General features: G+C 44.7%; 1 pseudogene; it reads left to right on the forward strand.

Annotated features, from left to right (window-relative positions):
• The first annotated feature begins 22,781 nt into the window (after positions 1-22,781).
• LOC119360550 lies at positions 22,782-50,211 on the forward strand (annotated as a pseudogene).
• Positions 50,212-72,089: the final 21,878 nt, after the last annotated feature.

Raw genomic sequence — 72,089 nt, forward strand, 5'->3', positions numbered from 1 at the left:
GCCGGTGGGTTTGAACTGTTTCACCTGGGGTTTGACCCCCCCAGGGTCACTGACGCGTGGGCCCCGTCGGCCAGGTGGTTAGATTAGCGCTAATCACTGTTAGTTAACCCCCCTGACACTGACCAGTGGGCCCCAGCGCCACTAACCCCTAATTAGGATTAAATTAACCCTGTTAAACCCCCCCTGTCACTGATGTGTGGACCCCACACGTCAGGTTTGACCCCAGCCAGCCGCAGTTGACCGCTGACGTCGTGCTGACGTCATGCCGGCGCAATATATATATTTCTGGATTTAATTAAATCAGGAAATTCCAGAATATTATTTAAACTTCAAAAATTCATAACTTTTATTCTGTAACTCCAAATCAGACAAATTATATATGAAAAATGATCAGAAAAATCCAATCTATCCATCTGTACTATTTTCATGCATGATCAAACAAGTTAAATTGATGTTTAAAGCAGAACAAGGAAAAGCACTTTAAAAGGCCATGTTTGAGTTTGAAATTTGAATCTTTGATTCAAATTGGTTCAAACCCTTCTGGTTTTAGTTGCATTAGCCCAACACACTCATATTGCCATGTTTCATGCATGCATCATATTGTTGCACATTGTTTGGTGATGGTTGTGTATCGGCGTCCTTTGCGACAGGTTCTGCCTCCGAGGAGTACCGTGATTACCCTAACGAAGAACCGTATCAGTGCATCGAACCATCAGGCAAGCAACCAACCATTTGATCATATCGATACAATCCCATGTTCTCGCTCCTGCTCTCTTTTACTGCATTAAGACAACGCGTTTCAAACTGCTGTGTGCTACGGTAGTTGAACCCATTTCCTCTGCATGACCTGTCATTGCCACAGTAACTAGATGAAACCCACTAGCATGTGTAGGAGCTGTATGAGCCATATGTATGTGTTGTTCCTACCTTGCTATGCCTGCTATGCTTAGAGTCGTGTCAGGTCTGGTTCATCTGGGTGATGGGCTAGAGTGAAATGATTATGTCGGTAATGAGAGTGGTGTGGTGAACACGATTTGGTAAAGGTATCGATGAGAGGCCATGTAGGAGTACATGGTGGGTTGTTTCATTGAAGCCGACATTAAGCACTGAGATATGTATGTGTGATTTAAGATACAGCTACTACCATGCATTGGGCCCTGAAATATGACCCCGCTCGACTTCTTATTCACCCTAGCTCTCTGTCCAGGAGTTGCAAGTAGTTTCTGGTGTTTGTAGCCTACTGGAGGCCGTGGACAGCGCTGACCGTAGGGGTGGGCTGTGATGCGGTAGGTACGTGGCATGGTGTACCGAATACCCGTTAGGTATCTCGGGAACCCTGTTCACATCGTTCGGGGCCGTATGGGAAATCTTGGCCGGACTCCCTGCGGATGGAACCTGGATAGGCGATAAACCTGGACTAGAGGCTTAAGTGTTTAGGTAGGTCGTGGTCTACACCCACGTCGGCTTTCGCTTGAAGTCTGCCGAGCACATGTCATGTGCAGACGCTAAGTGGTGGAAACATGTATGAAGAAGTACACCCCTGCAGGGTTATCATAATCTATTCGAATAGCCGCGTCCGCGGTAAAGGACTACTTGGTTGCCTATACAGTTCATAGACAAGTAAATGGAAACTACTAAAAGCCTCAAGATAAGTGTGAGTGCCGAGGATGGCTCCTCCGTAGGAAGACGGAGGCGGATTCTCGGTAGTGTATTGAAGTGGTGAGTAGTGGACTCGTGTGCGCAAAACCATTTCAAGTTGAAGTATCGTAGGATAGTCTAGCCAAGAGTCAAAGCTGGCTTGCTGCAATAACTCCACCAACCCTTCTTGATAATATGCATGTATGTAGGATCTGATGTAAGTCTTGCTGAGTACCTTTGTACTCATGTTGCTATAATTTACATTTTTACAGAAGACGCTGCAACCCCTTCTGATGGGTTCTATGTAGACGTTGACATCAACGAGTAGGATAAAGGCCCAGGTGGTGACCCTGAGCTTGTGAAGGACCATGTAGTATAGCTAGGCTTTCCAAGCCTCTTTTATTTTACTAGTTGTCTGTACTCAGACAAGTTACTTCCGCTGCTGGTTTGTATGACTGTATGACTTGAATGCTGGGTCGTGAGACCCGTTCCTTTGTGTATGTTATGTATGGCTCCCTGAGCCTTAAATAAAGTACTTGTGTCGTAGAGTCATGTTGTGATGCTTCGTTGTATTTGCACATATCGAGCATATTGTGTGTATGATTGAAATGCTTGGTATGTGTGGGATCTGACTATCTAGTTGTTTATCTTTAGTAGCCTCTCTTACCGGGAAATGTCTCCTAGTGTTACCGCTGAGCCATGGTAGCTTGCTACTGCTCTGGAACACTTAGGCTGGCCGGCATGTGTCCTTCTTCGTTCCTGTGTCTGTCCCTTCGGGGAAATGTCACGCATTGAGTACCGGAGTCCTGCTAGCCCAGTGCTACAGCCCGGACCCACTTGCTGATGACCGACACGTTCGAAGCTGGGTCATGGATGCCTGTCCCTGTAAGTCTGTGCCACTTTGGGTTTACGACTAGTCATGTCAGCCCGGGCTCTTTATCATATGGATGCTAGCGACACTATCATATACGTGAGCCAAAAGGCGCAAACGGTCCCGGGCAAAGGTAAGGCGACACCCGTGGGGATACCGTGCGTGAGGCCGCAAAGTGATATGAGGTGTTACCGGCTAGATCGATGTGACATCGAGTCGGGGTCCTGACAGCGTTGGCATCAGAGCCGGACTGCCTGTAGGTTCTCCAAGCCAAACTGGTCGATGTTGAGTCTAGAAATTCTTTAGTTATATGTAGGGGAATTGTTTGTGGGTTGGAACGTAAGGCTCTTTTTACTCCTTTATCTTATGACATTCTGATCTGAGTCAGTCTATTCTTCCACCGGGGGTTAAGGAATTAGGATCTGTTCTCTCTATCAGGATCACGTGTTACTAATCAGTAGTACCTTATAGGTTTGATGGATACAAGCCTAGTTCAATCCTATTACCACATTATGTTGCTAGGATGGACTCAGAACTTGATATGATGATGTTGAGTGTGTATGAAATCCTTTGTCAAATGTCTCAAAATCCTTCTTGAGCATTTACAGCTGTTATGCTGCCGAAATTTTGCTAGAAATTATAATGCCTTTGCATTATGATTGTGCTTTCAGATGGCCACTCGCGACCTCAATCAAGTGGTTCGCCTGACTCGATGCCTAGATGTACCCGGCCATACTGCCAAGTTGGTCAGGGTAATGACTGAGGCTGGATACCGCTGGTATCCCGAGTACACGGTCGAAGAGCAATTTTGGGACTTCAATCAAACCCAGTATCTCTGCACTGTCAGGATATTTCCATCTTATCCTGGATCCACCGAGCCCCTTCACTGCTCCTATGGACTCGGGGTTACTATTGAGATGGCTGTGCAGGACGCCGCCTACTCTATGATGACCATCATGCGAGTCAGATCTGGTCTATTTCGGGACTCTGATTTCCGGTATATGCCAGGATCACTTCCGGGAGCACAAGGGTATCTCCAGGCTATCTATGCTGACCCCACTCAGGAGGATTCACGGACTCGCACCACTGCTGAGATGCTCGAGGATAAGGACCGTGAAAATCGGGCCTTAAGGTTAGAGCTCTTCAATACCCGTGCTGACCACTGGGCCACATTGACTCGGTTCGCACCGGCGGTGCAAGCTGGATATTCGGATATGCGCGATCTCTATCCTGTGAGATCTGCTCTGCCAGACGTGATGGGTTGGCGTGATGTAGGAGGCATCACCCCACCTCGCGGTCCCCGCAGGCCACCGTCTGTTGGTCCAAGACCTCATCCTAGCCCCTATGGTCCACAAGCTCCGCGAGATCGTCTGTTTCCGGATGATCATGTTGAGCTTCCAGGCTATGGAGGTGACTTCTACGAGGACTACTACGGATCGGTCTGAGTTAGTGGTAGTATCACTAGTTCGTGTTAGCTGTGTCGTCTATCGTCCCGCGTGACTCGTGGGATATGACCTAGTTTGTACTCTTTCCGGAGGTGTAGAAAAATAATGTATAGGAGCTTGGGATGCCTCCGATGAGATGTAATCCTCTTTTCACCGTAATAGTACTTTGTTTGGTCTTGTACTAAACCCTGTATGGTGTGTATGACGATGGAATAAAGAAGCAGTTTCTGTATCTACCATGTCATACGGATGATCATCTTGCATCTCGAGTTATTCCTTACATTTTATATCCTATGTCGGAATTTTATCATTCTGACTAAATCATTATTTTGTTTATCTAGGATGGTCAACACGCGCACTAACCCTGCTCCCCAAGAGCAGGCCGAAGGCAGTGAAGTCAGGGATGCAAATCTGCCTCATCCTCCTTCCCTAGCCGAGGTTATGATGGAAGCTGAGAGAAACAAGCGGGAGACCAACCGTTTGTTGGAGCGTATTGAACAGAACACAGCACACCATCATAGGACTAACGTGGTGTCACTCAGTGATTTTATCAAATTACATCCACCCACGTTCCACCACTCCGTCGAGCCTCTCGACGCTGATGACTGGCTTCGCAGTATCTCTCACAAACTGCGTTCCGCGCTGGTAGCGGAGGCTGACAAGGTCACCTTTGCTGCATATCATCTTGAAGGCCCCGCCAGTCTATGGTGGGAGAATTATGGAGCTATGCGCCCAGCGGGCCATGTCACTACTTGGGCTGAATTCAGCGAGGCTTTCCGTGAACATCACATTCCGGAGGGTCTCATGGACCGTAAACGTGAGGAATTTTGCAGTTTCACCCAAGGCTGACTTTCTGTGGATGCTTACAGCAGGGAGTTTGGTAATCTCGCACGATATGCAATTGAGGAAGTGTCTACTGATGCCAAGAAGCAAGCAAGGTTCCGTAAGGGACTTAGTCCTGAGCTTCGCCGCGACCTCCGTCTGCATGAGTGCACAACTTTTCAGAAACTTGTCAACAAAGCCATCAGTGCTGAAACTGGTCAGACTGACTATGACGCAACACGCAAGCATGGCCGTGACATGGGTTCCTCATCCGGTGCTGGTCCTCAGAAGCGGCGCGTGTGGGTGCCCAACACCGCCCTGCCACCCAGGTTCACATTGAGGCCATCTTTCCAGGCGCCGCGCCCTGTTGAACAGTCTGCACCGGCCAAGCCCTATGGGGGTCCAACTAACAATGCTCCTCCACGTACCAGTTCCGTGACTTGTTTCAAGTGTGGGGAATCTGGCCACTATATGCGTGAGTGTCCCCAGACCAACCCCAACCAGTCTGCTAAAGCTGTTGGCCGTGGCAAGCCGACAGGGAAAGTGTTCCACGCCAAGCCGGTCACCGCTTCACGTGGCCATGTCAATTGTATCTCTGCCGAAGAAGCTCAAGAGGATCCCAACGTCGTTCTCGGTACGCTTCTTGTTAATTGCCACCCGACATCTGTTCTTTTCGATACAGGAGCCTCTCATTCTTTTATATCCGAAAATTATGCTCGTTTGCATAACGTCGCATTCGGTGATATGCCAACCTCTATGGTAATTCAAACTCCGGGATCCAAATGGCAAACTTCTAGAGTAAGCCATGGAAATGAAATCCAAGTCGACAGACTTGTTTTCCTCGCATCGTTGATAGCCCTTAAATCTTCAGATATTAATATCATTCTGGGTATGGACTGGATGTCAGCTCATCATGCCCAAATTGATTGCTTCTCTAGGACTGTTCAACTCACCCATCCTTCGGGGAAGATATTCAATGTCTTGACCCGATTAGCCAAGCAACAATTATATTCTCTTAACGCCAGCCCTTTGCCAGACCTTGAGGACGTTCCGGTAGTCCGTGACTTCCCGGATGTCTTCCCAGAGGAATTGCCAGGTGTTCCACCTGACAGGGATGTTGAGTTTGTAATAGACCTCATTCCAGGAACCGTTCCGATTGCTAGAAGACCCTATAAGATGGCACCCCTAGAACTAGCCGAGCTTAAGAAACAACTCGATGAGTCCTTGAAAAAGGGTTTCATCCGACCTAGCTCATCTCTGTGGGCTTGCCCCGTCCTATTCGTCAAGAAGAAGGATGGTACGGACCGGATGGTTGTAGATTACCGACCTGTCAATTTGGTCACAATCAAGAACAAATATCCGCTTCCCAGGATCAACGACCTGTATGATCAGCTCGCTGGATCCTCAGTCTTCTCCAAGATGGATTTGAGGTTGGGCTACCATCAAATCAAAATCAGAAACGGGGACATTCCTAAAACGGCCTTTGTTACTCGTTATGGCCAATACGAGTACACCGTCATGTCCTTCGGTTTAACCAACGCTCCAGCCACCTTTTCTCGGTTAATGAACTCAATCTTCATGGAGTATTTGGATAAATTCGTCGTAGTTTATCTCGATGATATACTCATCTACTCCAAGAACGAGGAAGAACATGCAGAACATTTAAGGCTAGTGTTGAAGAAACTTCGAGAGCATCGCCTTTATGCCAAATTTTCTAAATATGAATTCTGGTTGTCAGAAGTGACCTATCTGGGTCATGTAATATCTGGTAAAGGTATTGCTGTTAACCCTGAGCGAGTTCAAGCCGTCCTTAATTGGACTCCACCTGAATCGGTCAAGCAAGTTCGGAGTTTTCTGGGCTTAGCGAGCTATTGTCGTCGCTTTGTCGAGAACTTCTCCAAGGTTGCTAAACCTCTAACCGAACTCCTCAAGAAAGATAAGAAGTTCGAATGGACTCCACAATGTGAGCACAGCTTTCAGGAACTGAAAAAACGCCTGACCTCTGCTCCCGTACTGGTACCGCCAGACTTCTCCAAGGACTTTGTTATCTACTGCGACGCCTCGCGACAAGGACTAGGTTGCATTCTCATGCAAGATCGACACGTAATTGCCTACGCTTCACGGCAATTGCACCCACATGAGGAGAATTATCCTACTCATGATCTAGAGCTTGCAGCCGTAGTCTATGCACTCAAGACCTGGCGACATTACCTCCTCGGTAACCATTGCGAGATATTCACTGATCACCAAAGCCTGAAGTACATTTTCACTCAACCGGATCTGAATCTCAGGCAAAGACGTTGGGTTGAGTTGATCACAGACTTCGACTTAGGAATAACCTACACCCCAGGGAAAGCCAACGTCATGGCTGATGCGCTAAGTCGTAAATCTTATTGAAACAACCTGATGTTACAACAAAGTCAACCGCTTCTCCATGAGGAATTTCGGAAGCTTAACCTTCACATTGTTCCTCAAAGATTTCTTTCCACCTTGGTAGCAAAACCTACTCTTACGGATCAAATCATCGCTGCCCAAAAGCGAGATAAGGGAATATCTAAAATCAAAGAGAACATTGCTAGCGGAGGTGCTAGTTGTTTCTCCACAAATGATCATGGTGTTGTGTACTTTGAGAACCGTCTAGTGGTTCCCAAGAACCAGCATCTACGGCAGTTGATCCTTAAGGAGGCTCATGAATCTCCTCTCACCATTCATCCCGGTAGTACTAAGATGTATCAGGACCTACGCCAGAGGTTCTGGTGGACTAGGATGAAGAGAGAGATTGCTCAGTATATTGCAAATTGCGACGTCTGTCGCCGTGTAAAAGCAGAGCACCAACTGCCTGCTGGCACCCTTCAACCCTTAGCTATTCCTGAATGGAAATGGGATAAAATTGGTATGGATTTCATTACCGGTTTTCCCAGGACCAAGAGAGGGAATAATGCTATTTTCGTCGTTGTCGATCGTCTTTCCAAAGTAGCCCATTTCTTACCTGTTCGTGAGAGTATAACCGCTAGTCAGCTGGCCGACTTATACATCTCCCGAATAGTGTCCCTCCATGGTGTTCCTTTGGAAATTAACTCGGATCGAGGAAGTCTTTTCACCTCTCGATTTTGGGAAAGTTTCCAAAATGCTATGGGAACCCGTCTCTCCTTTAGCACCGCTTTCCACCCTCAGTCGAGTGGTCAAGTGGAACACGTCAACCAGATTCTAGAAGACATGCTTCGAGCCTCTGTTATCTCATTCGGGATGGACTGGGAGAAGTGCCTTCCATTTGCCGAATTCGCTTACAACAACAGCTATCAATCTAGCTTGGGTAAAGCCCCTTTTGAAGTTCTCTATGGACGACGGTGTCGAACACCCCTTAACTGGTCAGAGACCGGGGAAAGACAATTCTTTGGCCCGGATATGATTCAGGAAGCAGAAGAACAAGTTCGTATCGTTCGTGAAAAGTTGAAAACAGCCCAATCTCGTCAAAAGAGTCAATATGACCGAAAACATAAGGCTATGACTTTCGAGGTTGACGAGAAGGCTTATCTTCGGGTCACCCCTCTGAAGGGAACCCATCGTTTCGGTATTAAGGGCAAATTGGCTCCTCGTTACATTGGACCTTTTCGCATTCTCGCCAAACGAGGAGAAGTTGCCTACCAGTTGGAACTACCTCCGCACCTCTCCAGAGTCCACGATGTCTTCCACGTTTCTCAACTCAGGCGTTGCTTCTCGGATCCTATCCGTGGAGTGGACCACGAAACGCTTGATCTCCAAGATAATCTTACATATCGAGAGTACCCCATTCGTATCCTCGATCAGGCCGAGCGTACCACTCGACGTCATAATATCAAGTTTCTCAAAGTACAATGGTCGCACCATTCTGAGGATGAAGCAACTTGGGAAAGGGAGGATCGTCTTCGACTCGAGTATCCCGCCTTCTTCCCGGAGGAACCCAAATCTCGGGACGAGATTCTTTTGAGTGGGGGTGAGTTGTCACACCCTAGCTAGTCATGCATCAGAGTGTGTGCATCATGTTTAAAATTCCATTTAATTTTGAAATGGGGATTTGTGAAACCCTCAGAATCATTTTTGAAAATGACCCAAATAAAAATTTCTTCAAAAAGGGTCCAAGAAAATGCTCATGTTGCTCTCTGAAAATATTGGACAGAGATAAAAATCAAAACAATATTTTTAGGAGCTCATGGATATTTATTCTGGCCATTTGGAATTAATGCATAAATATTTGCATTGGAAATATATTAGTTATATATATTAATATATGTCCAAAAATTATGCCACCTGTTGGGGAGCTCTGGAATAATATATCTAGCTCCTGCAAAAATTGGCATAAGGTTATAAAATGATTTAATATTTTATTTAAATCAAAACAAATGTCAGAAATTAAAAAACAGAAATAAAAGAAGGAGACGCTTACCTGGGCTCCTCCCTGTCCGGCCCAGCCAGCTGGCCGGCCCAGCCAGCAGGCGGCCCAGCCCGCCTCCTCCTCTGTCGTCTTCGTCCTCGACAGAGGGAGGGGAGTGTGCCCGGCGCGCGCGCGCGCCACCGCGCCACGCCACCTGCTCGCCTGCCTGCCTGCCCCTCCCCTCCTCGTCTGGATGGCCTGGAACGACGCCACGCCCTCCCCTGCTCTCTCTCACTCTCCCCCGGTTCTTCCTCTCCTCTCCCTCGCTCTCTCTCTCCCGTGTCCGAACGCACCCCTCGCCGCCGTTCGCCATAGCAGCCGTCACCGGCCACCCCTCGCCCCTCCGCTGAGCTCAGGAGCTCCGCCGCGACCCCCTCTTCCTCCCCACCAAGCCAAGCCCCTCGGGAAGCTCCGCATCGCCTCCACGCCATCGTCTTCGTCCTCGACCGCCGCCGATGGTCGCCGTCGATTCGCCGCCGTTCGTGCTTCCCCGAGCTCGCTGACCCTCCCTGCATGATCCCCGTGAGCCCCTGATTCGTTTCCCCCTAACCCCATGTTCGATTTCGAGCTCTAGCCGCCCCTCTACCGGAGCCGAGACGCTCCGCCGCACGGGCTCGTCGCCGGCGAAGCCGCGGTGACCATTTGGTCACGGGCGTGCACCCGTTGTGCTTGCCGCGACCCGTAGAGCCCCTCCAGCGCCTCAGCTCCCTCGCTTGCGAGTAGCAGCGCCGATCCCGACCGCACCCGAACTCCGGCCGCCGCTCACGAGCTCGCCGTCGTCGGTACCGGCCACCACAGGCACGGCCACCACCACCGTTCGACGCGCGGGAGCAAGGGCTCTCCAACGAGCCCAAGCACGGCCTCGCCCGTGCCCTGTAGCGCGTTTCCGTATCGCGCCGCCGTTTCGGGCCTCGCCGGCGTCATGTCGCCGGTGGGTTTGAACTGTTTGACCTGGGGTTTGACCCCCCCAGGGTCACTGACGCGTGGGCCCCATCGGCCAGGTGGTTAGATTAGCGCTAATCACTGTTAGTTAACCCCCCTGACACTGACCAGTGGGCCCCAGCGCCACTAACCCCTAATTAGGATTAAATTAACCCTGTTAAACCCCCCCTGTCACTGACGTGTGGACCCCACACGTCAGGTTTGACCCCAGCCAGCCGCAGTTGACCGCTGACGTCGTGCTGACGTCATGCTGGCGCAATATATATATTTTTGGATTTAATTAAATCAGGAAATTCCAGAATATTATTTAAACTTCAAAAATTCATAACTTTTATTCTGTAACTCCAAATCAGACAAATTATATGTGAAAAATGATCAGAAAAATCCAATCTATCCATCTGTACTATTTTCATGCATGATCAAACAAGTTAAATTGATGTTTAAAGTAGAACAAGGAAAAGCACTTTAAAAGGCCATGTTTGAGTTTGAAATTTGAATCTTTGATTCAAATTGGTTCAAACCCTTCTGGTTTTAGTTGCATTAGCCCAACACACTCATATTGCCATGTTTCATGCATGCATCATATTGTTGCACATTGTTTGGTGATGGTTGTGTATCGGTGTCCTTTGCGACAGGTTCTGCCTCCGAGGAGTACCGTGATTACCCTAACGAAGAACTGTATCAGTGCATCGAACCATCAGGCAAGCAACCAACCATTTGATCATATCGATACAATCCCATGTTCTCGCTCCTGCTCTCTTTTACTGCATTAAGACAACGCGTTTCAAACTGCTGTGTGCTACGGTAGTTGAACCCATTTCCTCTTCATGACCTGTCATTGCCACAGTAACTAGATGAAACCCACTAGCATGTGTAGGAGTTGTATGAGCCATATGTATGTGTTGTTCCTACCTTGCTGTGCCTGCTATGCTTAGAGTCGTGTCAGGTCTGGTTCATCTGGGTGATGGGCTAGAGTGAAATGATTATGTCGGTAATGAGAGTGGTGTGGTGAACACGATTTGGTAAAGGTATCGATGAGAGGCCATGTAGGAGTACATGGTGGGTTGTTTCATTGAAGCCGACCTTAAGCACTGAGATCTGTATGTGTGATTTAAGATACAGCTACTACCATGCATTGGGCCCTGAAATATGACCCCGCTCGACTTCTTATTCACCCTAGCTCTCTGTCCAGGAGTTGCAAGTAGTTTCTGGTGTTTGTAGCCTACTGGAGGCCGTGGACAGCGCTGACCGTAGGGGTGGGCTGTGATGCGGTAGGTACGTGGCCGGGTGTACCGAATACCCGTTAGGTATCTCGGGAACTCTGTTCACATCGTTCGGGGCCGTATGGGAAACCTCGGCCGGACTCCCTGCGGATGGAACCTGAATAGGCGATAAACCTGGACTAGAGGCTTAAGTGTTTAGGTAGGTCGTGGTCTACACCCACGTCGGCTTTCGCTTGAAGTCTGCCGAGCACATGTCGTGTGCAGACGCTAAGTGGTGGAAACATGTATGAAGAAGTACACCCCTGCAGGGTTAACATGATCTATTCGAATAGCCGCGTCCGCGGTAAAGGACTACTTGGTTGCCTATACAGTTCATAGACAAGTAAATGGAAACTACTAAAAGCCTCAAGATAAGTGTGAGTGCCGAGGATGGCTCTTCCGTAGGAAGACGGAGGCGGATCCTCGGTAGTGTATTGAAGTGGTGAGTAGTGGACTCGTGTACGCAAAACCATTTCAAGTTGAAGTATCGTAGGATAGTCTAGCCAAGAGTCAAAGCTGGCTTGCTGCAATAACTCCACCAACCCTTCTTGATAATATGCATGTATGTAGGATCTGATGTAAGTCTTGCTGAGTACCTTTGTACTCATGTTGCTATAATTTACATTTTTACAGAAGACGCTGCAACCCCTTCTGATGGGTTCTATGTAGACGTTGACATCAACGAGTAGGCTAAAGGCCCAGGTGGTGACCCTGAGCTTGTGAAGGACCATGTAGTATAGCTAGGCTTTCCAAGCCTCTTTTATTTTACTAGTTGTCTGTACTCAGACAAGTTACTTCCGCTGCTGGTTTGTATGACTGTATGACTTGAATGCTGGGTCGTGAGACCCGTTCCTTTGTGTATGTTATGTATGGCTCCCTGAGCCTTAAATAAAGTACTTGTGTCGTAGAGTCATGTTGTGATGCTTCGCTGTATTTGCACATATCGAGCATATTGTGTGTATGATTGAAATGCTTGGTATGTGTGGGATCTGACTATCTAGTTGTTTATCTTTAGTAGCCTCTCTTACCGGGAAATGTCTCCTAGTGTTACCGCTGAGCCATGGTAGCTTGCTACTGCTCTGGAACACTTAGGCTGGCCGGCATGTGTCCTTCTTCGTTCCTGTGTCTGTCCCTTCGGGGAAATGTCACGCATTGAGTACCGGAGTCCTGTTAGCCTGCTACAGCCCGGTTTACCGGAGTCCTGCTAGCCCAGTGCTACAGCCCGGACCCACTTGCTGATGACCGACACGTTCGAAGCTGGGTCATGGATGCCTGTCCCTGTAAGTCTGTGCCACATTGGGTTTACGACTAGTCATGTCAGCCCGGGCTCCTTATCATATGGATGCTAGCGACACTATCATATACGTGAGCCAAAAGGCGCAAACGGTCCCGGGCAAAGGTAAGGCGACACCCGTGGGGATACCGTGTGTGAGGCCGCAAAGTGATATGAGGTGTTACCGGCTAGATCGATGTGACATCGAGTCGGGGTCTTGACAAAACAGTACATCATTACTGGGCCAGATTCCGCTTGGTTATGAACAGGATAGAGGACTGCCGTGAAGAAAGCGCGATTTCAATTTTCTGCAACAATTGCACAGACAAGGGAATCATGAACGTCATAAGTCGTCGCGAAGTTACATGCGTCACCGACCTAGCGACCATTGTACAAAAATACTGTGCAATGGAGAGTGCCTGGAAAACCGAAACCAGGTTTTGGGACAATCCGGCCCTGAATACAACCCTAGTCCGAAATAAAAGGGTGCGTCATACTCAAGCACCTGGGTTAAAAACCAAAAAGCAAAAACCCCCTAAAGGGCACGGAACCGTACTGGAGGGATGGCTCAACGGACCCTGTAAAATCCATAGTACGGAGGGCGCCACTCCAACACATAGCCTTCGAGCATGTTGGATACTACGGCAGGTGGCCAAAAGTGGAGAAGGCTTTCTAGCCCCGGGCAACCAGCCCAACAGTACCAGTACGGTATTAACAGTCTTCGAGACATCAAATAACATGCGGAAACGAACAATCTGCAGCCTCGCCGAAGTCTACCAAGTAGCAACAACAAATCCATGGAGCGACACGGCTATCACCTTCAATGCCAGCGACGAACCTAAATTCCGAATAGCTCGAGCACCAGCCGTATTGGTCCTCAGTCCGATAGTGGACAGCTTTCGTCTTACCCAGGTACTCATGGATGGCGGCAGCGGATTAAACCTCATCTACGAGGAAACGCTTCAAAAAATGGAAATTGACTGGAGCCGCATTGAGCGAAGCAGCACAACCTTCAGGGGAATAATGCCTAGTCGAGAAGTATGCTGCACAGGGAAAATCACACTAGATGTAGTGTTCGGCTCACCGGACAATTACAGGTCCGAAGAGGTCACGTTCTAAGTGGCCCCATTCGCCAGCGGATATCACGCCTTGTTAGGGCGAGAGGCATTCACAATCTTCCAAGCTATACCCCATTACGGGTACATGAAGCTCAAAATGCCCGGGCCCAATGGAATAATCACTGTTGTCAGTGATCCAGATATAGCACTCCGCGCTGAAAATAAGACAGCCGCACTGGCCCTAGAGGCACTATCCGAAGCCCTAGCGGCAGAGGAACTCACTGCGCTCCGCCCACGGTGGATAGGGATGATGTGATACTCGATAAGAGGTCTAAGTCGACCTCTTTTAAACCATCAGACGAAATAGTCAAATTCCAGGTCCATCCAACGGACCCCACAAAGACGGCCTCCATTGGGGCGCAATTGAATCCTGATGTAGAAGCCGCACTACGAAAATTCCTTCGGGAAAATTGGGACATTTTCGCCTGGCACCCTTCAGATATGCCAGGAATCCCACGCAGGCTGGCAGAACACAGCCTAAACATCCTAAAAGGATTCAAGCCAGTCAAACAGGATCTTCGGCGATTTTTCGAACCCAAAAGACAGGCAATGGGAGAGGAGCTAGCCAAACTCTTAGAAGCCGGATTCATCAGAGATATAAAACATCCGGACTGGCTAGCCAACCTGGTAATGGTACCAAAAAAGGACAAATCCTGGCGCCTTTGTGTCGATTTCGAAGACCTTAACAAGGCATGTCCAAAGGACCCTTCCCCTCTCCCTCGCATCGACCAAATCATCGATGCTACCGCAGGGCACGATTCATTGTGCTTCCTCGATGCATACTCCGGATACCATCAAATCAAGATGGCGGAAAAAGACCAGTCCGCAACGGCATTCATTACTCCATACGGACAATTCTGCTTCAACACAATGCCCTTCGGACTCAAAAACGCCGGCGCAACATATCAGCGCATGATTCAGACATGTCTGGCCACCTAGATAGGCAAAACAGTAGAGGCATACGTAGACGATGTGGTCGTCAAGACCAAACACGTCGAAACTCTAGTAGACGACTTGAGGGTGACATTCGACAACCTCCGAGCATATGACATTAAGCTCAACCCTGAAAAATGTGTTTTTGGCGTACCAGCCGGAAAGCTCTTGGGCTTCATTGTATCCGGTAGAGGAATTGAAGCAAACCCAGCCAAGATCCGAGCTCTGTCACAATTGGATATCCCAAAAGACCTCAAACAAATACAAAAACTAACTGGATGCGTGGCGGCTCTAAGCCGCTTCATCTCCCGTTTGGGAGAAACGGCACTGCCCCTCTATCGCCTCCTCCGGCGCACCGAACACTTCGAATGGACGGATGCTGCCACGGCCGGACTCGAAGAAATTAAGGCCATATTGGCAACAAATCCGGTCCTGGCCGCACCCAACCTGGGCGAACCAATGTTATTATATATCGCAGCAACACATCAAGTTGTCAGCGTGGTACTCGTCGTCGAACGAGAAACAGAAGGGCACAAATTCCCTCTTCAAAAACCAGTGTACTACGTATCCACTGTCTTAACTCCATGCAAGTCCCGGTACCCACATTATCAAAAGATATCATATGCGGTGTTCATGGCATCCCGGAAGCTGCGACACTACTTTCAAGAGTGTTCCATAACAGTGGCCTCTGAAGTACCTCTCAACGATATTATAAACAATCGCGATGCGATGGGCCATTGAGCTCTTACCATTTGACAAAACCTAAAAACCACGGCGAGCTGTAAAGTCGCAAGTTCTGGCTGACTTCGTCACCGAATGGACCGAAGCCGAACTCCCTAAAGAGTACGGCACGTACTCCAATTGGATCATGCATATCGACAGCTCCAAAATGTTGGCTGGCTTGGGGGCTGGCATCGTCTTGACGTCCCCAACCGGAGACACAGTCCAATACGTACTTCAAATAATGTACACAGACTCCAACAACGCAGCCGAATACGAGGCCCTTCTACCTGGCCTCCGGATGGCAATCTCCTTGGGTATTCAATGCCTAGAGGTGCGCGGGGATTGAAACCTAGCAATATCCCAAGTAAACGGAGACTTTGATGCCAAAGATCCAAAAATGGCAGCCTACCGTAATGCCGTCCTAAAAATGTCAGCTCGGTTCGAAGGACTCGATTCCGCCATGTAGCCCGGGACAATAACCAGGCAGCAGACGTGTTGGCGCGCATCGGCGCAAAACGCGACGCCGTCCCTCCAAACATCTTCCTGGAACGGCTCTTTAAGCCATCCGTATCATGGGAAGAGGAGTCCGGGAATAACAACCCGGAACCAACTGCATCACCCAACACAGAACATTCTGACACAATCGGTGGCTCAGCCAATGAAGTAACAGATTCAGCCAACGAAATAATGGCGGTAATCGCCCCGTGGACGGAACCATTCCTAGCCTACTTAATCAGGCAGGAACTTCCCGAAGACCAAAATGAGGCCCGTTGCATAGTTCGGCGATCTAAAGCCTACAAGGTCCATGAGGGAGAACTTTATAAGAAAAGCACAACCGGAGTCCTTCAAAGGTGTATCTCCGAAGAGGAAGGGCGAAATCTCCTGGCTGAAATTCACGCCGGACACGGCGGGCACCACGCTACAGCCCGGGCCCTTGTAGGCATGGCCTTCCATACATGATTTTATTGGCCAACAGCCCGGGCGGATGCTCAGGACTTAGTCCAATGATGCGTCGGTTGTCAGCTCTTTGCTAATCAGAGCCACATGCCACCCACCGCCCTCAAAACTATACCCATCACTTGGCCATTCGCGGTCGGGGGGCTTGACATGGTTGGACCCCTTAAAGGGGGAACCCACAAGCACAAATACATAATGGTCATGGTGGACAAATTCACCAAATGGATAGAGGCCAAGCCGGTTAAAATGGCAGAATCCGGACCTGTGATAGACTTCATATCCGGGGTAGTACACCGTTTTGGCATCCCCCACAGCATCATCACTGATAACGTCACGAATTTCACGACCGACGAGGTTAAACTCTGGTGCAAAAACATGGGCATGAAGCTCGACTACGCTTCAGTCTACCACCCTCAAACTAACGGTCAAGTGGAACGAGCAAATGGTCTAATCATGAGCAGCATTAAACCCAGATTAGTGCGGTCCCTCACGGAATCTAACACGCACTGGGTAGAGGAGCTCGACTCCGTACTCTGGTGGCTGCGGACCACGCCGAAACGCACTACCGGATTCACACCATTTTTTATGGTACACGGCGCTGAGGCAGTTTTGCCCTGCGATATAATTCATGACTCACCTCGCGTGCGCATGTACGTAGAAAGAGAAGCCGAGTTGGATTGGCAGGACAGTTTGGACGCTTTAGAGGAGGAGCGCGACATGGCAAAATCCCGTTCCGCATTCTATCAACAGCAGGCTCGAAGATATCAAAGTAGGGAAGTACGGGCCAAAACTTACAATGTTGGCGAGCTAGTTCTACGTCTGCGGGACAAGAAAAAGGACAAACTTAAGCCCAAATGGGAAGGTCCCTTCATCATCGACCAAGTCCTTACCGGCGGTGCATACCGTCTATGCAACGCATCTGACAACCGACTTGATCCAAACCCATGGAATGCAGCCCATCTCCGAAGATTTTACGCCTAGCGCCGGACTCAGGGTTCATCTCCTTCCTCCGTCCACCTTTCATATTTTTTCGCTGTCTTTGTTTTCCCTCCTTTTTCCTCCCCCTCTCAGTACAAGCCCCTTGAGGGATGATTTGCGCTTTGTTCGCACTCACTCGATGTGCTACTCACACTCGTTATACCTGGGGGCTTCTTTAACAGAAGCTTATTTATATGGGCTTCATGCCCAACACATGTGTCATACTTCCGCATGTACCTCTTGATCACCATTATATGCATCGATATGACTTAAGTTTTGGCCAAGCCGGGTTGCCTGGCTCCTGTGCTTACCCCTACGTTCCCGATTGTTTGGCTAGGAGGTAAAGGGAGCACCTCTGCGATTGTTACTGCCGGGTCAGCCGGATGTGTACCTCAGACTGGGTGAAGCCGAAGGCTAGCGTTCTTAAGGGAATATTCGATCGGTGACCTGAAAGACGATTTATTACTTACTTATTTATCTGCCCCCAGATGCTTTTTCTACTATTTTCGCAGTCCGGACATGCACTTTGGGGCATGCCTCCCAGGGAAAGGAACCCTTAACGGAACTATTCTCCCTGGAAGATGTTTCTTACTAACCATGTAATATAACATAGCTAGTTGGGCACTTGTCTGATAAAGCACTTATGACCCCTACGCCTTGTCTCCACGCATGCCCCGGTTCTTTTATAACCGTAAGGGTATTCGGACACACTCCGGACTGTTGGGTCCCGAGGTTGAAGCAAAAAGGTCCGCAAAGACAAACGATCTACAATCCGGCTAGAAGGCATTTTACATGTCATTTTAAAATTACATCGTCAAACTGACTGATTGTACTCCTCTTCAATCCCATCTAATAGGCTGTCTAACTTACAGTCCTGATGGGAATATTTCGCGGCCAACTCTACTTGGCCGTACATCAGGCTCATAGGGATCTCCTTCCCATTGGCTCCCATAGGTCCGACCTCGGCCATGTGGTTTGGATCAGCTTTCGGGTACCGCGTCTTCACCATGGCCTAGGCCTCCCTGGCGCCTTGACGGCAGGCCGATATCTTCCACAGACGGAGACGCTGGCGAAATCCCTGAAGCTTCTCAGCAAGCCCTCCAAGACCCTCGGGTAGGGAGACGGAAGGCCATAAGGCTTGAACGACGCCGCTCATAGCCTACCGAACACGTTCGTGCAGTTGCAGCAGCTCGGGCAGAGGGTCTCCCGTGGAACTAGGCATCTCCTCCGCCGGACGACCCGTGAGCACACCTACAGACAGACTTCTGTCAATCAACTTCCTCACCGAACTCTTAGTTTCAAAAGAGCTTGCTCAAGCACTTACTATAAATGCCGCGACGAAGCCGCCGATTCTCCTTTACGGAGTTAGACAGCTGGACCCGAACATCTTTTAGTTCTTCGCCTAGCTGGGTGTTGGCATCTTGGAGTTTGTTCCTGTCCTGCTGCACCCTCATAAGCACCTTCCCGCCAGCCTTCAGCCGGCGCCGCAGATGTTGCTTGTCCGGATCTAGTCCGGCACCCTCTGCAATATTATTGTCAGACTATACACACACGCCGCACTTCATAAACTACTTCTCTTTTCGAAATATGAATTACCAGAGGAGGGCTCCGTGGCTCCCCCGGCAGCGGCTAGTGCGGCCTCAAGTTGGGCCTTGCATTCTTGAAGCTCCTGGTACAGGTGGGTATTCTTCTTTGTCAGATCCTGCATAACAAATGATCATTAAATCAGTTAGTTTAACTATTTTAAGTCTCGGGGGCTACTGGCATATATAGCTATTAAAATTCCTCACCCGTATGTCTTTTACATACTGCTCCGTGGCTCTGGTTAAACCATCTTGAGCAGCAAGGAGGTGCGCGTCTCCCGCATTAAAGGCATTCAACGCCTCTGGGGAGAAACACGCGTCACGAAGAACTGTCCGACGACGCCTGTGATTCATGGCGCTCTCCACCTCAGACCTGGTGGCGGACAACCTATCGCCATCCTCCGTTGGAGGAGCATCAGGCTCGCGCCTTGCGCTTGCCTCCCCCTCCGGACCAGGCGTTGGAGCCTGGCTGGCGGAGGCTTGGTTGGCACCCTCTCCGGACTCAGTCCGGTGAATGCTCTTTCTCCTGGAAGAATCATGAGCATTAATATACCTCCCAGGAGTCTTTCCCTTAAAAGACAATAGTGCACCATACCTTTGCGGCGACGTTTCGATTCACGCCGCACTCCTCTTCCGCCTGCTAGGCCGCACTGACCTCGGTTGGTCAGTCGCCGCGGGCACGGCTTCCCGCCGTAAAGGCACCTTCTGCGAAGCACCATGGGTACACGATGGTCAGAAATAAGCATTAAAAAAGTAACGGTGTCAGGACTTCGGTCGTACTCACCTGGGAAGCCGGAGATAAACCGGGGTAGTCAGCCGTAATGGCGACTAAAGCATTGTCTATGCTGAGCTGGTGGAACACCCCGTCAATCAGTTCCACCTCTATGTCCGGATCCTCTTCGGCGGCCGGATCAAGGGATCTTCCCGGATCCTCGGGTTGTGGAGTCGGGCTTTCTATGCCCTCCACATCCCGGCGCAGTTCCTGCGTCGAAATCATGAAGTAAGACACTTATGTTCGAAAGCACGGATCAGATATATAAACGTCCGCTTACCGAGCTCCGAGTGTTATTCAATGGACTCGTGCGGAGGAAGTCCTCCTTCTCCCCCTTGCACAAGCCGGACAGGATCTTCACCAGATCGGCGGCCGATCTCGGCCCTGTGCGGCCATGACGGGTGGCGTCATTTTCTCCGTTGAAATCCCACATGGGGTGGCCCCTATATTGGAGCGGCTGCACCCCTCGCATAATGCATGTGGCCATGACTCCAATCATGGTTAATACGGAATGGGCTAGTAACCATATCCGGCCCATCAGATAATAAACACTCCTATCATCTTCAAGTTGAGGGCTCCGTGGGCGCCAACTCAGGCGTTTCTTCAAAGGAGCGTTGCTAAACTCTGGGAGGCCGATCCAAACTGGATCCGGCAGCGGGGCGTCTTCCATATAGAACCACTCCGAAGGCCAGTCTTCGGACACCTTCTTCGGGGTTCCGGATAGATATCCGGTCTCGGTGATGCGCCATATTTCGGCTCCGCCCACTTGATACATCGACCCCTCATGAGAACAGGGTACGAGGCAAAACAGCCTCTTCCACAGCGCAAAATGGGGCTCGATGCCCAAAAACAGCTCGCAAAGAGCGACGAAGCCCGCGATGTGCAAGATGGAGGCAGGAGTGAGGTGGTGAAGGTGGAGTCCATAGAACTCCAGGAGCCCCCGGAGAAACGGATGTATGGGAAATCTGAGTCCCCTTATTAAGTAGGGGACAAAGCATACCCGCTCTCCTTTGGAGGGATTGGGGACGCTCTCCGCCTGCTTCCCACCCTTGTAGGTGGCCAGTCCGGCTCGAACCGGAACCATAAAGGCTGGGGGAAGGTATCCCTCTGCTTGGAGCTTCACTAACTCGCTATGCGGGACTGAGCATCTCCTCCAATCTCCTGGCTGAGGACTGGGAGCGCGAGAAGAGGAGCCGCGTTGACTATCCATGTTGGAATGGATTTTTTGTCAGATGCGCCTCGATGAGTACTTGCGGAAGGAGGATGGTGTGATTTGGATCTGGATCCTCGCCTCTCTTATAGGCAGCTTATTTGCGTAGCTAGGGGGTAAAACGTAAGAATACCCTGGCTTTTCGCATTCGTACAACACGTGGAAGAAGGCCATTATTGGACGTGGAAGCCGAGGAGCGCAACATTTATGAAGCAACCGGACACTATCTGGCAAACACATGGAACATGAAGGAGAACCCGCCTTGCAAATGCCAAAGACAACATACGCTTGTACTCGTCGTCATTGAAGCCTGGTTCGGGGGCTACTGAGGGAGTCCTGGACTAGGGGGTGTCTGGATAGCCAAACTATCATCATCGGCCGGACTCCAAGACTATGAAGATACAAGATTGAAGACTTCGTCCCGTGTCCGGATGGGACTTTCCTTGGCGTGGAAGGCAAGCTTGGCGATACCGATATGTAGATCTCCTACCATTGTAACCGACTCTGTGTAACCCTAGCCCTCTCCGGTGTCTATATAAACCGGATGGCTTTAGTCCGTAGGACAAACAACAATCATACCATAGGCTAGCTTCTAGGGTTTAGCCTCCTTAATCTCGTGGTAGATCTACTCTTGTAACACACATCATCAATATTAATCAAGCAGGACATAGGGTTTTACCTCCATCAAGAGGGCCCGAACCTGGGTAAAACATCATGTCCCTTGTCTCTTGTTACCATCCGCCTAGACGCACAGTTCGGGACCCCCTACCCGAGATCCGCCGGTTTTGACACCGACAATGACACAAAACTAGCTCCAGTTCATCGATGTAATGTAGGCATGTATTCCAAATATAGTCATACGTGCTTATAGAAAAGAACTTGCATGACATCTTTTGTCCTACCCTTCCGTGGCAGCGGGGTCCTATTGGAAGCTAAGGGATATTAAGGCCTCCTTTTAATAGAGAACCGTAGCAAAGCATTAACACTTAGTGAATACATGAACTCCTCAAACTACGATCATCATCGGGAGTGGTCCCAATTATTGTCACTTCGGGGTTACTGGATCATAACATATAGTAGGTGACTATAGAATTGCAAGATAGGATCAAGAACTCACATATATTCATGAAAACATAATAGGTTCAGATCTGAAATCATGGCACTCGGGCCCTAGTGACAAGCATTAAGCATAGCAAAGTCATAGCAACATCAATCTTAGAACATAATGGTTACTAGGATCAAACCCTAACAAAACTAACTCGATTACATGGTAAATATCATCCAACCCATCACCGTCCAGCAAGCCTATGATGGAATTACTCACGCACGGTGGTGAGCATCATTAAATTGGTGATGGAGGATGGTTGATGATGACGACAGTGATGGATTCCCCTCTCCTGAGCCCTAAACGAACTCTAGATCAGCCCTCCCGAGAGAGATTAGGGCTCGGCGGTGGCTCCGTATCGTAAAACGCGATGAATCCTTCTCTCTGATTTTTTTCTCCCAAACGTGAATATATAGAGTTGGAGTTGAGGTCGGTGGAGCATCAGGTGGCCTACAAGGCAGGGGGCACGCCCAGGGGGGTAGGGCGCCCCCTGCCCTCGTGGACAGGGTGTGGGCCCCCTAGCCTTGATTTTTTCGCCAGTATTTTTTATTAATTCCAAAAATATTCTCCGTGGAGTTTCAGGTCATTCCGAGAATTTTATTTGTACACAAAAATAACACCATGGCAATTCTGTTGAAAACAGTGTCAGTCCGGGTTAGTTCCATTCAAATCATGCAAGTTAAACAAGGGCAAAAGTGTTTGGATAAGTAGATACGATGGAGACATATCAACCGGTCGATGAAGCTTTTGCTCCCCAACCTGCTCCGGCTTGTTCTCTTCGCCAAAGATATAATGCAGGTAGGTGTCGATGGCGAAGCTTTGGTCGTTGCCTGGCATGCTTGGAATAACTAATGGTAGATGGGTGAAGACTAGATCTTCACAGAGTGTCGTGGCGGTGCGTTGCCGCCTGGGTTATATGCATCAAGCCGTTAGCTGGTGGCGGGAAACCGATGAGGGAATAGGCGTGGATTTTACAATTCACCCATGTGGAGCACGGGAAGCATTCGCTGGAGCGCGGGAATATTAAGTGGAGCACACACACAACCCGAATACGGTATCCGGTGCCACGTGTTATTTATCACACAAGTGTTAACATAAGGAAATGCATGTGTAACTTACTAATCATCGCACATGAGTACTCGCAGATGCATCGTGTGTGATACTCCTAGCCACCGTAAGCAACTAGTTTGCATTTTTCAAAGTTTTTTGTACACACAGAATCACAAACGAACTAACTGTATTAACCGTCTGTGTTGTAAATTCTCATCGCAAACAGTTCATCCGAGTCAGCTATTTGCCACGTATCACACACATCTTGTTAAGTTGAACCATTTCTGTTGCGTTCGCTAATCGAAAACAGTTCGTTTGAGTGAACCGTATGCCCTGTATCACACACACCTTGATCTGGCTAACCGTTTATGTTGCACTCCCTAGTAGCAAATGGTTCATCGGAGCTAACTGCATGCCGTCTATCACACACACATTGATATGGCTGCCCGTTTCTGTTGTTCTGCCTCATCGCAAACAGTTTGAGCCGGTTAACCGTATGCCCTGCATCATACACGCAACTAAAATCTGAACCATGTTTGATGCATCCTCCATCGCAAATGTTTTGCACCTTTTTGACGGGTTTTTTACACCATAGTTTGCATTTATGTCATCGCACACAGTTTCGTCGAAGGGTCCCTGATTGTAGTGTCGCGTTAGTAGCATCCTGCAGTAGTGATCGTTTATGTGAATTATGCAATGCCATCTTGTTTAGCCAGACATCATATATGTAAATTTTGCAATGCCATCCTGCTTAGCCAGTCATCTTATATGTGAATTATATCAGGCCATCCTTTTTTTCGTTATGAATTACATTTGTCAACAATGTTAGTACATTCCACTACTCTTCGTGTGCATCAGCCATTTGACACGGTGATGGAAAATTTTGGAGTGAAAACAATGTCTTCAGAGCAGACTATGCTCTCTGACGAAGCGCATATCTCGCTGGTTATGGATAGCTCCTCGGAGGAGGATTCAGAGATAGATGACCTGTCCTATCCCCCCCCCCCGAGGTGTATGCTCTAACCTAACAGGGTTATGTTGCTCATCTCATGCGTATGGTGTCTTGCATTGCTATATCATTTGATTAGTTTAGACATGCTTTGTGTGAATGCCACCTGTTTATTGTCTAATTACTATATATGGTGAATTATGCATTGCCATCTTGTTACAAGACATTATATATGTGAATTATGAAATGCTATCTTGTTGCAAAGGCATTATATATGTCAATTATGCAATGCTGTTTAGCCAATCATCATGTATGTGAATTATATCATGCTATCATTTTTTTGTATTACGTGTTCCACTTGTCGACAACCTTTGTATATTCAACTACTCTTCCTGTGCATCAGCCATTTGAAGTGGTGATGGAAGTATCTGGAGTGAAAACAAGGTATTCAGAGCAGAATATGCTACCTGCTGAAGCAGACATCTTGCTGGATACAGAGAGCTCCTCAGAGGAGGATTCAGAGACTGATGAGCAGTCCTATTTCCCCCCTAAGGTGTATGCTCAAACTTGGCGGGGTTATATTACCCATGTCATGCATGTTGTCTTGCATTGCTTAGTTTTTACATCATATATGGATCGCCATCTGCTTACTTGCTTACTATATAAATCATATATTTGAATTATAGCATGCCATCATGTTTACATGCACAGCATCTATCTGAATTATGGCATGACAACCCATTTAATAAAGACATCATATAGTTATATCATCTCATCCTGTTTAGTGTTTACAGTCATCATATTTTGAATTATGTCATTCTATCCGTGAATTATATCATGCTATCATGTTTCCATAGCCGGCATGTATGTGAATTATGGCATGCCAACCTATTTAATAAACACATTATATAGTTATATCATGTCATCCTGTTTACATATTCATCATATTTTGAACTATGTCTTTCCATCTTTTTTAGTTAGCCATCATAATGTGAAATTGTGTAATGCTATCCTGTTTAGTTAGCCATCATATATGTGAAATTGTGTCATGCTTTCCTGTTTGGTTAGACAGCATAAATGTGAATTACTTCATGCCCTCTTTTATTCCCCACTATCCATTGACCTGTCTATCATACAATATCTGTACATTCAATTACTTTTCTTTTTTATCAGCCATTTGAATTGGAGAGGGTGATGGCAGTATCTAAGGGAGTAACAACACGGTCTTCAGAAAAGATAGTGCTACCAGTTGATTGATGTCTACTACGCAACCTTCTTCTTGTAGACATTGTTGGGCCTCCAAGTGCAGAGGTTTGTAGGATAGTAGCAAATTTTCCTTAAGTGGACGACCTAAGGTTTTTCAATCCGTGGGAGGCGTAGGATGAAGATGGTCTCTCTCAAACAACCCTGCAACCAAATAACAAAGAGTCTCTTGTGTCCCCAACACACCCAATACAATGGTAAATTGTATAGGTGCACTAGTTCGGCGAAGATATGGTGATACAAGTGCAATATGGATGGTAGATATAAGTATTTGTAATCTGAAAATATAAAAAAAGCAAGGTAACTAATGATAAAAGTGAGCGTAAATGGTATTGAATGCTAGGAAACAAGGCCTAGGGTTCATACTTTCACTAGTGCAAGTTCTCTCGACAATAGTAACATAATTGGATCATATAACTGTCCCTCAACATGTAACAAAGAGTCACTCCAAAGTCACTAATAGCGGAGAACAAATGAAGAGATTATTGCAAGGTACGAAACCACCTCAAAGTTATCCGTTCTGATCGATCTATTCAAGAGTCCATAGTAGAATAACACGAAGCTATTATTTCCGTTCGATCTATCGTAGAGTTCGTACTAGAATAACACCTTAAGACACAAATCAACCAAAACCCTAATGTTACCTAGATACTCCAATGTCACCTCAAGTATCCGTGGGCATGATTATACGATATGCATCACACAATCTCGGATTCATCTATTCAACCAACACAAAGAAATTGAAAGAGTGCCCCAAAGTTTCTACCGGAGAGTCAAGATGAAAACGTGTGCCAACCCCTATGCATAAGTGAAGGAAATATGCCCTAGAGTCAATAACAAAGTTATTATTTATTTCCTTATTTCATGATAAATGTTTATTATTCATGCTAGAATTGTATTAACTGGAAACTTGATACATGTGTGAATACATAGACAAAACAATGTGTCACTAGTATGCCTCTACTTGACTAGCTCGTTGAATCAAAGATGGTTAAGTTTCCTAGCCATAGACATGAGTTGTCATTTTATTAACGGGATCACATCATTAGGAGAATGATGTGATTGACTTGATCCATTCCGTTAGCTTAGCACTTGATCGTTTAGTATATTGCTATTGCTTTCTTCATGACTTATACATGTACCTATGACTATGAGATTATGCAACTCCTGTTTACCGGAGGAACACTTTGTGTACTACCAAACATCACAACGTAACTGGGTTATTGTAAACGTGCTCTACAGGTGTCTCCGAAGGTACTTGTTGGGTCGGTGTATTTCGAGATTAGTATTTGTCACTCCTATTGTCGGAGAGGTATCTTTGGGCCCTCTCCGTAATGCACATCACTATAAGCCTTGCAAGCAATGTAGCTAATAAGTTAGTTACGGGATGATGCACTATGTAACGAGTAAGGAGGCTTGCCGGTAACGAGATTGAATAAGGTATTGAGATACCGACGATCGAATCTCGGGCAAGTAACATACCGATGACAAAGGGAACAACGTATGTTTTTATTGGTTTGACAGATAAAGATCTTCATAGAATATGTGGGAGCCAATATGAGCATCTAGGTTCCGCTATTGGTTATTAACCGGAGACGTGTCTCGGTCATGTCTACATAGTTCTCGAAGCCGTAGGGTCCGCATGCTTAAAGTTCGATGACGGTTATATTATGAGTTTATGTGTTTTGATGTACCGAAGGTAGTTCGGAGTCCCGGATGTGATCACGGACATGACGAGGAGTCTCGAAATTGTCGAGACATAATGATCGATATATTGGACGACTGTATTTGGACACCGGAATGGTTCCAAGTGAGATTGGGATAATACCGGAGCACCGGGAGGTTATCAGAACCCCCCTGGAGGTATATGGGCCTTAATGGGCTTTAGTGGAATGGAGGGGAAAGGAGAAAGGGAGGGCCCCCCCAAGCCCAATCCAAATTGGGAGGGGGGCCGACACCCCCTTTCCTTCCTCCCTCCTTCCTCTTCCTTCCCTCTCCCTCTCCAAATAGGAAAAGGAGGAGTCCTACTCCCGGTGGGAGTAGGACTGCCCCCCTTGAGCGCGCCTCCTCCTCCTGGCTGGCCATCTCGTCCCCTCCTTTATATACGGAGGAGGGGAGCACGCCATAAACACAACAATTGATCCCTTGGATCTCTTAGCCGTGTGCGGTGCCCCCCTCCACCATAATCCACCTCGATAATATCGTAGCGGTGCTTAGGCGAAGCCCTGCGTCGGTAGAACATCATCATCGTCAGCACGCCGTCATGCTGACGAAACTCTCCCTCAAAGCTCAGCTGGATCAGAGTTCTTGGGACATCATCGAGCTGAACGTGTGCTAAACTCGGAGGTGTCATACGTTCGGTATTTGATCGGTCGGATCCTGAAGACGTACGACTACATCAACCGCGTTGTGCTAACGCTTCCACTTTTGGTCTGCGAGGGTACTTGGACACTCTCTCCCCTCTCGTTTCTATGCATCACCATGATCTTGCGTGTGCGTAGGAATTTTTTTGAAATTACTACGTTCCCCAACAGTGGCATCCGAGCCAAGTTTTATGCGTAGATCTTATATGCACGAGTAGAACACAAGTGAGTTGTGGGTGATACAAGTCATACTGCTTACCAGCATGTCACACTTTGGCTCAGCGGTATTGTTGGATGAAGAGGCCCGGACCGACATTACGTGTACGCTTACGCGAGACTGGTTTCACCGCCGTGCTTTGCACACAGGTGACTACCGGGTGTTAGTTTCTCCAACTTTAGTTGAACCGAGTGTGGTTATGCCCGGTCCTTGAGAAGGTTAAAACAACACTAACTTGACGAACTATCGTTGTGGTTTTGATGTGTAGGTAAGAAATGTTCTTGCTCAGCCCGTAGCAGCCACGTAAAACTTGCAACAACAAAGTAGAGGACGTCTAACTTGTTTTTGCTCGGCATGTTGTGATGTGATATAGTCAAGGCATGATGCTATATTTTATTGTATGAGATGATCATGTTTTGTAACCGAGTTATCGGCAACTAGCACGAGCCATATGGTTGTCGCTTTATTGTATGCAATGCAATCGCCCTGTAATTGCTTTACTTTATCACTAAGCGGTAGTGATAGTCGTAGAAGCAATAGTTGGCGAGACGACAACGATGCTACGATAGAGAGCAAGGTGTCGCGCCGGTGACGATGGTGATCATGATGGTGCTTCGGAGATGGAGATCACAAGCACAAGATGATGATGGCCATATCATATCACTTATATTGATTGCATGTGATGTTTATCTTTTATGCATCTTATCTTGCTATGATTGACAGTAGCATTATAAGATGATCTCTCACTAAATTTCAAGATAAAAGTGTTCTCCCTGAGTATGCACCGTTGCCAAAGTTCGTCATGCCCACACACCACATGATGATCGGGTGTGATAAGCTCTACGTCCATCTACAATGGGTACAAGCCAGTTTTCCACACGTAGAATACTCAGGTTAAACTTGACGAGCCTAGCATATGTATATATGGCCTTGGAACACTGAGACTGAAAGGTCGAGTGTGAATCATATAGTAGATATGATCAACATAGTGATGTTCACCACTAAAAACTACTTCATTTCACGTGATGATCGGTTATGGTTTAGTTGATTTGGATCACATGATCACTTAGATGAGTAGAGGGATGCCTATCTAAGTGGGAGTTCTTAAGTAATATGATTAATTGATCTTTCATTTATCATGGACTTAGTCCTGATAGTATTTTGCAAATTATGTTGTAGATTAATAGCTCGCATTGTTGCTTCCCTATGTTTATTTTGATATGTTCCTAGAGAAAAACTATGTTGAAAGATGTTAGTAGCAATGATGCCGATAGGATCCATGATATGAGGATTATCCTCATTGCTGCAAAGTAGAATTATGTCCTTGATGCACCACTAGGTGACGGACCTATTGCAGGAGCATATACAAACGTTATGAATGTTTGACAAAGCTCGGTATGATGACTACTTGATAGTTAGTGCACCATGCTTAACGACTTAGAATCGGGACTTCAAAGACGTTTTGAACGTCATGGACCATATGAGATGTTCCAGCAATTGAAGTCCATATTTAAAGCAAATACCGGAGTTGAGAGATATGAAGTCTCCAACAAGTTCTATAGCTAAAAGATGGAGGAGAATTGCTCAACTAGTTAGCATGTGCTCAGATTGTCTGGGTACTACAATCGCTTGAATCAAGTGGGAGTTAATCTTCCAGATAAGATAGTGACTGACAGAGTTCTCTAGTCACCATCACCAAGTTACTGGAACTAAGTGATGAACTATAGTATGCAAGGGATGACGATAACGATTCGCGAGCTCTTCGTGATGCTGAAATCAATGAAGGTAGAAATCAAGAAAAAGCATCAAGCGTTGATGATTGACAAGACCACTAGCTTCAAGAAAAAGGGCAAAGGGAAAGAAAGGGAACTTCAAGTAGAATGTCAAGCAAGTTGTCACTCCGCGAAGAAGCCCAAAGTTGGACCAAAGCCTGAAACTGAGTGCTTCTACTGCAAAGGAAATGGTCACTGGAAGTGGAAATGCCCTGAATATTTGGTAGATAAGAAAGATGGCAAAGTGAACAAGGGTATATTTGATAGAGAGGTTATTGATGTGTACCTTACTAGTGTTTGTAGTAACCCCTGGGTATTTGATACTTGTTCAGTTGCTAAGATTCGTAACTCGAAACAGGAGTTACAGAATAAACAGAGACTAGTTGAGGGTAAAGTAACGATGTTTGTTAGAAGTGGTTCCAAGATTGATATGATCATCATCGCACACTCCCTATATTTTTGAGATTAGTGTTGAACCTAAATAAATGTTATTTGGTGTTTGCGTTGAGCATATATATGATTAGATCATGTTTATTGCGATACGATTATTCATCTAAGACGGAGAATAAATTGTTATTCTGTTTACATGAATAAAACCTTCTATGGTCATACACCCAATGTTGATGGTTTACTGAATCTTGATCATGGTGATACACATATTCATAATATTGATGCCAAAAGATGCAAAGTTGATAATGATAGTGCAACATATTTGTGGCACTGCCGTTTGGGTCATATCGGTGTAAAGCGCATGAAGAAACTCCATAAAGATGGACTTTTGGAATCACTTGATGCTTGTGAACTGTGCCTTTCGGGCAAGATGATTAAAACTCCGTTCTCCAGAACAACGGAACGAGCTACTAACTTGTTGGAAATAATACATACCTATGTATGCGGTTCAATGAGTGTTGATTCTTGTGGCGGGTATCGTTATTTCCTGACCTTCACAGATGATTTGAGCAGATATGAGTATATCTACTTAGTGAAGCACAAGTCTGAAACATTTGAAAAGTTCAAAGAATTTCAGAGTGAAGTGGAGAATCATCGTAACAAGAAAATAAAGTTTCTACAATCTGGTCGTGGAGGAGAATATTTGAGTTACGAGTTTAGCCTTCACATAAAACAATGTGGAATAGTTTCACAGCTCACGTCACATGGAATACCAAAGCGTAATGGTGTGTGCGAACGTCGTAACCGCACTTTATTGGATATGGTGCGATCTATGATGTACCTTACCGATTTACCACTATCATTTTGGGGTTATGCATTAGAGATAGTTGCATTCACTGTAAATAGGGCACCATCAAAATCCATTGAGACGACGCCTTATGGACTGTGGTTTGGCAAGAAACTGAAGTTGTCATTTCTTAAAGTTTGGGCCTGCGATGCTTATGTGAAAAAGTTTCAACCTGATAAGCTCGAACACAAATCAGAGAAGTGCGTCTTCATAGAATACCCAAAGGAAACTGTTGGGTACACCTTCTATCACAGATCCGAAGGCAAAACATTTGTTGCTAAGAATGGATCCTTTCTAGAGAAGGAGTTTCTCTCGAAAGAAGTGAGTGGGAGTAAATTAGAACTTGATGAGGTAACTGTACCTGCTCCCTTATTGGAAAGTAGTTCATCACAGAAACCAGTTCCAGTGATTCCTACACCAATTAGTGAGGAAGCTAATGATGATGATCATGAAACATCAGATTAAGTTACTACAGAACCTCGTAGAGGTCTTCCAAAGTAGACTCCGCACCAGAGTGGTACGGTAATCTTGTTCTGGAACTCACGTTACTAGACCATGATGAACCTACGAATTATGAGGAACCGATGATGAGCCCAGATTCCGCGAAATGGCTTGAGGCCATGAAATCTGAGATGGGATCCATGTATGAGAACAAAGTGTGGACTTTGGTGGAGTTGCCCAATGATCGGCAAGCCATATTGTATAAATGAATCTTCAAGAGGAAGACAGACGTTGATAGTAGTGTTACTATCTACAAAGCTCAACTTGTCAGAAAGGCTTTTTCGACAAGTTCAAGGTGTTGAATACGATGAGATTTTCGCACTTGTATCGATGCTTAAGTCTGTCCGAATCATGTTAGCAATTGCCACATTTTACGAATTTGGGCAAATGGATGTCAAAAACTACGTTCCTTAATGGATTTATTAAAGTAGAAGTTGTATATGATGCAACCAGAAGGTTTTGTCAATCCTAAAGGTGCTAGCAAAGTGTGCAAGCTCCAGTGATCCATCTATGGACTGGTGCAAGCATCTCGGAGTTGGAATGTATGCTTTGATGAGTTGATAAAAGCATATGGTTTTTATACAGACTTTTGGAGAAGCCTGTATTTACAAGAAGTGAGTGGGAGCTCTAGCAGTTCTAATACTATATGTAGATGACATATTTTTAATTGGAAATGATATAGAATTTCCGGATAGCATAAAAGGAGTGTTTGAAAGGAGTTTTTTCAAAGAAAGACCTCAGTGAAGCTGCTTACACATTGAGCTTCAAGATCTATAGAGATAGATCAAGACGCTTGATAAGATTTTTCAATGAGTACATACCTTGACAAGTTTTTTGAAGTAGTTCAAAATGGAATAGTCAAAGAAGGAGTTCTTGCCTATGTTGCAAGGTGTGAAGTTGAGTAAGACTCAAAGCTCGACCACGACAGAAGATAGAGAGAGAATAAAGTCATTCCCTATGCCTCAGTCATAGGTTCTATGAAGTATGCTATGTTGTGTACCATACCTATTGTATACCCTGCCCTGAGTTTGGCAAGGTTGTACAATAGTGATCTAGGAGTAGATGAATGGACATTGGTCAAAATTATCCTTAGTGGAATAAAGATATGTTTCTCGATTATGGAGGTGACAAAAGGTTCGTCATAAAGGGTTATGCCAATGCAAGTTTTGACACTGATCTGGATGACTCTAAGTCTCAATCTGGATACATATTGAAAGTGGGAGCTATTCGCTAGAGTAGCTCCGTGCAGAGCATTGTAGACATAGAAATTTGCAAAAATACTTATGGATCTGAATGTGACAGACCCGTTGACTAAAATTATCTCACTAGCAAAACATGATCACACCTTAGTACTCTTTGGGTGTTAATCACATAGCGATATGAACTAGATTACTGACTCTAGTAAACCATTTGGGTGTTGGTCACATGTCGATGTGAACTATCGGTGTTAACCACATAAATATGTGAACTATTGATGTTAAATCACATGGCGATGTGAACTAGATTATTGACTCAAGTGCAAGTGGGAGATTGAAGGAAATATGCCCTAGAGGCAATAATAAAGTTATTATTTATTTCCTTATTTCATGATAAATGTTTATTATTCATGTTAGAATTGTATTAACTGGAAACTTGATACATGTGTGAATACATAGACAAAACAATGTGTCACTAGTATGCCTCTACTTGACTAGCTCGTTGAATAAAAGATGGTTAAGTTTCCTAGCCATAGACATGAGTTGTCATTTGATTAACAGGATCACATCATTAGGAGAGTGATGTGATTGACTTGACGCATTCCGTTAGCTTAGCAGTTGATCGTTTAGTATGTTGCTATTGCTTTCTTCATGACTTATACATGTTCCTATGACTATGAGATTATGCAACTCCTATTTACCGGAGGAACACTTTGTGTGCTACCAAACATCACAACGTAACTGGGTGATTATAAATGTGCTCTACAGCTGTCTCCGAAAGTACTTGTTGGGTTGGCATATTTTGATATTAGGATTTGTCACTCCGATTGTCGGAGAGGAATCTCTGGGCCCTCTCGGTAATGCACATCACTATAAGCCTTGCAAGCAATGTAGCTAATGAGCTAGTTACGTGATGATGCATTACGTAACGAGTAAAGAAACTCGCCGGTAACGAGATTGAAATAGGTATTGAGATACTGACGATCGATTCTCGGGCAAGTAACATACTGATGACAAAGGGAACAACGTATGTTGTTATGCGGTTTGACCGATAAATATTTTCGTAGAATATGTGGGAGCCAATATGAGCATCTAGATTCCCCTATTGGTTATTGACCAGAGACGTGTCTCGGTCATGTCTACAAAGTTCTCGAACCCGTAGGGTCCGCACGCTTAAAGTTCGATGATGGTTATATTATGAGTTTATGTGTTTTGATGTACAGAAGGTAGTTCGGAGTCCCGGATGTGATCATGGACATGACGAGGAATCTCGAAATGGTTGAGACATAAAGATTGATATATTGGACGACTATATTTGGACACACGAATGGTTTCGGGTGAGATTGGGATAATATCGAAGCACCGAGATGTTATCGGAACCCCCCGGGAGGTATATGGGCCTTGATGGGCTTTAGTAGAAAGGAGGGGAAAGGAGCAAGGGAGGGGGCGCCCCCCCAAGCCTAATCTGAATTGGGAGGGGGCCCGCCCCCCGCTTTCCTTCCTCCCTCCTTCCTCTTCCTTCCCTCTCCCTCTCCAAATAGGAAAAGGAAGAGTCCTACTCCCAGTGGGAGTAGGACTCCCCCCTTGGGCGCGCCTCCTCCTCCTGGCAGGCCCTCTCCGCCCCTCCTTTATATACGGAGGAGGGGGGCACCCCATAGACACAACAATTGATCCCTTGGATCTCTTAGCCATGTGCGGTGCCCCCTCCACCATAATCCACCTCGATAATATCGTAGCGGTGCTTAGGCGAAGCCCTGCGTCGGTAGAACATCATCATCATCACCACACCATCGTGCTAACGAAACTCTCCCTCAAAGCTCGGTTGGATTGGAGTTCGAGGGATGTTATCGAGATGAGCGTGCGCTGAACTCGGAGGTGCCGTATGTTTGGTACTTGATCGGTCGGATCGTGAAGACGTATGACTAAATCAACCGCGTTGTGCTAACGCTTCCGCTTTCGGTCTACGAGGGTACGTGGACACACTCTCCCCTGCCGTTGCTATGCATTACCATGATCTTGCGTGTGCGTAGGATTTTTTTGAAATTACTACGTTTCCCAACGATAAGTTCATTGAACCTGCAAGTTGATCACCAAAACATACATCAAGTAGATCACATGAACATCCCATTGTCACCATACATAAGCACGACAAGACATACATCAAGTATTCTCAAATCCTTAAAGACTCAATTCGATAAGATAACTTCAAAGGGAAAACTCAATCCACTACAAGAGAGTAGAGGGGGAGAAACATCATAAGATCCAACTATAATAGCAAAGCTCGCGATACATCAAGATCGTATCACCTCAAGAACACGAGAGAGAGAGAGAGAGATATCAAACAAATAGCTACTGGTACATACCCTCAGCCCCGAGGGTGAACTACTCCCTCCTCGTCATGAAGAGCGCTGGGATGATGAAGATGGCCACCGGTGATGGATCCCCCCTCCGGCAGGGTGCCGGAACGGGATCCCGAGAGGTTTTTGGTGGCTATAGAGGCTTGCGGCGGCAGAACTCCCGATCTATTGTGCTCCTCGATGTTTTTAGGGTATATGGACATATATAGGTGAAAGAAGTCGGTCAGGGGAGCCATGAGGGGCCCACGAGGGTGGGGGCACGCCCAGAGGGTAGGGCACGCCTCCCTGCCTCGTGGCTTCCTCGTTGCTTCCCATACGTGCACTCCAAGTCCCTTGGATTGCTTCCTTTCCAAAAATAACTCTCCCGAAGGTTTCATTCTGTTTGGACTCCGTTTGATATTCCTTTTCTTTGAAACACTGAAATAGGCTATGGGCTGGGCCTCCGGTTAGTAGGTTAGTCCCCAAAAATGATATAAAAGTGTATAGTAAAGCCCATAAACATCCAAAACAGGTAATATAATAGCATGGAACAATAAAAAAATATAGATATGTTGGAGACGTATCAAGCATCTCCAAGCTTAATTCCTGCTCGTCCTCGAGTAGGTAAATGATAAAAACAGAATTTTTGATGTGGAATGCTACCTAGCATATTTCTCAATGTAATTTTCTTTATTGTGGTATGAATGTTTAGATCCAAATGATTCAGGATAAAAGTTCATATTGACATGAAAACAATAATACTTCAAGCATACTAACAAAGCAATCATGTCTTCCCAAAATAATATGGCTAAAGAAAGCTATCCCTACAAAATCATATAGTATGGCTATGCTCTATCTTCATCACACAAAGTATTTAATCATGCACAACCCCGATGACAAGCCAAGCAATTGTTTCATACTTTAGTATTCTCAAACCTTTTCAACTTTCACGCAATACATGAGTGTGAGCCATGGACATAGCAATATATGTGGAATAGAATGGTGGTTGTGGAGAAGGCAAAAAGGGAGAAGATAGTCTCACTTCAACTAGGCATATCAACGGGGAATGGAGATGCCCATTAATAGATATCAATGTGAGTGAATAGGGATTGCCATGCAACGGATGCACTAGAGCTATAAGTGTATGAAAGCTCAACAAAAGAAACTAAGTGGATGTGCATCCAACTTGCTTGCTCACGAAGACCTAGGGCATTTTAAGGAAGCCCATCATTGGAATATACAAGCGAAGTTTTATAATCTCAAATTCCCACTAGTATATGAAAGTGACAACCTAGGAGACTCTCTATCACGACGATCATGGTGCTACTTTGAACCACGAGTGTGATAAAAGGATAGTAACATTGTCCCTTCTCTCATTTTCTCTCTCTTTTTTGGGCCGTCCTTTTTTATGGCCTTTCTCTTTCTTTTATGGACTTTCTCTTTTTTATGGCATTTCTCTTTTTTTTCATAAAGTCTGAAGTCTCATCCCGACTTGTAGGGGAATCATAGTCTCCATCATCCTTTCCTCACTTGGGACAGTGCTCTAATAATGAAGATCATCACACTTATATTTACTTACAACTCAAGAATTAGAACTCAATACATAGAACAAAATATGACTCTACGTGGATGCCTCCGGGGGTGTACCGGGATATGCAGTGAATCAAGAGTGACAGGTATGAAAGAATCATCAAGGTGGCTTTGCCACAAATATGATGTCAACTACATGATCATGCAAAAGCAATATGACAATGATCGATGGAGCGTGTCATAATAAACGGAATGATGGAAAGTTGCATGGCAATATATCTCGGAATGGCTATGGAAATTCCATAATAGGTCGGTATGGTGGCTGTTTTGAGGAAGGTATATGGTGGGTGTATGGTACTGGTGAAAGTTGCGCGGCACAAGAGAGGCTAAGCAATGGTGGAAGGGTGAGAGTGCGTATAATCCATGGACTCAACATTATTCATAAAGAACTCATATACTTATTGCAAAAATCTATTAGTCACCGAAACGAAGTACTATGCACATGCTCCTAGGGGGATAGATTGGTAGGAAAAGACCATCGCTCGTCCCCGACCGCCACTCATAAGGAAGACAATCAATAAATAAATCATGCTCCAACTTCATCACATAACAGTTCACCATACGTGCATGCTACGAGAATCAAAAACTTCAACACAAGTATTCCTCAGATTCACAATTACTCTACTAGCATGACTCTAATATTACCACCTTTATATCTCAAAATAATTATCAAGTATCAAATTTATCATAGTATTCAATGCACTTTCTATGATAGTTTTTATTATACCCAACTTGGATGCCCATCATATTAGGACCAATTTTTATAACCATAGAAAATACCATGCTGTTCTAAAAGACTTTCAAAATAATATAAGTGAAGAATGAGATATCAATAAGTTCTACAAAATAAAACCACCACTGTGCTCCAAAAAGATATAAGTGAAGCACTAGAGCAAATGACAGACTACTCCGAAAGATATAACTGAAGATCCATGAGTTGTCGAATAATTATGCAACTATGTGAAGATTCTCTAACATTTATGAATTTGAGATCTTGGGATATTATTCAAACATCAAGCAAAACAAAACAAAACAAAATGAAGCTCCATGCAAAACACATATCATCTGGTGAATAAAAATATAGCTCCAAGTAAAGTTACCGATGAACAAAGACGAAAGAGGGGATGCCTTCCGGGGCATCCCCAAGCTTTGGCTTTTGGTTGTCCTTGAATTTACCTTGGGGCGCTTTGGGCATCCCCAATCTTAGGCTCTTGCCACTCCTTATTCCATAGTCCATCAAATCTTTACCCAAAACTTGAAAACTTCACAACACAAAACTCGACAGAAAACTTGTAAGCTCCGTTAGTATAAGAAAATAAAACCACCACTTATGTACTGTTGTGAACTCATTCTAAATTCATATTTGTGTAATATCTACTGTGTTCCAACTTCTCTATGGTTCATACCCTCCGATACTACTCATAGATTCATCAAAATAAGCAAACAACACATAAAAAACAGGATCTGTCAAAAACATAACACTTTGTAGTAATCTGTATCATTCGAATACTTCTGTAACTCAAACAATTCTACCAAATTAGGAAAATCTGAGAAATTTGTGTACCAATCCATACCAAAAATAATCAGATCAAAATCATGTTTCTATGAATTATCAAAACTAACTTATTGGGTGCAAAAGTTTCTGATTTTCAGCAGGATCAACACAACTATCACCGTAAGCTATCCAAAAGGTCTTACTTAGCACCTTATTGAAACAAAACCTATAAAAAATGATTACTACAGTAGAATAATCATGTGAACACACAAAAACAATAAGGGTAAATATTGGGTTGTCTCCCAACAAGCGCTTTTATTTAATGCATTTTTAGCTAGCCATGATGATGACAATGATGCTCACATAAAAGATAAGAATTGAAACATAACAGGAGCATCATGAAGCATATTACTAGCACATTTAAGCCTAACCCACTTCCTATGCATAGGGATTTTGTGAGAAAACAACTTATGGGAACAATAATCGAGTAGCATAGGAAAGCAAAACAAGCATGACTTTAAAACTTTAAGCACATAGAGAGGAAACTTGATATTATTGCAATTCCTACAAGCATATATTCCTCCCTCATAATAATTTTCAGTAGCATCATGAATAAATTCAACAATATAACCAGCACCTAAAGCATTCTTTTCATGATCTACAAGCATAGAGTTTTTATTACTCTCAACATAAGCAAAATTCTTCTCATTCAGAATAGTCGAAGTATCATAAGAGACTCGAATACTATAAATTGTTTCCACATTAAAAGAGTAATGTTCAAAAAAAGGGTAATCGTAATCCTGACATGTTTTATAAATATAATCATCACTACTTTTTAGAGCATAAGTTTCATCACAATAATCATCATAAGTAGCAACTTTCTTCTCATCAAAATCAATTGAAACCTCTTCCAAGATAGTGGAATCATTACTAAATAAAGTCATGACCTTTCCAAATCCACTTTCATTATCACAATAAAATTCAACATCCTCCAAAATAGTGAGATCATTACTTCCTAAAGTTGACACTCTTCCAAACCCACTTTCATCAATATAATCATCATAGGTAGGAGGCATGCTATCATCATAACAACTTTGCATATCAAAACTTGGGAGGCTAAAAATATCATCTTCATTAAACATACCATCCCCAAGCTTGGGACAAACATTAATTGCAGCAAATATATTCTCAAACATGTCATTCTCATCAAACATAGCATCCCCAAGCTTGGGCCTTTTCGTATCATAAGCATAATCACTCTCACCATTAATAGTATGGATCGCACCAATAGTATAGCAATTATCATCATCACAATGAATAATATGAGCAACCATCATTTGGGAGGGATACCTTTCTACCTTTGCTTCTCCGTCTTTTCTTTTTCTTCTTCACATCTTGTGTGAGTTGAACCCTCCTTTTTGAGCTCCTTATTAATGAGATTGGTTGAATAGAAGGCTCCTCCTCGTTACCTGATTCATCAGAAGAAATAATAGGAGTATATTGGGAAGTCTATCCTTTTCATTAGTATTCTCTTCATCTTCTATTTGCTTTCTTTTCTTTATGTAATTGGCAATATAAGGATTTTCAATGCAATTCACTGCACAATACATATAAACTTCTTCTAGATCAAAATCAAGAAATCTATCAAGATTAAATTTTGGAATACCCTTAGTTATACGTTTCATTTCTTCATACCCCAAAAGAAGACTAAGCTCTTTATGATGCTCAAGGGTAATCAAGTTATCACAATTTTTTGGACACGATTTGATCATGAAACAATTTGCATTGGAGATTTAAATGACCATGTTCATTGCAAAGTTCACAAGGATGGCGATAAATATTGAATCTTTCAGCATAATCATCTAGTCTTTCTTGCAACCATTTAGTTTCGAAATACTTATGCCTCTTGCAAAATCTATCTTCCCTATTTGGTGTGTAATTGCAAACCCAATGCACTCCACAAAAATTGACATGCTTATAGGAGACATTTTCATCATAACTAGTGCAATCATCATTAGTACTATGGATATTCAAAGAGTTCAAACTAACAACATTGCAATCATGCTCATCATTCAAAGATTTAGTACTAAACATTTATAGATTTCTTCTTCTAGCATGTGAGCACAGTTTTCCTTTTCATCATACTTACGGAATATATTAAAAAGATGAAGCATATTAGACAAACTCAATTCCATTTTTTGTAGTTTTCTTTTATAAGCTAAAGTAGTGATAAAACAAGAAACAAAAAGATTCGATTGCAAGATCTAAAGATATACCTTCAAGCACTCACCTACCCGGCAACAGCGCCAGAAAAGAGCTTGATGTCTACTACGCAACCTTCTTCTTGTAGACGTTGTTGGGCCTCCAAGTGCAGAGGTTTGTAGGACAGTAGCAGATTTCCCTTAAGTGGATGACCTAAGGTTTATCAATCCGTGGGAGGCGTAGGATGAAGATGATCTCTCTCAAACAACCCTGCAACCAAATAACAAAGAGTCTCTTGTGTCTCCAACAGACCCAATACAATGGTAAATTGTATAGGTGCACTAGTTCGGCGAAGAGATGGTGATACAAGTGCAATATGGATGGTAGATATAAGTATTTGTAATCTGAAAATATAAAAACAGCAAGGTAACTAATGATAAAAGTGAGCGTAAACGGTATTTAATGCTAGGAAACAAGGCCTAGGGTTCCTACTTTCACTAGTGCAAGTTCTCTCGACAATAATGACATAGATAGATCATATAACAATCCCTCAACATGCAATAAAGAGTCACTCCAAAGTCACTAATAGCGGAGAACAAATGAAGAGATTATTGTAGGGTACGATACCACCTCAAAGTTATCTTTTCTGATCGATCTATTCAAGAGTCCGTAGTAAAATAACACAAAGCTATTCTTTCCTTTCGATCTATCATAGAGTTCGTACTAGAATAACACCTTAAGACACAAATCAACCAAAACCCTGATATCACCTAGATACTCCAATGTCACCTCAAGTATACGTGAGCATGATTATACGATATACATCACAATCTCAGATTTATCTATTCAACCACCACAAAGAACTTCAAAGAGTGCCCCAAAGTTTCTACCGGAGAGTCAAGATGAAAACGTGTGCCAACCCCTATGCATAAGTTCATTGAACGCGCAAGTTGATCACCAAAACATACATCAAGTAGATCACGTGAATATCCCATTGTCACCGCAGATAAGCACGGCAAGACATACATCAAGTGTTCTCAAATCCTTAAAGACTCAATCCGATAAGATAACTTCAAAGGGAAAACTCAATCCATTACAAGAGAGTAGTGGGGGAGAAACATCATAAGATCCAACTATAATAGCAAAGGTTGCAATACATCAAGATCGTATCACCTCAAGAACCCGAGAGAGAGAGAGATCAAACACATAGCTACTGGTACATACCCTCAGCCCCGAGGGTGAACTACTACCTCCTCGTCATGGAGAGCTCCGAGATGATGAAGTTGGCCACCGGTGATGGATTCCCCCTTCGGCAGGGTGCTGGAAAGGGCTCCCGACAGGATTTTGGTGGCTAAAGAGGCTTGCGGCGGCGGAACTCCCAATCTATTGTGCTCTTCGATGTTTTTAGGGTATATGGAATATATAGGCGAAAGAAGTCGGTCAGGGGAGCGACGAGGTGCCCACGAGGTTGGGGGCGCGCCCATCAGGGTAGGGCACGCCTCTCTGCCTTGTGGCTTCCTCGTTGCTTCCCTTACGTGGACTCCAAGTCCCCTGGATTGCTTCCGTTCCAAAAATAACTCTCCCAAAGGTTTCATTCTGTTTGGACTCCGTTTGATATTCCTTTTCTTCGAAACACTGAAATAGGCAAGAAAACAACAATATGGGCTGGGCCTCCTGTTAGTAGGTTATTCCCAAAAATGATATAAAAGTGTATAGTAAAGCCCATAAACATCCAAAATAGGTAATATAATAGCATGGAACAATAAAAAATTATAGATACGTTGGAGATGTATCATTGATGCAGATAGAACCATGATTGTACTTGCCCAAGAACCAGCCCCACCACACATAACACAGACTCTCACAGATTTTACCCCTACCCAGTTGGACAGAGAACCACCTACACCCCTTCTAACCCCAACCCCAACAGATAGTAATCCAGTTCCAGTTGACACAGCACCGTCTCCACCACAGAGCACACAAACACGAGCAGTTAGTAAGGGAACTGCATTGCCCAAAGCACGAGGACCACCCCTCCAAGTCCCAACTCAACGCTTAAAGTAGAAGAAGAATTGTTCTCAGGTCAGGTTCTGTAGCTATGGTTCATACTCCTTTGCTCTTGCATCACTGTATTTACTCATACCAACTATTTTCAAATTTGAAGGATGGACATTAAACTCCAATGGCGCAACAGGTATGTTTTAAACATGTTTCTTTAACTGGTTTGCTGTTGTAACTTTCCCTATGTTGATTTCAGTTTCAATTGAATAAACAGTTATGTTCTCATCTCATGCACATTACAAGTGTTGTTATTGCTCTATAGTTTCCCACACTTCTATTCCGTCTATTCTCCTTTGTCTTGAACAAATATTATTTGAACTGTGTCTCTATCTCGATTTGGCAACAAAAACTAGAATGATATAGACCATAAAGTGACCATGGTACATAGATATATGTTTGTTTCATGCTGTTATTCTGTCCACTTTACTACTGAACTTATTTACCAAAATGAGTTTCATATACAACATGGTAAACCTGTGATGTGTCTCCTTGTTTATCTTTTGGAATGCGGACAAAATATTGGAGAAGAGTACCCCGTTATGCAATGGTAAAGGAAGTATTACAGATAAGGTTCAAGATGGTGAGACATCCCTGTTGGTCTCCAAGAGAGATGATAAAAACTATCTTGACAATAGTGAGAGAACCCAAAGTCCTATCTTGATGTAGTGTTCGAGTTACTTGCCACTACTGCTGGCACAAGTTGTCCGAACTCGCTACCTGAATCAGTTCGTCTTCTTGAGTCTCAACTTCAAGTTGAAAGACATCAATCACATGTGCTGCGAAAGGAAGATGAAGGACTGAGGAAGTCCCTGCAGAATTCATATGCATACTTTCTGGTGCAACAGCAAGCGCTGGAGGATTTAAGCGCCAAACAAGAGAAAGTTAATAAGTTTGCTAGGCATCTTGCCAGCATTATGGGTACCCAGGATATTGTTTCTTGAGATCTTCTGAAGTAGTTTCAATTTTGGACTTGTTTTGCTGCGACGTTTATTTGCACTGGTCTCCAACTTTGGCAACCAGTGTATATGATATGCTGCTTTGTTCCCTATATTTGCACTGTTTGCGAACTTTCATGTCTAGTGGATGTAATATGTGTAATAGCCATGATAGCCTAGCGTAAGTTGCTTGCTTATTTATTTCCTTGTTGTGTTGTTTATTTGTTTGCTTGTAGTCAGTGCAGTTCTTTTTCCGTGGTTTGCTAGTGGCCACAATAACCTATTTTTTAAAACTAGGCCACAGTAACCATGGGCTACATATTTACTGTAGTGACACTGGGCCTCCTACGGGCCGTAGAAACAATGGGCCTTCTACGGACCATAGACACAATGGGCCTTCTACGGGTCGTATCATCAATGGGCCTTCTATGGGCCGTATCATCAATGGGCCTTCTACGGGCCGTATGATCGATTGGCCAAGCATGGGCCAATAACAGACCGCATTATGGCCGTCAATGGCTAGAGTTGGAACCATCCATTCATGGGCCGACCATAACGGGCCGTCGTTAATTTACCGTATTTGATGACGCTATGAAAATGGCCCAACGTGTTAACGGGCCACAAACAGGCTGACTATAACCATGGGCTGAATTTGGCCCACAAGCAGAAAATGACAGTAACGGGCCATAATTAACCGAATGCTAGAAATGAGCCCAAGAATAAATGGGCTCTGAGAAGGTCGAAAGATAACATGGGTTGGAAACGGCCCAATCGAATAACGAGCCATTAATGGTTATAAAGTGATACCATGTTAATTATGGGCCAATTTCACCACAGGCCGTTAATGGGCCAAGAGTTACAAAGGGCCTCATATGGGCTGAAAGACGTCATGGGCCACACATGGGCCGGAAGTTAAAACGGGCTGGAATCATACTGGACGACCCAAATGATGCTAGTGGGCGTAATTCGGATAGGTCGTAATGGGTTGTAAATGGCCTATATGCGAACAAGCTGTTAACATGCTTTCCGTGGGCCAGTCCCCCACCTTTTGACCAAGTCAAACGGGCCGGCCTTTTCATAGGAATGGGCCTCTATTGGTCCGTGCCACGTGTCGACGTATCATAGGCGCCTTCAGTCCAATGAGCGTATGAAATCTGTCCCAACGGTGAGCCGACACGTGTTTCCTCCAGCCAATGATGATTTTACATGTGGAAAATCCCCATTGGTCGAGGCTGTTAACGGGTTATCGGATCCAAAACTGGACCCGATAGCTCAATGGCGAGCCATTACGGTGGATGCCACGTGTCAGTCACCCTGAAGAAAGCACTTTTATGATGCGCGATTTATGGTCATGGGAGTGGACACTACCATGATGATAATTTTGGTAATGTCATGGAACACTTCTACGACATCACAGGTATGATTAACTTGATTCTGTCATAAAATTGTCATGGATGTACATGCATGACAGAAAACGTGACCTACTGTGACAAACATGTATCATCAAGGAAGTGTATTTTTTTGTAGTGATCATCTGTGTTACTAAATGCTTCCGCTTTCGGTCTACGAGGGTAGGTAGACACATTCTCCCATCTCGTTGCTTTGCATCTCCTAGATAGATCTTGCGTGATCGTAGGGATTTTTTTGAATTACTATGTTCCCCAACAGTGGCATCCGAGCCAGGTCTATGCGTAGATGATATATGCACGAGTAGAACACAATGAGTTGTGGGCGATAATAGTCATACTGCTTACCAGCAACGTCTTACTTTGATTTGGCGGTATTGTTGGATGAAGCGGCCCAAACCGACATTACATGACCGCATTCATGAGACTGGTTCTACCGACGTGCTTTGCACACAGGTGGCTGGTGGGTGTCTATTTCTCCAACTTTAGATGAATCGAGTTTGACTATGCTCGGTCCTTGTTGAAGGTTAAAACATCATACTTGACAAAAAATGGTTGTGGTTTTGATGCGTAGGTAAGAACGGTTCTTTCTAGAAGCCCATAGCAGCCACGGAAAACCTGCAACAACAAAGTAGACAACGTCTAACTTGTTTTTACAGGACATGTTGTGATGTGATATGGTCAAGACATGATGAGATATAAATTATTGTATGAGATGATCATGTTTTGTAACTGTTATCGGTAACTAGTAGGAGCCTTATGGTTGTCACTCTATTGTATGAAATGAAATCGCCATGTAATTGCTTTACTTTATCACTAAGCGGTAGCGATAGTCATAGAAGCAATAGTTGGCGATATGACAACGATGCTACGATGGAGATCAAGGTGTCAAGCCGGTGACGATGGAGATCATGATGGTGCTTTGGAGATGGAGATCAAAGGCACAAGTTGATGATGGCCATATCATGTCACATATTTTGATTGCATGTGACGTTTATCTTTTATGCATCTTATTTTGCTTAGTACGGCGGTAGCATTATAAAATGATCCTTCACTAAATTTGAAGGTATAAGTGTTCTCCCTGAGTATGCACCGTTGCTACAGTTCGTCGTGCTGAGACACCACGTGATGATCGGATGCGATAAGCTCTACGTTCACATATAATAGATGCAAGCCAGTTTTGCACACGCAGAATACTCGGGTTAAACTTGACGAGCCTGGCATATGCAGATATGGCATCAGAAAACTAATACCAAAAGGTCAAACGTGAATCATATAGTAGATATGATCAACATAGAGATGTTCACGATTGAAAACTACTCCATCTCACGTGATGATCGGACATGGTTTAGTTGATATGGATCACGTGATCATTTAGATGACTAGAGGGATGTCTATCTAAGTGGGTGTTCTTAAGTAATATGATTAATTGAACTTTAATTTGTCATGAACTAAGTCCTGATAGTATTTGCATATTTATGTTGTAGGTCAATAGCTCGTGTTGTAGCTCCACTATTTTTGATATGTTCGTAGAGAAAATTAAGTTGAACGATGTTAGTAGAAATGATGCAGACTGGGTCCTTGATCTGAGGATTATCCTCATTGCTGCACAGAAGAATTATTCCTTGATGTACCGCTAGGTGACAGACCTATTGTAGGAGCAGATGCAGACGTTATGAACGTTTGACAAAGCTCGATATGATGACTACTTGATCGTTTAGTGCACCATGCTTTATGACTTAGAACCAGGACTTCAAACACGTTTTGGACGCCACAGAGCATATGAGATGTTCCAAGAGATGAAATTGATATTTCAGTCTCATGCCCATGTTGAGAGGTATGAGACCTCTGACAGTAATTTTCCTACAAGATGGAGGAGAATAGCTCAACCAGTGATCATGTGCTTAGATTGTCTGGGTACTACAATTGCTTGAATAAAGTGGGAGTTAATCTTCCAGATAAGATAGTAATTGACAAAGTTCTCTAGTCATTATCACCAAGTTACTAGAACTTCTTGATGAACTATAATATGCAAGGGATGACAAAAGTAATTCCCAAGCTCTTCGCGATGCTGAAATCAGCGAAGGTAGATATCAAGAAAGAGCATCAAGTGTTGATGGTTAACAAGACCACTAGTTTCAAGAAAAGGGAAAGGTGATAGAAAGGGAACTTCAGTAAGAATGACAAGCAAGTTGTCACTCCCGTGAAGAAACCCAAAGCTAGACTTAAGCCTAAACCTGAGTGCTTCTACTGCAAGGGATTAATCACTGGAAGCGGAACGACCCTAAATAATTGGCCGATAAGAAGGATGGCAAAGTGAACAAAAGTATATTTGATATACATGTTATTGATGTGTACTTTACTAGTGTTCATAGTAACCCCAGGGTACCAGTTCAGTTGCTATGATTAGTAACTTGAAACAAGAGTTGCAAAATGAACAGAGACTAGTTAAGGGCGAGGAGATGATGTGTGTTGGAAGTGATTCCAAGGTTGATAAGATCACCATCGCACACTCCCTATACAATCGGGATTGGTGTTGGACCTAAATAAATGTTATTCGGTGTTTGCGTTGAGCATGAATATGATTTGATCATGTCTATTGCGATATGGTTATTCATTTAAGTCAGAGAATAATTGTTCTTCTGTCTACATGAATAAAACCTTCTATGGTCATACATCCACTGTAAATGGTTTATTGAATCTCGATCGTAATGATACACATATTCATAAAATCTTTCCCTAATAATAAAGCACGGATTGAGTCTGTCGGGTTCACTATCGCGTCATTTTTATAGGAAAGTCCCTACTGTTTTCTGGTAATTAACCTGCGGTACTAATTAAGTGGTCAACAGTGAAAAAATGTTTCATTCGTGGGCTCCCGAGCAGCGACCACCGAGCTCCAGATCGGGAGGATCGGGAGCCCCTCGCCACACCACCGCCTTCACGCTCGGCCTCGCCACCGGCCGCCGCCCCGCCGGATACCATCGCCGGACCTCCACGCCTCGCGTCCCTCTCCCTACTCTCCCACTTCTCCGTTTCCTTCCCCTTTGTTTCTCCCTCTCATGCAAGGACTGTCTGTCCCCTTCTTCTACAGGAGCAGCCATGGTGAACGACTAACGCCACCTCGCCCGTATCCGGCCAGAGTCAACCTCCTGCAGCCAGATCAGCGCCATCTCGACCTCGCCGGCCTTCCTCCCCATCTTCATCGAGATCCATCACCGGGCTCGAAGACAATCCCATTATCTAGCAGCAACCGCTACCACTGCCAGCAGCAGTAGCAGGCGCGACCGGGCATCGGCGGAGCCGGGGGAGCATGCGCTCCCTGACTTCTGCCTCTACCCCATCTGCGCGCACGTTCACCATCGCAGGCGCCGGTGGTCCGTGCCCTGGAGGTGCTGGACACATGCAGGCCCACGCTGAAGGCAGACGTCTACTCCCTGGGAGTGCTCCTGCTTGATCTCCTCACCGGCAAGTCCCCGACGCACGCATCCAAGCAGGATGGCGTCGATGGCACGCTCGACCTGCCATCGTTGGTGCAGTCGGTGGTGCGCGAGAAGTGCATGGCTGAGGTGTTTGACATGGAGCTCGTGCAGCTGGGCACCATCACTGATGAGGAGATGGCCGCGCTGCTGCAGGCACCCACAGAGCTATGGGCATAAAGGCAGCAACTCGAAACTCCATGGTTTGCACACAGCAGCACAACACCGCGGTCTGCATGCGGCATGACTAGCTCCACTCAGGATTCAAATTATGTAGCTGTATAGGATACTCCCTTTTGTTCAGGTTTCCATGATATTTTTCAGTTGAATTCAGTTGCAGATTCATTCAACTCATCTCCATTGCCACACACAGAAAGGCTTTTATTTTTCTTTAGTTTAGTTCAGATTTTCATTATTCCAATTTTGATTGTGGTTAAGTTTTGGTCAGGTTTTCACTGTTTTTCAGTTGAATTCAGTTGCAGGTTCATCCAACTCATCTCCATTGCCATGCATAGAAAGGCTTAGATTTGATTTTGGGTTAGTTTAGTTCAGATTTTCATTATTTTCCAGCTGGGTTTAGTTTAACATTCATCTAACTTATCTATGAACACAATGATCAAGTGTCTCTCTGGTTAATCAGGTAACCGGGGCAGTACTGTTTGAGATCGTTGGTGAGGGACTACTAAGGCGAGCTCGGCCAGCGGAAAGATGCCGGTAGGGTGAGATCAAGAACATGAATTGAATGGTATGTAGTACTATTGGGCTTGGCATTATTTTTCCAGCAAATTGTGTTTTTCTCTGAGATGAATTAAGTGCACCAAATATATGTATCTAAATTATTGTAATCTTTATTGTTATCCATTACGTCTAAAAATTGATGTTCAAAACTGTCTTCCGAGAATAGTTTTCGTTGGTACAAGTTTCATGCACAAAATACACAACAATTATACTCCCTGTGTATTATAATAGATGTCGTTCTAGCAGTTCAACTCATTACAGTACAGAGGGAGTTTTTGCTAAATGAAAGGCATAAGCATGATCAGTTAAGCTGATTCAGTTTTATGCCTAGAAATCAAATCACCTTTCGCTCATTATTAGTGGTAATGGTTGTCACTGTGTTTTTGCATTATCAAATATGTGCCTAGGCCTCTATGTTAACCAGTTCCAAAAACATGCCCGGAAAAATCTTGCTTGGACTTTTGAAGTTGTTCCGAGTGGAATGCTGGTCATAGATGCGATGCGCCAAGCTCCCGCAACCGCAGCAGAGGAGCCGGAACTTGCAGCAACATCTACGACACCCTCCTAATGAGCTGCAGGTAGGCCATGTCATAGACAATGACCCGACGACAACCACCAGGTATGCCCTCTGCTCCTTGCCCTTCACGCTTGGAATCAACAAGTCCACATAATCTTCAGTGCTTCACAATTATGGTCTGCTTCATGTTCTCTGATCAGGTTGTAATATGATAATTATTTATATGTATAAATATTGAGTTTTTTAGGGAATGTTGATGATTTCTGTCAGAGATTATGTTTCTACTTAATCATCAAACAAGGTGTTCGTTGGAAGCAAGGATAACCTATCAAGTAAGGTGTTCGTGCAGTAGGTTACATCTTACACATTTTTATCTGGTGAACTATTATCTACTCGAGGATAACTTATGGCTAACATGCATTTAATTATACTGTTGTTCGAAGGTGTAGTCAAATGGCAATACAAGTTATGGCTACAATGTTGCCAACGGCTACTACTATGGTGTCTTTATGGCTTTTGGAATATTGAACGTCAGGTTAGTGAAACAACTGTGAAAGGTTTTCTAAGATAATCCTATGTCTCTAGAACTAAAAACTAATTAATAATGTTGAATGGCATTACTAACTCTATATTTTGTTTGTGCTGCACAAATCTAGCACTTTCTGAGGTGTTGCGCAGAGCATGTTATTGAACATGGAGGGTTTGAGCTAAGAAATACTTGCAGGCTGCCAATTTATTAATGGTTAGGCATTTTTGGATTTGTCATGTTTACATGTTTACTAGGGTAACCATAGCGGCTTCATTGCATCATACCCGAAACTGAGATCTTTGGGACGGTCCGAGGTGCTACTAGACCAGTAGATACAATTAATGATTATCTGTCCAAGCGACTCTCAAATCATTCTGGGATAGCTCCTCGACTTGGACAACAACAATTGTTGATCAAGTCTACTCAGCCATCGCCATGCGATTGTTAGTAAATCAAGCATTATTTCCAAGAATATTCTTCCAAGTAGGTGAGAACCCGACCTTGCATATGGCCGATTCAATTTGTTTACTGAAGAAATTAGTTTAAAATTTTTCATAGTTTTACACATGTTCACACTATTTTTGTTTCAAAAAAATAGGTTTGCATTTTTTTCAAATTATAAAAATTCCCCCCAAAAGTTCCATTTTTACTAAAAAAAATTCATTTAGAAATGTACAAAAATATCAAAACATTCTTTAAACAAAAAACACATGTTAAAAATGTGTTTTTTGGAAGAAATGTTCTAATTTTCATAAACGTTTATTATTTTTAAAGAAGTGTTCCAATTTTTACGTAAACCTTAACTTCCATAAAAAATGAGGAAATTTTCATGTTTCCAAAAAAGCCAAAAAGATGACTAACAAACTATTCTATGCAAAACTGCTCTTCCATCTTATGAAGGATGCTAAGTTGGCTTCTTCATGCCCAAAATTAATTCTACAAAAAGTAATAATCAGCTTTACCTTATTATCGATGTTTAATAAAATTGGATATATAAAATGGTGCCCAAAATTAACAGATAGTCAGTTCAATTTGCAACTAAAGTTAAAACATACATATCATCTTCTATGTACTGTATATGTTTGTATTAAGCAGCAACAAAATCATCATCAGTAGCACACAATTAGTGTCATGAAGGGCAACCGAAAGCCGCGCTTTCCATCGGCAAGCATGGACCACATAGACACACAGCTGCAGGCGGAGCATACACAAACACATACATACAGAGCAGGTGGAGCAAACACAAACACATACATAGAGCACGCCGTAACCCTAGTGTTATCCAGCAGCAGAGATCTTTCTCAACAATAACACAGGAAGGAAAGTAACAATACTCAACAAACCTTAGTTTTCTATAGCAGCTGTATTGGTCAATAAATGTATATTAGTAACAAATAGACAAAAAATTAAGTTTTCTTAATACAATGAAAATATGGCATTGCTGCTTGTCCATGGATGCACTTTCATGGCAGAAAAATAGTTGCATCTTTGAAATGGCAAAGTAATATGTAAAGACCGGCAAGAGAATGGAAAATAAGGCAGTATTGGCCATTCATGTTTGCAAATATGTACAAATGACTTCAGATTTCCATTTACCATGTAACAGTCCATCAATGTGATAATATAAATACAGCCAGCCAAGTGGTGGACAGGTGGTGGCAACCATAATCAAGGCAGTATGCCTGTAGATATAATAGAAGAAAAATACTTCAATATATTATTTGGGAAGCAGCAAAATCCTTGATGCCTGAGAACAGTATAGGCAACGCTGCACTTGATAGCTACATTGGAGAGGAAGAGAACTTGGTTGGCTGGCTGCTGCCGCCGCAAGGCACAGAGAGGAGATGACGATAGGAACAGATGGTTGGCGGCAGCGGCAAGAAGAGTCTCCCTCAGTTGCATATACTGGCGCAAAAAAGGAAGTGGAATTCTGGCAGATTAGTGATGTATTGCGGGTTAAATACACAAATTCATCCAAGACTTTTATGAAAAAATGCCGCGACAGTGAACGCGACAGACTCAATCTGTGCTTTATTATTAAGGAAAGATAAAATGGTGCACAATGAAATATGAAGCAGGTGGTGCCTCTTTTTTTGCACGGTGCAATGCACGGGCATTTGTACTAGTTGATGCCAAAAGATGCAAAGTTGATAATGATAGTGCAACATATTTGTGGCACTACAGTTTATGTCATATCGGTGTAAAGCGCATGAAGAAACTCCATGCAGATGGACTTTTGGAATCACTTGGCAAGATGACTAAAACTCCATTCTTTGGAAAAATGGAGCGAGTTACAGACTTATTGGAAATAATACATACCGATGTATGCAGTCCAATGAGTGTTGAGGCTCATGGCTGTTATCATTATTTTCTGACCTTCATAGATGATTTGAGCAGATATGGGTATATCTACTTAATGAAACATAAGTCTGAAATATTTGAAAAGTTCAAAGAATTTCAGAGTGAAGTTGAAAATCATTGTAACAAGAAAATAAAGTTTCTACGATTTGATTGTGGAGGTGAATATTTGAGTTATGAGTTTGGCCTTCATTTAAAACAATGTGGAATAGTTTCACATCTCATGCCACCTGGAACACCACAACGTAATGGTGTGTCCGAACGTCATAATCGCACTTTATTAGATATGGTGCGATCTATGATGTCTCTTACCGATATACCACTATCATTTTGGGGTTATGCATTAGAGATAGTTGCATTCACTTAAAATAGGGCACCATCTAAATCCGTTGAGACGACACCGTTTAAACCATGATTTAGCAGGAAACCTAAGTTGTCGTTTCTTTAAAGTTTGGGGCTGCGATGCTTATGTAAAAAAGCTTCAGCCTGATAAGCTCAGACCAAAATCAGAGAAATACGTCTTCATAGGATACCCAAAGGAAACTGTTGGGTACACCTTCTATCACAAATCTGGAGGCAAGATATTCGTTGCTAAAAATGGATCCTTTCTAGAGAAGGAGTTTCTCTCAAAAGAAGTGAATGGGAGGAAAGTAGAACTTGATGAGGTAATTGTACCTTCTCCAGTGATTCCTGTACCAATTAGTGAGGAAGCTAATGATGATGATCATGAAACTTCAGAGCAAGTTACTTTCGAACCACGTAGGTCAACCAGAGTACGTTCCGCACCAGAGTAGTACGGTAATCCTATTTTGGACGTCATGTTACTAGACCATGATGAACCTATGAACTATGAGGAAGCGATGATGAGCCCAGATTCCGCGAAATGGCTCGAGGCCATGAAATCTGAGATGGGATCCATGTATGAGGACAAAGTGTGGACTTTGGTTGACTTGCCCGATGATCGGCAAGCCATAGAGAATAAATGGATCTTCAAGAAGAAGACTGATGCTGACGGTAATGTTACTGTCTACAAAGCTCAACTTGTTGCAAAAGGTTTTCGAAAAGTTCAAGGAGTTGACTATGATGAGACCTTCTCACCCATAGCGATGCTTAAGTCTGTCTGAATCATGTTAGCAATTGCCGTATTTTATGATTATGAAATCTGGCAAATGGATGTCAAAACAGCATTCCTTAATGGATATCTTAAAGAAGTGTTGTATATGATGCAACTAGAAGGTTTTGTCGATCCTAAAGGTGCTAACAAAATGCGCGAGCTCCGGCGATCCATCTATGGACTGGTGCATGCATGTCGGAGTTGGAATATATGCTTTGATGAGTTAATCAAAGCATATAATTTTTTACAGACTTGCGGTGAAGCCTGTACTTACAAGAAAGTGAGTGGAAGAACTACAACCTTTCTGATAAGTTGTGACGCCCCTGATTAAATCGTACACTAATCATACACGCAAACGTGTACGATCATGATCACAGACTCACGGTAAGATATCACAACACAACTCTAAAAATAAAGTAAGTCATACACGCATCATAATACAAGCCAGGGGCCTCGAGGGCTCGAATACAAGTGCTCGATCATAGACGAGTCAGTGGAAGCAACAATATGTGAGTATAGACATAAGTTAAACAAGTTGCCATAAGAGGGCTAGCACAAAGTGGGATACAGATCGAAAGAGGCGCAGGCCTCTTGCCTGGGATCCTCCTAAACTACCCCTCGTTGTTGTCACCAGCCTGCACATAGTAGTAGGCACCTCTGGTGTAGTAGGAGTCATCGTTGACGGTGGCGTCTGGCTCCTGGACTCCAGCATCTGGTTGCGACAACCGAGAAGAAAGGAAAGGGGGAAAAAGGGGGAGCAAAGCAACCGTGAGTACTCATCCAAAGTACTCGCAAGCAAGGATCTACACTACATATGCATGGGTATTTGTGTAAAGGGGGAATATCGGTGGACTGAACTGTAGAATGCCAGAATAAGAGGGGGATAGCTAGTCCTGTCAAAGACTACGCTTATGGCAGACTCCATCTTGCAGCATGTAGAAGAGAGTAGATGGTAAGTTCACCAAGTATCATCGCATAGCATAAACCTACCCGGCGATCCTCTCCTCGTCGCCATGTTAGAGAGTGATCACCGGGTTGTATCTGGCACTTGAAAGGGTGTGTTTTATTAAGTATGTAGTTCTATTTGTCATAAGGTCAAGTTACAACTCTGGGTCGTCCTTTTACCGAGGGACATGGCTATTTGAATAGATAAACTTCCCTGCAGGGGTGCACCACATAACCCAACACGCTCGATCCCTCTGGCCGGACACACTTTCCTGGGTCATGCCTGACCTCGGAAGATCAACACGTCGCAGCCCCAACTTGGAACAACACAGAGGTCAGCACACCGGTCTAAATCCTATGCGTGCAGGGGTCTGGGCCCAATGCCCGTTGCTCACCTACACGTTGCAAATGCGGCCGAAAGAAGACCTAGCCTCCATAATACAAGAGCAGGCATTCCATTCCAATCCGGCACCCGCCGCTGAGTCACTGATGTCAAGAAGGCTTCGGCTAATACCACGACGTCGAGTGCCCATAACTGTTCCCGCGTAGTTGGTTAGTGCGTATAGGCCAGTGGCCAGACTCAGATCAAATACCAAGATCTCGTTAAGTGTGTTATTTTAAAGTAACCGCGAATGCCGACCAGGGCCAGGCCCACCTCTCACCTAGGTGGTCTCAACTTGCCCTGTCGCTCTGCCACAAAGTAAAAGTTGGGGGCCGTCGGGAACCCAGGCCCTCCTCTACCGGGATGGAGCCACCTGTCCCTCCAGCCCCCACATCGGAATCACTTGCGGGTACTCTATGAGCCGACCCGACTTTAGTCACCACATGTATCATATAATGTGTATGTAAGTATATACCCACGATCACCTCCCGAGTGATCACGACCCTGTAGTATAGCATGGTAGACGGACAAGAATGTAGGGCCACTGATGGAATACTAGCATCCTATACTAAGCAATAGGAAGCAGGTAAAGGTATCGACAATTGTGGCAACAATGACAGGCTATGCAGTAGAATAGGATTAACCGAAAGCAGTAACATGCTACACTACTCTAATGCAAGCAGTAGAGAGAAAGAATAGGCGATATCTAGTGATCAAGTGGTGGGCTTGCCTGGAAGTTCAGCCGAGAAGGAGGGGTCATCAACACCGTAGTCGTACTGGGTAGCAGCGGCGTCGATCTCGGTGTCTAACAGAGAAGAGGGGGAATAAACAATAAATATAATGCAAACATAAGCATAATGATGCATGACATGACAATGAGCAGTGCTAGGAGTGCCCTAATGCGGTAGGAGGTGATACCGGCGAAGGAGGGAAAACATTCGGGAAAGTATCCCCGGTGTTCCCCATTTTCGGATAGATGAACCAGAGGGGAAAAGTTGTGTGTTTGCTATGCTAGGGATGTGTGGCACATGAACGGGCTACGTATTCGGATTCGTCTCGTCGTTCTGAGCAACTATCATGTACAAAGTATTTTTATCCGACCTAAGGTTTATTTTATATTAATTTAGAAAGCATTTAATCATTTTTCAGTATTAGCATATTTCATTTAAATCAAAATTAGGTTTACTGCATCAACATGATGTCAGCAGTCAACACAGGTTTTGACTGGGTCGCTGACGTGTGGGGGCCAGCATGTCATTGACTGGAATAACCTAAACATGTTTAATTAGTTTGGTTAAATCATTACGTCAATTAAGCACATTTAATTAAGTTAACTCATTTAGTTAATTAATTAATTAATTAATATTTTTATTCATTTTTAATTCCTTTTTTAAATGTTCAGGTGGGCTGGGCCCCACATGTCATAGGCCCATCGGGGCCTATCGGGCGCTGGGCAATCGGGCTAAGCCCAAACGGGCTTGGGTGCTACGGGGCGCCGGCGGCCATGGCAGGGCGGCCACAGGGAGCAGGGGGCCAGGGCGGTGCGCAGGCGTGGAACAGCGGCAGGGCCGCCCCATGGAGGAGGCTCGCACAGCAGTGGGTGATGCGAGCGAGCGGAACGGGGCGAGGCCGGGCGGCTGCCAAGCGTGGCAGAGGGGGCACGCATGGGCGCCATCGTGCGGTCGACGGGGCGATCTGCGGGCGAGCGCGTGGGACGACAGTGTAGTGGCAGCGAGCGAGCGGAGCCGTGGGTGAGGCGCGGCGGATGGCCGTGGGGAAGTGGCCACGCAGGAGCCGCGGGGAGGCAGGCGCCAGGGAGGCGCAGCGGCAGCAGCAGCAGAGTAGCAAGAGCAGGGGCGAGCGGGTGCGGTGCACGCGCGGGTGCTGGCGGAGGTCGCGGTGCGCAGGCGGCAAGCGTGTAGCGGGTGGTCGGGTGCGCGTGGGCACGCGCCAGGTCAGGGCCAGGCAAGCAGGGGCGACGGGGCGGGGCTACGGTCATGCGCGCGCGAGTGGACGACGCCGCTGATAGAGAACAAGGGAGAGAGGAAGGGAGGCCGGAGCTCACGACGTGGCCGTAGGGTCTTAGGCAGCCGGGCGCGAGGAGGAAGACAGGGACGACGATGACGTAGGGGAGGCAGTCCAGTGAGCTGGCCTCCGGCGAGGTCCTGGTGCGGCGGCGACGGCGCAGTCCTGTGGCGTCGGGGGCGGACGACGCGGTTCGTTCCCCCAATCCAGATTTGGATCGGGGAGGGGGACGTGGGGACCGAGTGGGGAGGGGAATGGGTGCTATAGTAGCTAGGGTTTCAGGGTGGGTTATAGGGGAGTGGGGGCCGGACTGGGCCGGTTGGTTCTGCGGCCAGCTGGGCCATTTGGCCCAATATGGACTAGGGAAGCCCTTTTGTTTTCTTTTATTTTGCTATTTTGTTTCCTTTACTTTTTATTTATTTTTCCTTTCCTATTTTATTTTATTCTTTAATGGTTACAGTTTTATAAAATACATAAATGGTTTCTAAATTAGTATTACTATATTTATTACTGCCACATTAATTTGGGTAATTAAATAAAATAGTTTAATATTTTATAAATAATAAAAGGCATTTACTAGATTGGTTATGGTGCTGTTTCATTCACATTTGAGTATTTTAACATTTTATAAAAGGGTGGTTTCTCCACCATAATTACCTATGCATTATTTGGTACAACCCGAACATTTTAGATTTATTGTTTGAAAACTTTTATTATTTAACTTGAATTTGAATTTTGAATTTGAACCAGTTTCGAACTAAAGCGAGATTAGCAACTGTAATCGAGGTGACGTGGCATCATTAGTAGAGGGTTACTGTAGCTTAATTATCCGGCGTCACAATTCTCCTCCACTACAAGAAATCTTGTCCCAAGATTTAAGAGGGGAGCAAGGGGGAAGAATAGGTTACGAAATTCTAACGGTTCTTCTTGTTCTTGGTTGCTCTTCTCGAAGAGGTCGATCCATTACGTTGATGTCTTGATATCTCTTCTTTAGGTCATCTTGATGAAGTCGGCATCCTTCCTTCAGAAACTCCATCGTACTTACGAAAGAATAAAGGGGGAGTATTCCAGGAGAATGGACCTCGACAAGGTTGACTATCTGGTCGATAACATCGGTGAAGGTGGCGGAAAGAAATTCTCATATCAAAACTTAAGAAATTATCGAGAGTAAAGTAATGAGGTATCAGGCAAAGTTTTGAGCGGGCAGGTAACATTTCGATGCCTGAAACAGGGCGTGAAAGGGGCTCAAAGCTACAGGAATAAGTATTGTGTCTAATAACAGAATTGATGATCTCTCGGAAGTTGGCTCGTGAATTACATACGAGGCCACGCGCGAGGAATAACTAGGGAAATAGGGGGTGTACAGGAGAGTCAGGTTTCGATCCTGTGGAACGGCGGGTTATGGGCCCACCATGTGGGTTAAAAGTAGGAGGAGCGGTGACATCTTGCATGGTCATGACAGCAAGGCGGGTCAGAGGGTAGCCTGTCGGTTATGCCGGCAATAGTGTCGGTACCAAGGGCGAGGGACGAAGAGAACCATTTTCCTGCTTGTTGAACGAGGCGGACCATTAGGCAAGGTTCTTGTCCATCAGTGGCTACCAGAATGTCATCAACATTAGTAACAAGGTCTTACTAACAGAGTTGTAGACCGAGGTATTTACATAAGCAGTGAATTATTACTTCTTAGATCATATAGATTACAAGAAAGCTTAAAAAACAATGGAAAGGAAAAATATGATTATCAGATTAAACAAAACAATGGAAAGGAAAATGGTGTTTAAACACATATTTCAGGGGTATTGTGGGGACCCTGACTCATAATTCGAGATCATCGAGTGCACGTGTATAGTGATCCCAGAGATCAATGCTCACTGAACAAACAGAAGCTGAATAACAAGAGTCTTACATCCATACATACCGTATTACACAAATTATGACCATTATGGTCAAGAATTACATTGATAAAGCCTTAAGCGCTGAACATCAAATGGAACATAAGCAGCGGAAATCTTTGTTGATAAGTAGAACCCATTCCATCTACCTTAACCCTACAGGCATTATGACTGGAAAACGTCCTAGTTCGCATGTTCGTCACCAAGAAACTCTTCCTCGAAGTCCTTCTCTTCCATGCCTGGCCAATTAAATAACCAGTGGAAAGCCAATGCGTACTTTGAATGTACTGGCAAGTAACCCATGATTTGGTTCAAAGTAACAATGCAATTGTACAACAAGTAAGCAACCTAGCTTCAAGCTAGTTGAGATGTCCTATCAACTTGTGAGATATGCATCAACGAACATGGGTAATCTTGAGAATATGTTACATGTATCAACATAAATAGAGTTTGGATCAATGCCATTTCATTCAACATGTCAAGTCACCACCTTGACACAAATAGTTCTCTTCCACACACACATGCAGAGGTTGCGCACTTTAACCACAAGATCCGGGAGGCTTTCGTGTCATCCGCGATCCCGCAGTACCTAAAGTACTCGGGGGAAGCACCCGATCATTACCTTTCCCTAGAAGACACTAACATAGGGTCCACTCGTTGATACATGGCCCTCGTGTATAAGCAAAAGATCGTGGGACTCTACCCTTTTCACATTATCAGGCATACACGACGGGACCAATGGTGTGTCCGGTGCCCTATGAAAACAGTCATGGCCGCCTATCCAAGCACGACCCCGTCCCGAGAGTGACCTCAAGTCACCCCCGTCACTAGTAATGTGGGCACCATGCTAGTATCAGTCTAAGTAATCGATAATGCCCCGTCCCATAAAGGGGTAGAGTGGTTGCACATGTTTGGTTGGGACGGTAATCACACATAAATATAATCCATCATTTTACACACACCAAAAGCTCTCTTCAGTACACCACTTCTTCCTCAAGTGGTGACCTTAGTTCAACATCTCCCAAGGGCATTAGGGCACCCGATAGGGTTTTCGAAAGAATGTAACCACAAACAGTTCATGGTACACATGCATCATTATGCATCAGCTAGTCTCTTCACATTGCAATCATGAACAAGGTAAAGTCATGAGTAGGGGTATGCATCATGTGGTGGTTCACAACAAGTTTACCACCGTCATATTTCATCATCATGCAATCGGAAAATGGTATCAATGAACAAGAGGGGTGTCATGGTCAAAGGGCTGCTTGCGTGGCTCAGCAAAGTCTCCAGGGTCTTGAAAGTCTTCTGATCCAATCTCTTTTGGCAACAACGCAATCTATCGTCGCAAAATACCTACGAGAAAAATAAGGCAACAGAAAAAAAATCAAAGTGCTCAGAAAAATGCCAACTAATTTTTGTTAAATACTAGGGAGAAAACTAAGAAGGGAAAATTCTTAGTTTTGGATTTGGAGTTAGGGCGACAGAGTAGCAGATTTTCAAACGGAGATTTTATTGTTCAAATTTGAATTTAAATTTGAACAGTAAAGAAAAGTGTAATGGATGGGTATGAAAACATCAATAAATAGGTGGGATTATTCTTAGATTTTAGGAGTTGGAATTATTGCATTTGGATAATTATTTTATCCCGTAGAATATTTCAAAGATTGACAGAAAAAGAAAAAGAAAAGGGACACTATGCAACTAGGCCAGAACGGCCTTATTGCAGCAGGCCCAGAGGGAAAAGAGGCCCAGGCGAGCGAGCGCGCGCGCCCGGTGTTTAAACCTGACGGGCAGGGCCCAGCTGCTAGTGGGAGAGAGAGGAGGCGAGACAGAGGCGAGGATGATAGGCGGGGCCCGCGTGTCATTTCTGACCTCGCGACCAGAGGGCCGGCGTGCTCACCGGCGGCGATGCAGAGCACAGCGGGTCGAGCTGACGGCACGGTTGGACTCATCGTGGAGTCGCCGTTCGGGTGGTGGTGGTGGACGTTGCCGGAGTTGCTTGGTTCGCCGGCGTTGAGGAAGCATGACGGAGGAGCGTCGGGCGGTGGTCGTTCCGATCGACTTCGGCTCCAAACGAGGCGGGGGAGATAGGGGAAATGGTCAATGGGAGGAGGCGGCTTCAGATTGGGGCAGAGGGGGAGCGGGGAAGGCATGTACCTCGCAAACTTTGGCGAGCCGAAGCGGCGGAACTCGAGCTCGATCTTGAGCTCGGGTGCCTCTGGAGAAGAACTGGAGGTGCAGCGGGATCATTTGGTAGTGCAAAGGGCGATTGGTGAGGAGAGGAGAGCTCGGGGGGGCCTTATATAGGCTGGCCGAGGCTCACCGTGGACTCGTGCGCCGGCGAACTCATTGTCGTCGCTACGGGTCACGCGGGCTCGCTGCAAGGTGTCGGGGGTGCTCGTGGGGTTGGTCTAGGGCGAGGGGAGTGAAGAGAGAGAGAGCAGGGGGCCAGGGGCTCCGCGCGTGTGAGCGCGCTCACTAGTGCGCTTGGGCGGCTGGCGCGAGTGCGAGCAGGGGCAAGAGGTGGGAGAATAAGGAGGGGGCCGAACAACTGTCGTGCTGCGGTGCTGAGGTGCATCGTCTGGCATGTTGGGGAGGTCCGAGGTGGCCGGAGGTGGTTGGCAGGGGGTGGCTACAGTGCGGGAGCGCACTGTAGCGTGCTTCAGAGCGTGCAAATGGCCGGCATGCCATTTTTGGCACAGTGGGCACGGCCAAGCATGTCTGGTCGCTCAAGGGAGGAGTAAAGGATGTGGGGTAAGACTTGGATGCCATGGGTGGCCACTTGAGTGAGGAGGGAGGTGAGGAAGAGGGGTGCAAGGGCTATCTAGAGAGGTAAAAGAGGTGGTTTCACTCCTCAATTATTGATCTGAGATGCAACCATTGTTTCTGTAGGTAGAAGAGGTCTAGGCGGAGCTGTGGTAAAAAGTAGAACTCATGGAGATGAGTGAAAGTGCTCAAAGTGGTGTCTTTAGAAAAATGGCAGAAGGTGTTTGTTGCTGGTTTGGGCAAGAATATAAACTCCTCTTGTCATGAGGCTTGATAGGGTCAAATGGCATGAGAAAATAAGAGGTTCCACCAAGATTGAGTTTATTTGGGCAAAGTTGTGAATGCAACTTTTGTAAACCCTAGAAATCAACAGAAATGAGTTTTCCAAGATCTAGTCATGAAAAACTATTCTCCTTGATGCACCACTTGGTGTAGTGTCATCATTTAGGGTTTAGAGCATGCCCACAAAGGTTGAGAGCAAAAGGAGAAAGCTGACAACGTAAAGTTATTCAAATTTGATTCTGGACAGAGAGGGTTTTGATGCACTTTGATCAAGATATCATTTTCTCAAACTTGTGCCATTTGGTCTAGATTCGTAATTAAACCATTGGAGCATGTGCACCAAGTTTGAGAAAGTTTGGACATGTTTGGCAATGTAAAGTTGCTCAAACTTCAAAATGGACATAAATGGTTTTGAGGGGATTTGATGATGTTATCTTGTTCTCCAAGGCATCAGACTTGGTAATATCGCCAAATAGGGCATTTTTGACATTCTAGAATTTTCTTAGAATTTTTAGAGAATATTTCCTTTGTAAATGTTTCAAAAGCTTGAAATATCGAGAAAGGGTTTTTGAGGGATTTGACCATTATTTTGAACATGACAATGTGTTGAAACTCTTATGTATGGAAAATATATGTCCACTGAGTTTCCCTAAATTTTCACAAATATTTTTAAAGCATTAAAAATAATTTTAACCTATTAAAGACCATTTCTGCCATAAAGAAAAAGCTTTTAAATGAAATAGCATAATAACTTTTAAAATTACGTTTTTGTGGTTTTTGGGAGTCCTATACCTAATAGGAGTCAAACATACTCTTTGAAAGATTTTGCATACCCCAAATCAAGTACTTGTAGTGCAAACCTCAATATAGGGGTTTTGGAAAACTAAATTTAGAAAATTCTTTTTGGCCAAATTGTTTTTATAAGAAAATTATATATTGTACTATACACATGGCATGATCATTGGGGCAAAAGTTTGGAGCAAGGAAATGAAGAATAGAAGGTGGAGTTGTGTTGACTTTAAAGAGCACTTGAAAATCACAGAGAGAAAACCAGCTCAAATAAAAAGCCAAATAATGCAAAAGTTTTTGTCAAACCACACTTTATCATGATCTAATAGCTTGAGTGTTGTGGCATGAAATTCAGAGTGTGACAGACCTACCCCCCTACAAGAATCTCGTCCCCGAGATTTCCAAACTAGGCGCGGAAGGGAATATGAAAACTTAGGTTTGGCGTAGTCTTCATGTCCTCATACCGCTTCTGCTCCCGAGTGGTGCTCCATTGAACCTTGAAGCACTTGATGGTGTAGCTCCGTCTATTGCATTCAGCTTGATCCAGGTTGCTAGTGGGTTGCTCGTGGTAGGTCAGATTGGGCTGGGGGTGGATGGCTTGATGATCGATGTCCTTGTTAGTGATCGGGCTAGTTAGGAAGTCGGAACCACTTCTGGGGTTTTGTCATGTGGAAAACATTGCGCACAGTGGGTAACTCAGGTGGTGACTCCCGCTGGTAGTTGTCTGCTCTTCGTCTTGGAATGATCTTGGAGGGGCTGGTAAATCTTGGTGTGAGCTTCCTTTTGGAAATGCTTGGTTCCTGCGAGAGGAGTGGTTTGCAGATACGTACGGTCTTTGACGAGGAAGTTCACTTCTTGAGGGTGGTGGTTGGTATAGTTCTTCCTCCTTGACATGGCGGTCTTCAGATGTTCCCTAACCAGCTGAACGGTCCTTCTTCCATCTTCGGGTAGTCAAGTAGGTCACCAAATATAGATGACATCCAACCTGTCCAAGTACTCCATGGAGACTTGTTCATGGGGTACATAAAGTGGGATGGTGCACTGATGGTGTTCATGGTTGAGAGTTGGACAAGGTCTTCTCGATCTAGAGCCAAATCTTGTGGTCATGATCTAACCATGTCGTGGCTTGGTAGGGCTTAAGGGTTTCAAGGATTTTAGTGTGCGAGTAAACATATGTCATCTTATCCTTGAGCACAGTTTCTGAGATGCCAATTGTTCTATCTAGTCTCCCAAACAAATCACATCATATTCCCGAAAGAAACATCTCATATAGGTCAACTCCAATCATTACTCATGCTATCTATATCATCATGGATCCCGAGAGGAGGTCTTAACAAAATCATATATGTCTACTACCTCCAAAATTATGTGTATGGCTATCCTCATGTAAAAATCCATGGGTAGAACATACAACTGCCGAACTTGAAAATGACAACCCAACTGCTTAACCTATTCTTCCAAGGTGAAATATAGTGCATCTCTATCCTAAGGAAACACGTCGTATGCCACTCCAAGATCTTGTTTCCTTCCTATGAATCAACTCCATCATCTCATTAACTTCCATTAATCGCTACGTAATCCATTAATTCTACAAATCCAATGTCTATGGTGTTCCACCCGATCTTCTAATGTCCTATGGTCCCCAAGTACTTGAAAGGGTTGTCCTTACTATAGTCAGTCCACCAATTCCCCTTATCATGGTCAAGTAAACTCCAATGTCAGGCTTATATACATCCCTAAATCGATTGTGACAATTAATCCAATCTCCCAGTTTATCATCCGCCGAGAAACATGGTATTATGATTGAGGTCACCAATCTAAATCCAATTTACTCCAAACCATGCAGACATACTTAGCATCTATACTCCACTAGGATCACCTATTTTAATCCAAACTCATGTCCAATGGGAATCCCCACATGTTCCCCCAAGTCATTATCGTAACGTCAACTATCTTCTATCAATATCCCCTGGCTAAGTCAAATCCTTACACCTCCAAGAATTTCAGCTTGCGATCATAATTGCCCTACAAAATCCGAGTTACTCAGGGGTAATGAAAGTTATGCTACTCCATTAACATGATCCCACCAAGTCATTTACCAACATGAAAACCTCATAAATCCACCAAAGAGTCTCAAACAATTCCTCAAGGTTACCAGTATAGCTCCATCAAGTCATTTGTCCTCTATTCCTATATCCTCAAATTGTCTTCCCTATGGCATCACTAGTTCTTGTGTTATGTTAGGATGACAACGTGCTTGTTCATTATGTCCACTAGTTCCATAATGAACCCACTGTTTTGCAAGGCTACGGAGGTTTAACTGGTTCTCTTGCAATTTTGCAGGTTAACCTCATTGTTAAGGATTCGAGCTGGGGTAAACTATGAAGTCTCGAAGGGTCTAGGGATGGGCTTCCAATCTTGAGGAGTAAACATAACTCTACTGGGTTGTACTTGGTCGAGGAAGCTGCAACAAAAGTCTTCAGTGCTAGTTGGTCGCCGAGGTGGGATCCTTGGTGCATCTTGTCTTGCTGGTCTTCGGTTGATGAGAGTGGTGAGAGGGAAAGTAGCATAGATGGGGGATGCCTAAAGGGGTTCTACAGTACAGGTGCAAACAAACGGGTACCAAAAGGCCACACACAATTTCATTAAGATAAGATAGGTGATATAGTCGCATACATGCTGCCTAAGGTAAAAGTGCGACTTATATCGAAACACAAACAGATAAGAACAAGCAACACTCAACATGGTTTCAGCTGAACCATCATATGGACTCGACTGTGCATAGGGGGTACACAACTCATCCTACCCTAGGGGTCCTCGGATTCGGTAGTTATGCTTGCTTCATCACTTTGAGAGAAAGGCGTTCGGTCTTCGGCTTCTAGGTTCTCCTGGGTACCAAGGGACATGCGACAGTCGGCTGCTTGTTGGGACACATCCTATTAATATGCCCGAGTTCACCACACCCGTGACATGTGACGGAAGCAAAAGGGTTGCTATTCAGTCTTGGGTATTGTCGTCGGGGGCCTGACGATGATCGTCTACAAGGTGGATATGGAAATCCATTCCTATGCCTCCTGCGTGGGGTTTGGTTGTGAGCTTTGTGAAGTTCCTTGATTTGCTGCTCCTGGTTAGAAATGTGGGCTTGTAGGGCAATGATTTGTTGTTCTTGTTCGACCACCTTCTTCTTCTCGAGGCAGTGAAGGTGCAGAAGTGAAGGGAGATCTTGGCGAGCCTTGAGAAATGCTTCGGTAAGGTGACATAGAAGGTAGTCTCCTACGTTGACGAAACAGATCTGGTACTTGAGGGTTGGATCCTCGTCTTTCCGGGAAATCATTACTTGAGTCGGAGCTCCAAATACGCTCTTGCCAGGTAGGTAGCGGGTGGCATGTTCTTCTTTCATTTCTGGAAGGAGGTCTCAAAGACGGACGAGTGCTTCATATGCCACTTGCTGAATGGCTAGGTCTGTTGTTGGCATGGGTGGTCCAACGAAGAACCACCCCTGAGGTGAGGTCTTGGCAGGCACAAAAACCTTGGCATAGAACTCCTTCTCAAACATATCATTTCCAGTTCGTGCAGGGTGTACATGGGCAGCAAGGGATAGTGGCAATCTCTTAGGAGTGATGGAAATCCTGCTTTAAGGAGTCTCAAGGAGGCGACGACCATCTACAAAAGTTGAATAGGCAGGGAAAATACTGAAGATATCCCTTAGTTTTGGGAAATCTCATAAAAGAGGCGAGGTATAGATGGTTTTGGAAATTTGTGTTATCCTAGCTAACGTCCATGCTAACTATGGTTTCCTACAGTCAGGATGGCTCTGATACCAGCTATGTGGGGACCCCGACTCATAAGTCGAGATCACCGAATGCACATGTACAGTGATACCAGAGATCAATGCTCATTGAACACACATAAGCTAAATAACAAGAGTATTACATCCATACATACCGTCTTACACAAATTATGACCATTATGGTCAAGTCTTACATTGATAAGTCTTTAAGGGCTAAACATCAAATGGAACATAAGTAGCGGAAATCTTCGTCGATAAGTAGAACCCATGCCATCTGCCTTAACCCTACAGGCATTCTGACTGGGAAACATCCTAGTTCGCATGTTCGTCAGCAAGAAACTCTTCCTCGAAGTCCTGCTCTTCCATGCCTGGCCAATTAAATAACCAGTGGCAAGCCAATGAGTACTTTGAATGTACTTGCAAGCAACCCATGATTTGGTTCAAAGTATCAATGCAAATGTATAACAAGTAAGCAACCTAGCTTCAAGCTAGTTGAGATGTCCTATCAACTTGTGAGATATGCATCAATGAACATGGATAACCTTGAGAACAGGTTAAATGTATCAACATAAATAGAGTTTGGATCGATGCCATTTCATTCAACATGTCAAGTCACCACCTTGACACAAATAGTTCTCTTACACACACACACATGCACCAAGATTGTAAACTTTCTGGACATAGTTTAAGTAGCACCTCCCAACTGTCCATGACCGTGGACACGGCTATTCGAATAGTTTGACACTCTGTAGAGGTTGCGCACTTTACCCACAAGATCTAGGAAGCTTTCGTGTCATCCACGATCTCGCAGTACCTCAAGTACTCGGGGCAAGCACCCGATCATTACCTTTCCCTAGAAGACACTAACATAGGGTCCACTCGTTGAAACACGGCCCTCATATATAAGCAAAAGATTGTAGGACTCTGCCCTTTTCACATTATCACGCATACACGAAGGGACCAAGGGTGTGTCCGGTCCCCTGTGAAAACAGTCTATCCAAGCACGACCCCGTCCCAAGAGTGACCTCAAGTCACCCCCGTCACTTGTAATGTGGGCACCATGCTAGTATCAGTCTAAGTAATAGAAATGCCTCGTCCCATAAAGAGGTAGAGTGGTTCTACATGTTTGGTTGGGACGGTAATCACACATAAATCTAATCCATCATTTTACACACACCAAAAGCTCTCTTCGGTACACCACTTCTTTCTCAAGTGGTGACCTTAGTTCAACATCTCCCAAGGGCATTAGGGGCACCCGATGGGGTCTTCAAAAGAATTTAATGACGAAGAGTTCATGGTACACATGCATCATTATGGATCAACTACTCTCTTGACATTGCAATCAAGAACAAGGTAAAGTCATGATTAGGGTATGCATCATGTGGTGGTTCACAACATGTTTAAGACCGTCATATTTCATCATCATGCAATCGGAAAAGGGCACCGATGAACAAGAGGGGTGTCATGGTCAAAGGGCTGCTTGCCTGGCTCAGCAAAGTCTTCGGGGTCTTGAAAGTCTTCTGATCCAATCTCTTTGTCCAACAACACAATCTATCGTCGCAAAATACCAACGAGAAAAATAAGGCAATAGAAAAAACAAAAAAAACAAAGTGCTCAGAAAAATGTCAACTTATTTTTGTTAAATACTAGGGAGAAAACTAAGAAGGGGAAATTCTTAGTTTTGGACTTGGAGTTAGGGAGTCAGAGTAGTGGATTTTCAAACAGAGATTTTATTGTTCAAATTTGAATGTAAATTTGAACAGTAAAGAAAAGTGTAATGGATGTGTATGAAAGTTACATCAATAATAGGTGGGATTATTCTAATATTTTAGGAGTTGGAATTATTGTATTTGGATAATTATTTTATGATGTAGAATATTTCAAATATTGACAGAAAAAGAAAAAGGAAAGGGACACTATGAAATTGGGCCAGAATGGCCTTAGTGCAGTAGGCCCAGGGGGAAAAGATGCCCAGGCGAGCCAGTGCGCGCGCCAGGTTTTTAAACCTGACTGGCAGGGCCCAGCTGCCAGTGGGAGAGAGAGGAGGCGAGAGAGAGGTGACGATGATAGGAGGGGCCCGCCTGTCATCTCTGACCTCAGGACTAGAGGGCCGGCGTGCTCACCGGCGGCGATGCAGGGCACGGTGGGTTGAGCTGACGACACGGTTGGACTCAGCGCGGAGTCGCTGTTCGGGTGGTGGTGGTGGACGTCGCCGGAGTTTCCTGGTTCTCCGGCGACGAGAAAGCACGGTGGACGAGCGTTGAGCGGTGGTCATTCCGGTCGAGTCTGGCTGCAAACGAGGCGGGGGAGAGAGGGGAAATGGTCAGTGGGACAAGGCGGCTTCAGATTGGGGCAGAGGGGCAGCGGGGAAGGCCTGTACCTCGCAAACTCCGGTGAACCAAAGTGGCGGAGCTCAAGCTCGATCTCAAGCTCGGGTGCCTCTGGAGAGGAACTGGAGGTGCAGGGGGATGATTTGGTGGTGCAGATGGTGATTGGTGAGGAGAGGAGAGCTTGGGGGCCTTATATAGGCTGGCCGAGGCTCACCGTGGACTCGTGCGCCGGCGAGCTCGTTGTCGTTGCTACGGGTCACGGGGGCTCGCTGCGAGGTGTCGAGGTTGCTCGTGGGGTTGGTCTAGGGTGAGGGGACTGAAGAGAGAGAGAGAGAGAGAGCAGGGGGGTCAGGCACTCCGCATGTGTGAGCGCGCTCATTTGTGCGCTCAGGCGGCTGGCGTGCGTGCGAGCAGGGGTAGGAGGAGGGAGAATGAGGAGGTGGACGACCAACTGCCATGCTGCGGATGGTCAGGCGCATCGTCAGGCGTGTTGGGAAGGCCCGAGGTGGCCGGAGGTGGTTGGCAGGGGGTCCCGCACTGTAGCGCGCTCCAGAGCGTGCAAATGGCCGGCATGCCATTTTTTGGCAAAGTGGGCATGGCCAAGCATGTCTGGTAACTCAAGGGAGGACTAAAGGATGTGGGGGAAGCCTTGGATGCCATGGGTGGCCACTTGAGTGAGGAGGGAGGTGAGGAAGAGGGGTGCAAGGGCTGTCCAGAGATGTAAAAGAGGTGGTTTCACTCCTCAATTATTGATCTTAGATGCAGCCATTGTTACCGGAGGTAGAAGAGGTCTAGGAGGAGCTGTGGTAAAAAGTAGAACTCATGGAGATTAGTGGAAGTGGTCAAAGTGGTGTTTTTAGAAAAATGGCAGAAGGTGTTTGTTGCTGGTTTGGGCAAGAAGATAAACTCCTCTTTTCATGAGGCCTCACAGGGTCAAGTGGCATGAGAAAATAAGAGGTTCCACCAAGATTGAGTTTATTTGGACAAAGTTGTGAATGCAACTTTTGTAAACCCTAGAAATAAATAGAAATGAGTCTTCCAAGATCTAGTCATGAAAAACTATTCTCCTTGATGCACCACTTGGTGTAGTGTCATCATTTAGGGTTTAGAGCATGCCCACAAAGGTTGAGAGCAAAAGGAGAATGTTGACAATGTAAAGTTATTCAAATTTGATTCTGGACAGAGAGGGTTTTGAGGCACTTTGATCAAGATATCATTTTCTCCAACTTGTGCCAGTTGGTCTAGATGCATAATTAGACCATTGGAGCATGTGCACCATGTTTGAGAAAATTTGGACATGTTTGGCAATGTAAAGTTGCTCAAACTTCAAATTTCACCTCAAAAGCTTGTTCTGAGGGGATTTGATGATGTTATCTTGTTCTCCAAGACATGAGACTTGGCAAGATCACCAAATAGGGCATTTGTGATATGCTAGAACATTCTTAGAATTTTTAGGGAATATTTCCTTTGTAAATATTTCAAAAGCTTGAAATATCCAGAAAGGGTTTTTGAGGGATTTGACCAATATTTTGAACATGACCATGTGTTGAAACTCTTATATATGGAAAAATATATGTCCACTGAATTTCCACAAATATTTTTAAAGCATTAAAAATAATTTTAACCTATTAAAGACCATTTCTGGCCCAAAGAAAAAGCCTTTAAATGAAATAGCAGAATAACTTTTAAAATTATATTTTTGTGGTTTTTGGGAGTCCTATACCTAATAGGAGTCAAACATACTCTTTGAAAGATTTTTCATACCCCAAATCAAGTACTTGTAGTGCAAACCTCAATTTAGGGGTTTTTGGAAAACTAAATTTAGAAAATGCTTTTTAGCCAAATTGTTTTTATAAGAAAATTCTATATTGTACTATACACATGGCATGATCATTGGGGCAAAAGTTTGGAGCAAGGAAATGAAGTATAGAATGTGGAGTTGTGTTGACTTTAAAGAGCACTTGAAAATCACGGAGAGAAAACCAGCTCAAATAAAAATCCAAATAATGCAAAAGTTTTTGTCAAACCACACTTTATCATGATCTAATAGCTTAAGTGTTGTGGCATGAAAATCAGGTGTGACAGGTATATCCTTTCCAAGGACTAGCAGAGCATGATATCCATGACAAATAGAAAATAGAAAACCATTTAGGTAAGGGTATAGGAATTTCATGACATTACCCAAACAACTTTGTTTTAATAATTGATAAAGAAAATTTAGCATTGTGCTTCAAATGTTGTTATTGATGATTGGAGTACGAAAGACATGCTTCGAGATAGCATTTACATGGTACTGAAGCAAGGTTGGACTTGGATACACAAAGGATTCATCAGGAACAACTTATAGAATAAGTCTTACAATTTCCTCATGGAAGAATGGTAAACCTTGCTAAAAAGGGAACTATAACAATAGGTTTTCTGGCGAGGTGTGTGATGACCCACAAGTCTAGGGGATCTATCGTAGTCCTTTTGATAAGTAAGAGTGTCGAACCCAACGAGGAGCAGAAGGAAATGACAAGCGGTTTTTAGTAAGGTATTCTCTGCAAGCACTGAAATTGTAGGTAACAGATAGTTCTATGATAAGATAATTTGTAATAGGTAACAAGCAATGAAAGTAAATAAGGTGTAGCAAGGTGGCCCAATCCTTTTTGTAGCAAAGGACAGGCCTAGACAAGTTCTTATAATGAGAAAAGCACTCCTACGGACACATGGGAATTATCATCAAGCTAGTTTTCATCACCTTCATATGATTCGCGTTCGTTACTTTGATAATTTGATATGGGTGGACCGGTGCTTGGGTACTGCCCTTTCTTGGACAAGCATCCCACTTATGATTAACCCCAATTGAAAGCATCCGCAACTACGAAAGAAGTATTAATGTAAACCTAACCATAGCATGAATTATATGGACCCAAATCAGCCCCTTACGAAGCAACTCATAAACTAGGGTTTAAGCTTCTGTCACTCTAGCAACCCATCATCTACTTATTACTTCCCAATGCCTTCCTCTAGGCCCAAATAATGCTGAAGTGTCATGTAGTCGACGTTCACATAATACAACTAGAGGAGAGACAACATACATCTCATCAAAATATCGAACGAATACCAAATTCACATGACTACTAATAGCAAGCCTTCACCCATGTCCTCAGGAACAAACGTAACTACTCACAAAGCATATTCATGTTCATAATCAGAGGGGTATTAATATGCATTAAGGATCTGAACATATGATCTTCCACCAAATAAACCAACTAGCATCAACTACAAGGAGTAATCAACATTACTAGCAACCCACAGGTACCAATCTGAGGTTTTGGTACAAAGATTGGATACAAGAGATGAACTAGGGTTTAAGAGGAGATGGTGCTGGTGAAGATGTTGATGGAGATTGAACCCCTCATGATGAGAGGATCGTTGGTGATGACGATGGTGATGATTTCCCCTTCTGGAGGGAAGTTTCCCCTGCAGAACAGCTCCGCCGGAGCCCTAGATTGGTTCCACCAAGGTTCCGCCTCGTGGTGGAGGAGTTTTGTC

The sequence above is a fragment of the Triticum dicoccoides genome, chromosome 2B (genome assembly GCF_002162155.2).
Source record: "Triticum dicoccoides isolate Atlit2015 ecotype Zavitan chromosome 2B, WEW_v2.0, whole genome shotgun sequence".
In the NCBI taxonomy this organism is placed as follows: Eukaryota; Viridiplantae; Streptophyta; class Magnoliopsida; order Poales; family Poaceae; genus Triticum; species Triticum dicoccoides.